General features: G+C 35.2%; 2 protein-coding genes across 8 annotated transcripts in view; one reads left to right on the plus strand and one right to left on the minus strand.

Moving 5' to 3' along the window:
* LOC146921912 (F-box/kelch-repeat protein At3g23880-like) overlaps window positions 1–409 on the plus strand; it is a 1,179-nt gene extending 770 nt beyond the window's left edge. Inside the window, exon 1 of the mRNA XM_085711407.1 lies at window positions 1–409. This exon is cut by the window's left edge and continues 770 nt beyond it. Coding sequence (XP_085567533.1) covers window positions 1–409 — 409 coding nt within the window.
* A 26,415-nt stretch (window positions 410–26,824) lies between these two features.
* LOC146921913 (malate synthase, glyoxysomal-like) lies at window positions 26,825–32,874 on the minus strand. Of its 7 annotated transcripts, none has more exons than XR_015012272.1 (9): window positions 32,541–32,874; window positions 31,705–31,829; window positions 31,293–31,576; window positions 30,536–31,119; window positions 30,003–30,056; window positions 29,852–29,893; window positions 29,636–29,706; window positions 29,210–29,306; window positions 26,825–29,119 (listed from the first exon to the last, which is right to left on the minus strand). XR_015012272.1 is itself a non-coding variant. In XM_085715141.1 (8 exons), exons 4-8 carry the CDS (start codon window positions 30,779–30,781, stop codon window positions 29,300–29,302), a joined length of 420 nt encoding a protein of 139 aa, XP_085571267.1. In that variant the 5' UTR covers window positions 30,782–31,119; window positions 31,293–31,576; window positions 31,705–31,829; window positions 32,541–32,874; the 3' UTR covers window positions 26,825–29,299. The 7 variants fall into 7 exon arrangements, 3 of the variants coding, with proteins under 3 accessions (XP_085571267.1, XP_085571266.1, XP_085571265.1); XR_015012271.1 differs by having other exon boundaries at window positions 26,825–28,806; window positions 29,658–29,706; window positions 29,852–29,915; window positions 32,541–32,873; XR_015012270.1 differs by having other exon boundaries at window positions 29,658–29,706; window positions 29,852–29,915; window positions 32,541–32,873.
* Between the last annotated feature and the right edge of the window lie 39,215 nt (window positions 32,875–72,089).

Consider the following 72,089-nt stretch of genomic DNA (forward strand, 5'->3'; position numbering starts at 1 on the left):
CATTGTTTCTCTTGATTTAGAGAAGGAGTCATTTCAAATACTTCCGAAGCCTGATTTGGAAGGGAATTGGTCAAACCTGGGGTTGTTGAGGGATTGCTTGTGTATCTTTAATATTAGTGGTATGTTTTTGGATGTTTGGATTATGAAACAACATGGATATAAAGAGTCTTGGACTAAATTGTACAGTGTTCCTTTTATGGAAGTTCCGCATTTCTTTGTCTATCGTCCCTTTACCAAGGCTTTTTATATTTCTGGGGATGAACAACTATTGTTAGATTTTAATGGTTGTAAGGAACTGAAGTTCACTGTTTGCAATTCCAAAACTGGTACTTTGAATATTCGAGAGATTCAAAACATCAGTTGGTTTATGTTCCCAGAAGTCTACGTTGAGAGTTTGATATCACCTTAAACATGAAATTCAATTGCAACATGGATATGATTAGTTTCTGTTTGTGTTATTTATTGTATGCGTGTTCTTATTTTTGGTGACTTGTTGCATGATTGTTATTTAATGGTTTTGATAGAGTCTACAGGTTGAAAATAGTTATTTTCAATTGTTTGGTTAGTTTGAGTAGTTGATTCTCAAGCACCGAGCATTGTATTTTGAATATTTCACAATATGAAGTGCATTAAATGGTTTGTCATTTGATGTTATAATATATGTTAGTCCTGCTCTATTATCTTTATGTTTGCTTCAATTCTTGCAAAATGCATTATGAATTACACTGAAATGTTACGTGATACTATTACCATTTTTATTATAAAGAACATTGATTATTCAATTTTAGCACATTTGTAGGTTTGTTTTTTAGTTGTTAAAGGAAGTAGTAGTGGTATTTTAGCAATGAGGTCGAAGGTATTTGTTAGTGATTAAAGTCAGTAGTAGTGGTATGTATGGGTTACATTTTGCTGCACGATGGGAGGAACTAAATCTTGTTAGTGATTAGACATAGTTGTTAAAGAAAGTAGACATGGATTATATTTTGCTGCACGGTGCAAGTTATTCATGAACAAGATCTAATTCTTGCAGTATTTCTATTTTATGATGTATTGGTTACAATTATCAAACGAGGCTTCTTTACCAATTATTGGTTTTGGTGTTGATGATAGTTGTGAAATTATAGGGTTTTCATGATATCTAAGTCCTTTCTTTTCTCATTTCTGAAGTAATAAAACCAATTAGTTATCCAGAGATTGAGAGAGAATAGTCATATCTTGAAAACTTAAGTTTTCTCATGATTGTTTGGGATCAGCAATTCAGCATGGCCATTCTCAGTACTTGTTATTAGCTTACTTGACTAAATTACTTTAAAGCACTAGTCTGGTATGAAGTATGATATTGATGGATTACTACAAAGTACAGATTAATAATTAATGAATTTATGGCTCATTCTTCAGTTTAGCTGAGTCTCTATTTTGGACAATATTAGTTTGGTTGGGTTTAATTACGGAGCGAGACCCAATAGATAGAAATAATAGATTCATTTTCTAAAATTGAGAATCATCTTCCCCTTGCATCAGACTTTATGTGATCAAATAACATCTCAAGACCTTGGAGGTTATATTCTGAGACAACCTAACCATTTAACTGTCCTGCATCTTATGTTCAGTTGATAGCCAATGTTCTTTTTCTATCTTTGTTTTCTCAAGGCATAATAATATATGCTACAAACCTTTTGTAGATGTGTGAGAAACTACGAGATTAAGAGAAATAAATTGAGTGAAGAAGAAGTATCAAGAAATAATAAATCTTGTTATTGTAGTTATGTAGCGATATAAGGGAGAGAACAATTACCTTACTAAGGTATAGATATTGACTAAAGTTTGGAACTGCTCTAATTGATCCTATACACTATACAGTAAGAAAAGGTTTTGTTGTTGTTTTATTTTTCTTCATTTTAATTCAATTATGGGATTAAATTGATCAATTATGAAATATGATGTACATTTGGTTGAAAACTGGTAGGAACTAGCAATAGACCCTTATCAAACCTTATTATTATCAGTCTTGTACTGGAATTTGTTGACAGGCGACAAGCATTGCATTGCTGAGGAGAATGTAACTATCCATAATATGATTAACACTCTTGCCTGATGTTTATAGTTTTTCCACTATGGTCGGTGTTTCCCTAACGACACTAGTTCTCATGTCTTGGAAAGATGATTTTTTGCACTTGAACTCGTGAAACCACTACAATTGTGAATGTTGATGATAGTAGGTCAGGTAATTCTATCCGAGCAGGTTTTGGAGTGTTGATTTAATGTTTTGAGACGGTGTTTGATATTATTGCAATCTGACAATTGTGCAATTTCAAGTGACAAAGCGATGATTAGATGTGATTTTGTTTGTTAATTTGCTTCGTGTAATGAATGATTTTGGAAGTAAGTTGAACCCTTCACCATGTTAAGTCGGAATTTCTGCAACATAAAAAGATAATGTTTTAGCACGAGACACTTCAGAGTATGTTAATATGTAGTTTGGTGGTATTTGTTAATTGCCGTTCTCTTCCAATTTGATTGATTTCCTTATTTTTTGGATTTTTAAATGATTTTGAAAATGGAATGAGTCCACTTTTCTGTCTAAACTGAATTTAGCAGTTTATTTTGTTCAAGTAAAAGCTCGTTTTGTTGCTAGTTGTGAAAGTAAAAGCTCACAACTATATTATTACTCAAAATGTGCAATGCAAGTAGAAAACTGAAACAGATAATTATTTGATGTTTTCTCTATCATTTAGTTCTTTGTTCCAGATGAATGAGCTGGCCAGATCTAAAAAAATGGATTAAACAGTTCTTGAACAGGAATGTAACCCACCCTGCAATTCAAAATTAATTAAATGTCTATTCAAATGGAAGCTTCAAGTAAATAAAATTTGAACTTTGTTTTACCTTGCATTCATAAAATTTGAGTTTTATTGTAAGAACCATAGTTGCACAACTAATTTGAAATAGCCTTGACGTTTTTGAAGTTGAACTGAATTACAGAGAAATTAATGGCGCACTAATATTGGTACTGCACCTTGATTTAAAGTTTCAAGTGAGGTCTGTATTACCCCCAACGCATGAATAACCAAAGCATGAATAATCAAAAGTGAGGCACCCTAATATCCCAAAACAAGATTTTTTTTTTTATCATTTTGGTCCTTGGATGTATGAGTCGTTGAATCTGTTGTAGTCTCTGAATTTATCAAAATTGAAAACACATCCACACATATCTCTTTTGTTAGTCATTTCGGTCTTTGAATATGTTTTTAGGTAATTAATTTAGTCCTCGATGTATTATTTGTTGGTCAACTTAGTCAATGAAATTACTAACAAAAGAGACAACATGTCACACATTATGAGACTAAAATATGACTATTTGCTTGATATAAGTGAATTTCCCCACTCAATTTGTAAAATGAATCAACCACCAAAAGAATTCAAACAATATACAAACACTTTCAAACTGCTTATTTATTTGCAACTAGCATCATCAAAAAAAAAAAAAAAAGAAGAAGAAAAAATTGAGACAGTGATTTGCTTATACATCTTAATCTCTCCGAAATTTAGTTCCATTGTGAGTTTAATATAAATTTTCATTACCTATGTCTTTATAAGTATCTTTTTGGTTTAAGAATCTTCATTTAGACATTTTTAAACTTTTCGGCTGATTTTCTTTATTTGACTAACACACTAGTCATAGAAATGTGTTTTAAAGGAGTTGTAACTGGAGCATGCCTAGAAGCCACACTTTTATAGCTGAATTCGACGTAACTGATCATTTGGAATCTGGCGATGGATGCGGGAGTTCGTTGGAGATTGATCTAACGGTCAGAAGCTGACTAGGCAGTGTTCCAGCGCAGCGAGGCCCAATCCAGAACAAGGTTGATTTTCACGTGTTGCTAAAGATTTTAAGATGGATTGTTGTGGAAGTCATTACTCCACCAAATTCATTTGATCAACTCGAATGCTTGACGGGAGCGGAGCAAAATAAGAAGATTTTGGTTAATTTGGCACACATCAATCTGGGTGATATGGAATTCAAGAAATGGTAAAAATTTTAAACACTAGGGTGTGATGTAAATGAGATTGTGGAGGAGATAAAAAATCTATCGTGGAAGTGGATCGTCCCTTGTATGTAATGGAGTTTGTGTCTGTTAATTGCTGTTTTGAGTTGTGAGGGTCACTTTTTCGGTCATAAGGGTGTGTTTGCGTGTATCTTTACTTTGCGGGCTGAATGTTTTCCTCTGTATGGGGTCTGTTGGTTCAGTAACATTGCAGTTTGTGGTTGCTGCACTTGTTTGTAATATGTTTTTCTCACTTGTACTCCTTGTATTAAGACAATTTTAGCAGTTTAATTTTTATTTTATTTTTTATGAAATGTGCACATGAAGGTGTAATTTTTAACGTTGATATTGGCCTTCATATATATAAATTACAAGCGTTTTTATGTCTATAAGATGCTCTAAAATTCATTTAGTGTGAAAGCAACAACATGCTATGGATCGCAAGATGAATTCATATAGCACTTAAGCAATGACAAGTATTAGAGCTCTCTGTTATAGATTAAAATAAATGCGATTCTAATATAAATATCTATATATTATATTCTTTAATCTTTAAGAAAAAACATAAATTATTGTGTTTGTTTGAAAATGATTATTAACTACGCTTGGGTGCCTAAAAAAATGTGCACAAAACAAATTTGATTTTGTATTTCTCTCAATTATATTAGAAATTATGTTTGTAAAAAGAGCTTACACAAAAACTTGAGTGATACCGACCATAAAGTCTAAATTGTCTGATCTTAATCGAACGACTACGGATGTGCCGATTGTGTGATTGCGTCCAATTTCTTACTGACGTTGATTTAGGTCGTTGTTGGATGTGTACCTACAAAACCTATATCTCTATTTGCTAGATATATTTGATTCAGAACCTATATTTCTATTTGCAAGATATATATTTGAAGGTGATCTTCTCCCTTTCAATCCTCGACTCAATATTTGCCTTTCCATCGGAAGCTTCTTCATAATTTATCTGCTAAAATTATGTATATTTTGTTGAAAGGATATGAAAGGAGTAAGGGTGGTTAAGGTTGAAAACAAATGATGTGAGATACTTGGTGAGCAGATGGTGCTTTGAAAATATCAGATGCTTTGCTTACCTTTCTTTCTGTATGAGTAATTATTGAAATAAAGAACATGATCAGTTACAAAAGATAATGTGACTTTCTGAACATGCAGCAAATTATAAACGCAAGGGATTTAATTAAAATTGGGAATGACAACAATTTTAATGCAGGGATGTACCAAAAAATATCTGAATGCGGCGAGTAGGATGTAAAGATAGAACTATCATATGAGAAAATAAGTAAACAATTTTCATGATGACAATTTAGAATATTTAGGAATTAGGATGTAGCACAAATTGAACTATGTGACATAATTAATACATAGATTTGGTTCTTGCTGATATGTCTGGGGTTACTAGCCCTCGTTTAATTCGTTGTAGTCTCTTTCTCTATTGGACGTTAACAATTCTTTGTAATAAAAAAAAAGTATGTTTCTATCACGTTGAAACTGGTTGCACAGTGTAAAAAAAATCAGATTTAAAACTGTTAACCTGCAGTAGTGGCTACATGTATGGAGTGGAGTGCAGAACAAACCCGACGGGGCTGCAAGTAAGGCAACCACAATAGAAAATCTGGTTGAAACCTTGATCACGGCATCCAACTTTGCAATTTTGTCAATTGAGTTAGGACTTGTTGACACTTCAATACATACTTTAATAATCAAAAATTGAAAGTTAACTTATAAAACTTGCACAAACAAGTATTGCCTATAAACAAAAGAACAATTACTGTGTTCATATCACTCATTGTGCATGCTCTTTGATCTCAAAATCCTATTGATTCTTTAATTCAATCATATTTTTTAATTCTCAAGTCTTGAGAAGTTTTGCTCTCAAGTGTATCCAAATTTAAAGAACATTTGTGGAATTCTTTGATATCTTGTTCCATGACCACACTTTTCCATCTTCCGTAACGCGCCTATAGAAAATTTCTCTTCCTTTATGCCAAAAGGGCTGGTATGAATAAACTGTCAAATGCTCTTACTTTTAACAAGATAGTTCTCATTTTCATGCAAGGATCATATTTTATAACATCATACATAAGAAAATTCTTGGACATATAACACCGTGCTATTCAAATCAAACAAAGAAGAATCAAACACATGACACCCAAAAATATCCAAATATGCAGATCTCCTAAAAATAGAAAAATTAACTATAGGAATGATAAATTAGTTAAACAATGAGGGGAAAAAAAACGTAAAACATACTATCTAGCTAGTAAAAAGATTTATCTTAGCAAAAATGTTATAGTTCATCCATGTTATGTGGATGCTTCTCTTGATTCCAATCATTTGACGACTTCCTGCACAATAACTTCCTTTTCCACAAAATCCAACATCTTGTGTTCTCACCCAAACAATTTTACTTGAATCACCATTCTTTCTCTGAAATACACAAAGATACCAAAGTTGTCAAATCTCTAAATTAGATAATTATTTCCCAAAATCTACTAAATGATGATAGTTTCTCACAAATTCAAATTATGGTAGTTACATGAACTCAAACAACTATGTCATTTTCATATTATCAGACAAGTACATAATCAACAAACTTATCGATAAAACTTATATCAAATGTGTAGATCCTATGACGTAAATGCCTAAACGCTAATTCAAGCTTGGCCAACATGCGATTCAAGATTGACGATAAAACATTTTTCACAACATAGAAGCTAAGGTTTATTTCAGATGAAAATCTTCTATGACCTAAAAGTTAATTCATACTAATTATTATATGTTAATATCAAAGTAGTTTTTGTTTCTCCAACTAAGGGACTTTTAGTTATGAAACATAAATAGATCGTAATAAGTTATAATTAAAGAGACCAAGCAAAACAGAAAGAGGAAGCAAAGATCTAAGTAAAGAATCTCTCTTTCAAAAGTAGAATGCACATTTTACCTTTTGAGTCTAATTAATGATATGAACTTCTGCTGAAGGTGAGTTTTGAATCAAAAACTGAACAATTCCATCAGGTATGGATGAAGATCCTTCTTTAAATGCTAATTCGGCATCTATCAATGTCTTGGATAATCTAACTGTACCTTTCCTTTTTACTCTCAATGAGTTCAACTTACGCAAGGAATGGAGTTTGAGATTCAATAAATTAGGAACTAAGGCGAGAACCTGGGCAATGAGAATGACGGGGAATCATGATCAGTTTAATGAAGTCATATTTTCTCTTATTAAACTTATAAATAATAAAGCAAGAATCTTTAGAAGAAAATTAAAAATAAAGCCTCAAAACATGCCAGGTCAAGATATGAAAGAAGTACATGGATAAATGAAATTCAAGATTTTGAAGCACATTCAACTAATATCCTTTAACATCTTTGCATATTGTATTACAGTATACCTGAAGAGTAGTATAAGAGATTGTCAATGAGTTGATATCAGCAAGATTTTGAAACCAGTTGAGTAGAATTGAAGGAGCCTCATCATTATTCCACCACATGTTTGCATCAATCTCTATGTCCTTAACATAACTAAGTTGGCTCCAACATAAAATCTGAAAAGGAGTACCGATAAAAGCAAAAGAATAAAGATTTGGAGTCGATAGCTCAATTTTGCGATGGTTCTTAGGGTTAAAATATTTTTCTATTTTTAAGTTGACAAGTGTGGTACTTGATATGCATAGGTTTTGTTCACCTAGAATGTCACAATGTGAAATCATCAAACTTTTCAACCTAGGACATGCTGAAAAAGGCTCGGCTCCACCAGTAAAGGTGACATAATCAAGATACAAGCTGGTTAATGATGGCAAGTTCAGGGAATTTGGAAATAATATTTTTGGTTTATTATGATGTCTACGGGAAACATAAAAGTGAAGAGATGTTAGCGCGTGACATGAAAAAAAGCAAGATGGAAAATGTTGAATATCACAATTGACACGGATTAGTAATCGCTTCACATCATGTGAAACAACATATTTTAAAACCCTTTCGAGCATGCGAGGCTCCATAAAACCATCACGGTAAACATTGAGAGTGTGTAGTGGTGTGGTTGAGTCATCACGTATAGACAACATTTGGGACATGAATTTGGTAAAACCTTTGAGAGTTTTAAAGTCACGAGAACGTATTGAAAGACAGGGAAGATGCTTCCAGAGATTCTTCCATCGTGTGGATAAAATGCAAGTTTGAACGGCGTGTTTGGGTTTCAAAGAGGAGAGTATTTGAAGTAAGAGACAATCGGGCAAATCACTGAGTCTGTCTATAGTTTGATCGTAGTTGTCTTTAGTTTCATCGTAGTTATAATTTCGTCTTCGTGTCTTCATCGTCTCAAAAGCAATTGTGCGGCTGCAAAGTGCTGCAAATTAAAGCGAGAAATAACTTGATATATGCACACACTTCAGTACGTAAAAAAACAAAAAACCCTAGTTTTGATTATGAGGCAAATTTTGTTTAGAAAACTAAAAACCAAAGTGAAAATAACTCCATAGATATACGAACGCACCTGAAAAGAAGAAAAACAAAAGGAACCCTAGTTTTGATTTTGCAATTGTCTTCTCTCCGCAAGGGCCTACTGATTTTTCCTACTTATAAGATTTTGCCTACTGTTAAAATATTAGGTGCAATATGTTAAAATAATAAATAAATTATTTATCGGAAATTGTGGAATTTATTTCTTAAACTTGGTAATTATGTTTTTTCAATAAATATTTACTACTAGTATGGACACTCGTGCCAAGCACGGGCTAGAATTTCGTTATACTTTAAGAGAGGGAATATTGTGATGTATTAAGTGTCTAGTAAAATCCAATATTGGATAAAAGAGTTGAGGTTGACCGAGAAACAAGTGAAAAATCTTATATACTTAAGCCTTAAAATGTTGATTAAATATGTGGTATCATTCTCACTTGTGTGGTTCAATATTGTGGGGGAGCAAAAGTGGGTCTTAGTGGTAGATTATAGATACAGAGAGTCTCACACTTAATGGAGAGATTCTAATGTGTCAAGTGTTAAAATTTCATATTTGATTCAAGAGTAGATGTTGACCGACATATAAGTTAGATGAGTCGTATACCTAATGTCTTAGCACTTTGGATGAGTTGTATACCTAATTTATATGAATCTCACTTGCATTGTTGCTCTTAGCCTAATGTGATGATACAATTCAATGTATGCTCCCATGGAAATCCCAACACTGTAATGATTTGTTTTGTTAGTTTTTAGGTGTCATTTGTTTAATTTTTATCTGAAGTTTCAAATTTTGGAACCCACTTGGGTAGTCCTGGTAATATTGGCTTATGCACCTCCTCAAAGTCTCATGTTCGATTCTCTCTAGCGTCAATTTAGGTGGATTAATTTAGCTTTTTTTGTTAAAAAAGTTTCAAATTTTGGATGTCATTTTTTTTTCACGCAATTTTTTTATTAAACCCTCTATTATTTAAATTCCTCCACTTCTGGTCTTTAGTGGTATCTAATAATGAAAAGTTGCAAGCGTGTTATACTCAAATGATAAAATACACGCTTGTTAAACATTTTAAATTGATGTGACATTTTTTGAATGAGTCTATGATTTTGGTAGCATAATTACATAGTAATCTCTAACTCCTTCAACAAATCCAAAATGTTACCGACACGTCACTCTATTCTCTATACTATCAGGAAAAAACACACACTCCTAGTTTATCCCTTGTTATTTATCTCATGTTTAAAGTCCTATTTAATCTACTTTCTTTTTCTAATTTACTTTCCCTCTTCACATGAAAAAATGAACATATACATCCATCTACGAAACTTCCACCAGCCCATATTTTTACCATGTTGCGCCTCATACCTTATTTCACAATTTCACTGGATCACATACTCAAAGAGTCTCACACGTAAGAGAGGGAAGTTAATGTATCATGTGTGAGTTAAATTTCAATGTTGGATGCAAGAGTATATATTGAGCAACATATAAATGAGATGACAAATATACCTAATGTCTTAAGATTTTGGGTGAAGATTTGGTGTGTATCTCACTTGTGGGGTTTCTCTTAATCAAATGTGATGATTCAACTCATTGCATGCTCCCTTAGAATTCCGAACATTATGATGAATTGTTTTATTAATTTTTGGATGTCATTTGCTTTAGTTTTTATATAAAAAATATAAGTTTTTAGATGTCTTTCGCTTTCATGCAATTTCTTTTATCCAAACTGTATTATTTCAAATACCTTCAATTTTAGTCTTTGGCGGGATCTGACAATAGAAAAATGCATGTGTTATGTTGACTTAAAGTGACATTTTAAAATGACGTGTCATTTTCTTAATTGACAAAAAACATAAAATTTTTTCTTATTCCCAATTATCAGTAACTAACTTTATTCTGAATACTTCCAAGAAAAAAAACATATTTTATATTTTTCCCTTATCATTTCCCACGTGTTCAAATTTTATTTTCATATTCTTTCTTTTTCTAATCCATTTTCTCTCATTTCATGAAAGATATGAACATAAACATTCCTCCTTGAAACCAACATTAACTCGCCTTTTTTACAATGTTGTGCCTCCATCTGACTTTATTTTTCTATGCCACCATATCACAAACGTAGAGAGTCTTACACTTAGAGAGATATGTTAATATGTCAATTGTCACTTAAAGTTCTATATTTGTTGAAAGAGTAGATGTTGAGAAACATATAAGTGAGATAAACAATATACCTAATGCCTTAAGGTTTTGGATGAAGATGTGGTGTCAATCTCACCTGTGTAGTTGCTCTTAGTCTAATATGATGATCCAACCTATTGTATGCTCCCTTAGAACAATGGACATTATGATGAACTGTTTTGTTTGTTTTTAGAAGTCATTTGTTCAATTTTTATATTAAATTTAAGTTTTGGATATTGTTTGCTTTCCTGCAATATTTTTTTATTCAATCTCTATTATTTCAATTTCCTTCACCTTCGGTATTCAGCGGGATTTAACCATAGAAAAACTTTGATGTCTTATAAACTGAGTTTACAAAATATGTGTTTATTGTACATTTTTAAATGTTTTGGAGAGTATATTTTGGTAAATTAATTGCCGAAAAATATCTAACTCGTTCAACAAATGCATAAAATTACCAGCAACTCGCTTGATTCCTCATGGACAAAACACACTTTTGTTTTTACCAGTATCATTTCCCTTAATCTCATTTTTTTATATTCTTTCCTTTTCTAATTTACTTCTCACTTCTCATCAAAGAAGGAAATATAAACTTCCCTCCATTAAATTATCACCAACCCATCTTTGTGACCATATTATGCCTCTGTTTGACCATATTTAGCTATGTCACATAATTATGGATGTCGACAGTCACACACTTGAGGGGGGAGGGGGGGGGAGAGAGAGAGAGAGAGAGAGAGAGAGAGAGAGAGAGAGAGAGATGTTAATGTATCAAATATGAGTTAAAATTATAGTTGATGGAAGAGGAGATGTTGAATTAATGAGATGGCTCATATACACGTGCCTAAAGATTTTGGTTGAAGATGTGGGGTCAAACTCATTTCTGTGGTTTCTCTTAGTCTAATGTGATGGAACAACTCCATATGTAGGCTCCACTGAAAGTCCCAACATTATGATGATTTGTTTTGTTAGTTTTAGGATGTCGTCTATTTTATTTTTTAAAATTAAATTTTAGATTTTGGATGTCATTAACTTTCATGCAATTTTTTTATTCAACCTCTGCTATTTAAAATTCAATCACCTTAGGTCTTTAGTGGGATCTCACAAAGCAAAAATATAGATATATTAAGTTGAGTTGACAAAATACACGTTTATTAGACATTTTAAATTGACCTGACATTTTTTTTAATAAGTTGGTAGCATTATTATGCAATAATCTCCAACTCTTTCAACATACCCATAAAATTACCAACAACTCATTCTTTTCTCTTATCGTTTTTCTCGTGTTAAAATTACTTTTTTCATTTTCTTTCATTTTCTTATTTAAAGAATAACAATAACATAGAGACAGAGAGGAACAAAAACAATCATATATGAAACCACCACCAATCATCTTTCTTATCATATTGTGCCTCTAACCTTATTTGGCTATCTCATCAAATCATAGAAACTTTGAGTCTCACACTTAAGGGAGAGATGTTAATGCGTCATGTGTGACAATGTACATTTTTATAAGACATTTCTATGATTGATAAAAATGAGTGTTATATATATATGCAAAAAAAAAAAAAGTAAAACATTGCACAAATTTTGGTCTCTAATAGATGAAATATGCCGGAATGAAAATAAAGGAAATAATGGTTAAGATTTCAAATTCGAAAGGGAAGGATTTAAAGGGAATAAAGTTATATATATGTTGTCATATATATCTTTGCATTGAAACCATTTTATTGTCATTTCTAGTGCCATAAATACAATAGTGAGAGGTTAATTGCTACTGCTATAAACCACAAATAAATTTTAAGAATAACAATAGCATAATATAATGTGAGGAGAGATATATTGACTCCAAGAAGTCTATAGACATAGTCCAAATCTCAGCCCTCGATTACTTTTAATCTAACGACTTAATGGTTTATGTTTTTTCTCTTCTCGTGAATCACCATTAGCGGCTTCCTTTCTCTAAGCACATTCTTAAAAAATCATGCGCACACTTGCCGTCAGCAACAAAATCAAATCACATAGTATTTCAATTTTTCCGTCAGCAACAAAATCAAATCACGCAGTATTTCAATTATTTGATCTGATTATTTGAAATTTTCATCAAAAATTAATTTTCCAGATTCTTCTTTCAGATGTGCAGTATATGGAATGACTCATTTTAAATTATGACTTCCATTGCCTACCACAATTACATCTCAAGCACCTAACCTCTTCAATTTACACTTACAAGATAATAAATAAAACCTAAGAATTCTAGGTTTATCGAAAGAGAAGAAGAGAAAGAAACTATTGAAATTTATACGGAAAAATTGACGAAAGAAAACCTTTTGGGATTAATTAGAGTTTGAAATACGTAGAACCAAAATTTGATAGATTATTATGATTTGGATCTAAGCCAATTGATTTCAAATCCTGAAATGGAGTTTGGTTGGGACGTTCCTTTCGTTCTTGTTTTTTTGGGAATAAAAAAATATTAGATTTTTGGCAATGTGTTTAGGATGAAAAAACCTTTTGGGATTAATTAGAGTTTGAAATACGTAGAACCAAAATTTGATAGATTATTATGATTTGGATCCAAGCCAATTGATTTCAAATCCTGAAATGGAGTTTGGTTGGGACGTTCCTTTCGTTCTTGTTTTTTTGGGAATAAAAAAATATTAGATTTTTGGCAATGTGTTTAGGATGAAGGAAGCCTAAGAGTGGTTTACGTTGGAGCAAATAATATAAAACTTAAAACCGTTAGATTAAAAAGAATGAAGAGTAGGGATTTGGAGTAAGGAGGTTAGGTTGGGAGGTGGGAGGAGGAGGGTGGGAGTGCAGACGTAGGTTACTAGCTTGGGAGGAGGAGACTGTGGGGGAATGTTATGCTATGCTTCATAATGTTGTTTTGCAGGATACATCTTGTGATACTTGGCCGTCGTTACTAGATCTGATTCATGGTTACACAACTCGAGGGACATATCACTTCCTTACTTCTTCCGGAGCAGGTGTTGACAGATCGCATGTTGATGAGGTTTGGCATAAATGTATTCCTTCGAAGGTGTCTCTGTTTGTGTGGCGTCTCCTTCTTGATAGATTTCCTACTAAAAATAATCTGTTAAGGAGGGGAGTTATACAAGCAACGGATACGGACTGTACAACAGGTTGTGGGGAATTGGAAACGGTTACTCATTTGTTTTTAGGGTGTGCCACTTACGGCTCCCTTTGGTCACATGTGTTGCATTGGTTAGGTATTTCATCGGTTCTTCATGGAGATTTACGTCATCATTTTGTGCAGTTTACTCGTCAGGGTGGTTTGCCTAGATTCTCTTACCTTTATCTTTGGCTAATTTGGTTTGCATCGGTTTGGGTGATTTGGAAAGAAAGAAACAACCGTGTTTTCAATAATGTGGCTCTAAGTGTTGAGGTGCTTTTAGAAAAGGTTAAGCTAAATTCTTTTTTGTGGTTAAAATCTAAACAGTTTGTTTTCTCCTATAGCTATCATGAATGGTGGAAACACCCACTATGTTGTATGGGTATTTGTTAGCTCTCTTTTTTCATTTTTGGTTACCTCCCGTTGTTGGGTTACTTTGACATTGTAAAAACTCTTGTTTGATCTTTCCTTTGCACTCCTTGTACGGGGGATCTTTTGTGATTATATATACACCATTTTAGTTTGTTCAAAAAAAAAATTTTAAAAAAAATTGAAATTAACTAATATATCAATGATAACATAACACCGAGCATTTGAAAACGGCCATATGAATGAACCCATACTTATTATTAAATTTTTTTGTGACAAAAAATATGTAAAGGTGACCCATACATATAATGAGACACCTATGAAAAAAAAAAACTCTCTCAAACCTTAATCGTAAATAAAAGTATATTATAGAAAATTGATATTTTGGTCCAAAAGTATATTATAGAAAATTGATATTTTGGTCCAAAATTAGAATGAAATACATCAGTTTTTTTTTTACCTACTTTTTCTAATAAATTTACCTAAAATGATGCATTTTTGTCGGGTTTGAATGAAATAAATAAATTTAAACAAAACTTGTTTTTAAAGTTCACGACAACATATATACTTTTTATTTATTTGGAGTTGCAAGGATCTTTGCTAGAGTCTCTATGTGTTTGTGTTTATGCAATCGTTGGTTTTATTAAATTATTTGAACAGTTTTTATTTTCTTATCTTTTTCTAGTAAAACTTTATGTTAATTGAGCTTCGGGCGAGAGGATGCCTTAAGGCTTAATGAGCAATGTACTTACTATTGCATAGTGAAGAAAATAGTAAAGACAATAGTGATAGTAACCCTAGTTAGAGATAACTTGCTCTCCAAGTTACCTAGACATAGTTAGAATACAACTTGTATATGATAGTTATCATGGACTTTTACTTGTCTATATAAGTTGTACTCTTGCTTCATTCACAACTAATGAGAATCATTTCATTCATTTGTTACATTCATAGTATGGTATCAGAAGTTTTCTCTCCTCTTTGAGGATTTAGTTACGATCCAGTAACCGTTTTCCGCCATTGTTGCATCTTCTTCAAGCTTCGTTTTGAAGCTTTATTCTTCCTTTTTCTTGTTGAAGATACTTCATCTTCATCTTCTTTCTTGTTTCTTCTTCGAATTGCACCTTCTTTTGTTCCAATTCGTTCGCATTTCTCTTCTATTTTCTCTCCTTGTTCATACTTTGTTTTCATGGCTCGTGGAAACTCTGCACCTTCTAACTCTGATTCAGATTCTCCCTACTATATTCATCCCAGTGATGGACCTAGTTCTTTGGTTATCACTCCCAAACTCAACGGTTCAAATTATCTTGCATGGCATCGTTCCATGCAACGAGCTTTGGGCGCGAAGAACAAACTTGTCTTCATTGATGGTTCCATCTCTGTTCCTGCCATCGATGCTCTTAATCGTCAAGCTTGGGAACGTTGTAATCATTTGATTCACTCTTGGATCGTGAATTCTGTTACAGATTACATAGCTCAAACTATTGTATTTCATGATACTGTTTTGTCTGCTTGGGATGATCTAAAAGAAAGATTCCAAAAGGTTGATCGTGTTCGTATTCTTTCCTTGAAATCCACCATTAACAATCTCAAGCAAGGTACCAGATCTGTTCTTGATTACTTCATTGAGCTTCGCACTCTATGGGATGAATTGAATTCACACAGACCTATTCCAAATTGCACATGCGTTCATACTTGTAGATGTGACTCTATACGCCTTGCTAAATACTATAGAACTGAAGATCAAATTCTTCAGTTTCTTACTGGTTTGAATGAGTCTTTCTCTGTTGTGAAGACTCAAATCCTTCTCATGGATCCTTTACCTCCTTTCAACAAGGTTTATTCTTTGGTAGTTCAGGAAGAAAGCCAAAATGTTGTGTTTTCCACTCCTCCTGTTATTGATGAATCCAACATCTTTGTTAATGCTTCAGATGCAAGAAGGTTTAACCCTCGTGGTAAAGGTGCCTCTGGTCCTTCAACTAGCAAGGGTAAAGATAGGTATTGCACCTTTTGCAATAGATACAATCACACTATAGAGTTTTGCTATCAGAAACAGGGACACCCTAACTTCAATAAGGGTAATTCCTCTGCCAATAATGCTAGTGCTGAGGTTTCTGATTCAAATAACCCTAGTGGCTCCAATGATGTGGTAGTACCAGATTCCAAGTTTAGTTTGACTCAAGAGAAGTATGATCATCTTGTGGCTTTGCTCCAACAGGCTAATTTGCTTTCCTCAGTATCTTCCCCTAGTGGTCCTGTTTCCAATCACATTCATAATTCCAATCCATCTACTTCTGATTCTCATCAAGCAGGTATATTCAGTGTTGTCTATTGTTCTCTTGATTCTGCTCCTAATCATTGGATTTTAGATTCAGGTGCTAATGATCATATATGTTCCTCTTTGCATTGTTTTACTTCCTTCTATAAAATCAAACCTACAAATGTTAACTTGCCTAACAAGTCTTCTGTTTTAGTTACATATGCTGGCAATGTTTCCTTTTCTTCTTCATTATACCTTACCAATCTTTTATATTGTCCAACTTTCAGTTTTAATCTCATATCAATTTCCAAAATGTGCAAATCATTGTCTTGTTTTGTCAATTTTTCCACTGATAGTTGCATTATTCTGGATTTGAGTACCAAGAGGATGATTGGTTTGGGTGAAAACTTCAATGGCTTATACAGATTGGTGGTGTCTGCTGATTCCTTCAAGCCTTCTCCTCATAGTTTCAATAAAAATTTGTCTGTTTCCTGTAATAATGTTTCTCAATCTTCTTTCAGTGTAATTCCTGCTTCAGCCTTATGGCATTATAGATTGGGACATCTCTCTCAACAGAGATTGTCTCATATGCATTCTATGTACCCTTCAATTTCTTGTAATAATAAAGATGTTTGTGACATATGTCACTTGGCAAAACAAAGAAAACTGCCTTTTACTACCAACATTTCTATTGCTTCTTCTAAATTTGAATTGCTCCATTTTGACATTTGGGGTCCTTTAGCCATTCCTTTTGTTCATAACCATAAGTATTTTCTCACCATTGTTGATGATTTTAGTAGATTTGTTTGGATCATACTCCTTAAAAGTAAATCTGAGGTATCCATTCATGTTAAGAACTCCATTACCATGATTCATACTCAATATAACATCACCCCTAAAACTGTTAGATCAGACAATGGTCCTGAATTCCTCCTCCCTGAATTTTATGCCTCTAAAGGTATCATTCACCATAGATCTTGTGTTGAAACACCACAACAAAATGCCAGAGTTGAAAGAAAACATCAACATATCCTTAATGTGGCAAGAGCTTTATTATTTCAATCTAAACTCCCTAAATAGTTTTGGTGTTATGCTGTTAGTCATGTTGTTTTTCTTATCAACAGTGTCTCTACTCATTTGCTTGACTATAAAACACCTTATCAACTCTTATATGATTCTTTACCTGATCTTAAACTCTTTAAAGTTTTTGGTTCACTGTGTTATGCTTCAACTCTTATGTCTCACAGATCCAAACTTGACCCTAGAGCTAGAAAATGTTGTTTCTTAGGTTACAAGTCAGGCTTCAAAGGTTCTGTCATCTTTGATTTACATTCTAAGGAAATTTTCATTTCTAGACATGTAATTTTTCATGACAACATTCTTCCCTATCCATCTTCTTCTCATCAACCTTCAGATTATTTTCCTTTTGACTCTCATCCTCCAGACTCCTCCCATGTCTCTCCTGAGTCCACCTTTGTTGATTTTCCCATTAAATCTCCACAAATATCTTCTTCCACTCCTAATGTTGATACTCCCATTCAACCTTTACAAAGAGTTTCCTCCAGATGCAGACAGCCACCACCACATCTTAAAGACTACATATGCCAATCATCTGCATCACCTTCTTCTCTTACTAATAAAAATGTTTATCCTATTTCCCATTATTTGTCTTATAATAAATTGTCCAATGATCATCTTCATTTTGCTTTGTCTCTTACCACTCATACTGGGCCCAAAACATATACTGAGGCTAGCAAATTTGAATGTTGGAACAAAGCCATGGAGACTGAACTGTCTGCCCTTGAACAAACTGGTACTTGGAAATTGGTTGATTTACCACCAGGAGTTAAACCAATAGGCTGCAGATGGGTGTATAAGATCAAGCATCATGCAGATGGTTCCATAGAAAGATTCAAAGCATGTTTGGTTGCTAAAGGGTACAATCAAATTGAAGGTTTGGATTATTTTGATACATATTCACCAGTTGCCAAACTCACAACTGTCAGACTCATCATTGCTTTGGCTTCTATGCATCATTGGTTCATTCATCAACTTGATGTTAATAATGCCTTTCTTCATGGTGAGCTGCAAGAAAATGTGTACATGCAGCTTCCACCAGGTATCAAATCCTCCAAACCAAATCAGGTGTTCAAACTGGTTAATTCTCTCTATGGATTAAAGCAAGCAAGCAGAAAGTGGTATGAAAGATTGACCTCTTTACTTATAGCTCAAGGTTTCAAGCAAGCAAATTTAGATCACTCTTTGTTCACCAAGTCTTCATCTGAGTCATTCACTATCCTCCTTGTATATGTGGATGATATTATTCTTGCTGGGAACTCACTCTCTGAATTTCAACACATCAAAGACATTCTTCACAGTTCTTTCAAAATCAAAGATCTTGGCCAGTTAAAATATTTCCTTGGTTTAGAAGTTGCTCATTCTAAACAAGGCATTTCATTGTGCCAAAGAAAGTACTGTTTAAACTTGCTTGCTGATTCAGGTCTCACAAACTCTAAACCAGTCTCAACTCCTTCAGATCCTTCTATCAAGTTGCATAGTGACTCCAGTTCACTTTTTGAAGACATTTCTTCTTACAGAACATTGATTGGGAGACTGCAGTACTTGAATACCACTAGACCTGATATTACCTTCATCACACAACAATTGAGCCAATTCCTTACAAAGCCTACACATATACATCATGCTGCTGCCATGAGAGTACGTACTCAGATACCGCAAGAGCTGCCTAGGCAAAGGCTTGTTTTTTCCCAGAGATTCCACTCTCCAACTTCTGGGCTTCTCAGATGCTGATTGGGCAGGATGTTTGGACTCTAGAAGATCAATATCAGGCCAATGTTTCTTCTTGGGTAAATCCCTTATCTCTTGGCGCACTAAGAAACAGTTGACTGTATCAAGATCCTCTTCAGAGGCTGAATATAGAGCACTTGCAGCAGCTACTTGTGAACTGCAGTGGCTTCTATATATCATTCAGGATTTGCAGCTTTCATGCATCAAGCCACCAGTCATTTATTGTGACAATCACAACGCCCTTCATATTGCAGCCAATCATATTTTTCATGAAAGAACCAAACATCTTGAGATAGATTGTCATTTGGTTAGAGAGAAACTTCAAGCTGGTGTAATGAAACTGCTTCCTATCACTTCTCAGAACCAGATTGCAGATTTCTTCACAAAGTCCTTGCTTCCTCAGCCTTTTCACATTTTACTATCCAAGCTGGGATTGGTAGACATTTACCAACCTCCATCTTGTGGGGGGCTATTGCATAGTGAAGAAAATAGTAAAGACAATAGTGATAGTAACCCTAGTTAGAGATAACTTGCTCTCCAAGTTACCTAGACATAGTTAGAATACAACTTGTATATGATAGTTATCATGGACTTTTACTTGTCTATATAAGTTGTACTCTTGCTTCATTCACAACTAATGAGAATCATTTCATTCATTTGTTACATTCATAATACTTACAAATCATCTACTAAATAGGTCCTTGTGTACATCAGGAGTTGAATCCGTGGGTGAAAAAAATGATCATTTCCATGTAGTAGCAAATTGAAAAGGTATTAATAAGAATTAATTGCATTTATGTTGGTCATATTTTATCGCAGTTGTTAGGAATTTGGCTAAGGACAATTTTAGAAATGAAAACTGTGTGACATTTGTTGTGTAAATCAGATATCCTCCGTGCGTGTAACCTTGGAGACTAATCTTTTGAGTCTTGTAGGACTTAAATGTGTGACAAAAGTTTTAACATTGTTGCTTTCCCAAAAACCTGGTTAAGCTAGAAGAGACTCGTGTCATCTCATCTAAACACTATTGGATGATTGTGTGACATTTTCGTTTTTTTTTATTTGCGATCATTTACGTTTACTTTAACAATATTAAAATGAATCAATTACATTATATTTCATTTAAGTTCCATTAAAGCAATTAAGATCATCAAACCAATATTAAAATGGATCATTATAACGTGTTTTGTTTTGTAATATTTGGCTAAGCGCTTCTTTGGCAATTGACGGTTTTTAATAGTTTCTAAAAAAAAAAAGTTACAAAAAAAAAACAGTTTCTATTTTTTTGATTCGTAATAATTTATGTTTAAATATATTTTAGAATAATTATTGCTTGGAGTATAATTATTCCCAATTAAATTATAAAAATGTAAAATGAATAAATGTTTTTAGGAGAAATAAATTAAGATTATATTATAGACGAAATCAATCTCATCTTGATAGCATCTACCGAGTCACATTCGCCGTATATTGGCAAATAAAACCACTCTAATTTAGGTACCTATGAATTATATGTCTAAGAAATGAATTGATTATATATAAAATGATTACAAACGTATATACACATCAAAACATGAATAAATTAAGCAATAGATCATATATATAAAAATAATTGATCTTAGTGTTACAATGGCAACCAAAAGGAAATAACACAATAAATCTTTCATGGAATAAGTGCAAATGGGAAGCAGACACAAACAAAAAAAAATAAAAAATCTTACAAAAATATTCAAACAGGACTAACCAACAATCTAAAGGCAAAATTTCAATAGAATATGAAACCGAACATAACATATATTATAGATGAAAAAAATCCAAAAAATGGACATTCTCCACACACACAAAAAATTACATTATCTAATTTTCTCTTGGGTTGATCTATGATGTCCATGCCATAAAACGATAGAACTTGAAATTATCATAGGACGAATATGTGTATTTGGACAAAATACATGGATATCCACAACATTTAGTGGATTGATATCATAAATTGAACCAATTTTTGAAATTAGAGTGATGAAAAAAAATATGCTAAGAAGAAAAGTGTTTCAATAAAATAAAAGAGAGATTTTAGAGAAGAATTTCAAAATTGAATTCTGAATGACGTGAAAATGTTGAGACTCACAAACAATATTTATAGAAAAAAAGAAGCAAGTAAGTTGCATCAATTTTGCCCTTAATTTAGTAATGAAATTAATATGATATTAAATAGCAAAAACAATTTGAATAAAAAAACATGAAATGCACTAAATCAGAACAACATTAAATGTGTAACCAAAAAAAAAAAGAACAACATTAAATGTACCTTAGAATTCTAGGATGACACGTGTACTATCAAAATAAAATAGGGAAAATGTTTATAATAGAGATGTGTTAAAATCTTAACATGTATCCTAGTGACAAATATCATGTCTCGTCCCGTGAGCTTAGCTCACTTGGTGGCGATAATGCATAATACATGTAGGGACGAAGTTTGAACGTTGGACACCCCACTTATTCACCTTCAAGGTGAATTTCTCTTACCGCTGAGCTACTTGACAAAAAAAAAAGACAAATATTATCGTGACTACCCTTGACAAAAATACCCTTAATCAAAATAGTATTTTTTTTTTTTAAAGATCAACCCTTCACAAAAATACCCTTAATCAAAATAGCATTTTTTTTAAAAGATCAAAAATTTATCTCTTTTATTAATTAAAGGATAATTTTGCAAAGGGAATGTGCATTGTATGAGTTAGGATCCTTCATTTAGTATTTCTTCCATTTCGAGAGATAAAAACACAAAAGTTTCTTATGCTTTTTTTTTCTTTTCTTTATAAGTAATGATGGTGGGGCTCATTTAGTGGTAGGACCCATTATTTATTTATTTTTTGTTTCAATCTCTCTTTAAATGACATATTCCATTTATTTTAACAAATAAAGAGGATTTTTTTTAAGGAAACAAATAAAGAGGATCTTTACTCGTATATATATATATATATATATATATATATATATATATATATATATATATGTATATATATGTATATATATATGTATATATATGTATATATATATATATATATGTATATATATATATATATAGAGGAGGGATCCATTGACTCCAAGAGTAAGTCTAAAGACTTACTCCAAATCTTGACCCTTCATTTTAATAATAATTAATGGTTGTGATTAATTCATAATAATTGTTAAGGTGGGGTGCTTTTAACTCCTTTCAAGTCCACTGCAATGCTAGAAATAATCCATCCTTTGTTCTTCCATCTCTCTCAACCCTTTTTTTCTTTCAATTTTCAATCGTTCCTATTCTTCTATCTCTCTCAACCCTTTTGTTTTCTTTCAATTTTCAAATGCTTCCTTGCTTCTCTTTTCGGGTTCTTCACTAGTCTATGATTCGATTCTTTATTAGGGTTCTTCATAGTGAAAATTATGGGTTTTTTTTCTTCCTCCAAAAACATCATTAGGGTTAATCTGATACACGATTATTTTATTGTTATTTTATAAGAAACTAGTTACAAACCTGTGCTTCGCACGGGGTGTATTGCTTTTTTTCGGATAATTTTGTTGGCAATCACATTTGTTAACGCTTAAAAGTGAACCATAACATATCTTAGATAGATCTACCATAAAAAGATTCCAAAACAGAAGTTATACAACATAGATTCTAAAATAGTTGTGTTTGATGGATTACAAAGTTAAATTTCCAAAACGGCCCCCATCATCTTCAATCCCAAAAGTAATATTCTAGATTAATCCCTAATTAAGTTTAAAGATGTGACATTTTTCAAATGGGCTAGTAAGATCGAACTTAAAACGAATTTTGTCTCTAGCTTTCATCCGGTTGGTCATGCAGTAATATCTCCAGCCCATTCCAATTGTAGTCTGAACATGATTGTTCGTGAATTTTGTCATAATGTTGAAGTGTGATATCAGTCCATCATCTCCGCATAATACAATCAAGTTATCAGTTAAATTTTGCCTTATATAATTAGCGAGGTTTGCTGGTAATATCTGGGGGAAAAAAATTAAGTTAAATTAAAGATAGTGTTAAAGGACAAAATTATAAGAAAAAGGTTATGTGAAATACAAACCAATTCATCTTCTTTGTGACTATTTGGAGGTAAGGTAAATTCGAAGAGGATTGTTTTAGATGTATCTGTACTAAGACTGTGGAAAGATGGAATTGGAGTTGAAATATCTATGAGGTTGTAAGTCTGAAGCTTGAAAATGTGATTTCCATAATAAGATAGAATCACCTCGACGTTATCTGGAATGTTATAGAATTCTTTGAATTCTGTCATACCCTTGGTTATTAGGGGATTGAGTAAATTTTTGTTGAATTGTAATATATGGAGATCGCCATCTTCATTCCACACACCCCATTTATCTCCTAAGAGATTAAAAAATTTAGCTATGAAATGAGGTTCCAATTCTGCATAATGCTGCAAGGATAAGAGTCATAATAATGAATTTTTTAGTGAATAATAATTGAATGATTATATGAGTATTATGTAATAAACCTGAAAAGAGAGTTGAACAATTTGGACAAATCCTAGCGGAGTAGATTGAAAATTTTCCTTGAGTTGTTCCATAACCATGTTTGAAAACTTGGTTAGAAAATATGATTAAAATCTTTTATTTATATGAAAAAGGAAGTGTGAGGTACGATATTTAAAAGTATACTAATTGTTGAGTTGCATGCATTTTTAATCTTGGATGTGTGAGTACGTGTAACTTGCATGTATAGATTCATACATTTGTTATTGCCACAATTCTTAGCTTCACACCTGTGATCAAGATGGCTGTTTTTTTTGTAAACATGCATTTATGTTTTTGCAGGTGTTTTCATACAATGACAATGTAGTTTGCATGTATAAATTGATTGCATATATGTAATCAGTTAAAAATTATTAGCTAAAATTATTAATCAAATACAATACTACTAATATGTTTTCATATAAATCATTAGTGGACAATGCATACACCTATATTTTGTTTTCACGTTTTCTTTCAAATAGAAATTATCAAGTAATATAGAAGCATATATTATATCAATTAAAGACTCATGGTGAATTTTAAACAATAGAAGCTGAAATTAGCATTCTAGCTTTGCAGAATTTGTTGGATAAAAGTATACCAATAATTATAGTAATATTATTTTTTATATAATTGTGTGGAATAAGGATTATTTTCATTAAATTGTTGCACTAATCAGTCAGAATTGCATGTGTTTTTAACTTTGTATATGTAAGCACGTGTAACTTGCATGTATAGATTTATGCACCTGTCATTGCTACAATTTGTAGCTTTACACTGGTGGCTCTTTTTTTCTAAGCATATACACCCTCCGGTCACAAATATAAGCAAAAATCCATATTTTAGATTCATTCAATAAATGATGTATGTTGTCTACAATAAAGACCACATACATTATTTATTGAATGAATCTAAAACATGGATTTTTGCTTATATTTGTGACCGGAGGGTGTACTTGTGTTGCTACATGTGTCTTCTTCCTTTCATTTTTCTGTGTGCATGTTTTGATGTTAATAAAAAAATAAAAATTAATGGAAAAGAAGGTTGTGATAAATATTTTTAATGTTTATGAAATATTCTTTAGTTTGCTCACTTTTTCTTTGAAAAATTTAACTATTTTTTCGCCAAAGCTCATTCCATTTAATTTTATACATTAAAAAAATAATAGTTTTTTTTATTTGTTTATTTAACTGCAAAAAAAAAAATTATATGAAGATATGTATAAGAATGTCTCTATTTAAAGGCATTTGATTCAAGTGTAATAGATATCTATTAAGTGATATCGAAATAACATTGAGATGGAATTCATTCTGTGTACTTATAAGTTAACTCAAGGGTGCATCAATGGAACAACTGTTTTGGTAATTTTTAGTTAAGAAAGGAGATAAAAATATTTGGGATCTTTAAATGACAGCGTGAATAAAAATATTTGTGAGATTGTGATGATTAAACGACATTGAAATTAAATATATAAGTGATAAAAAGATAATAAAATTTCTTTGAAAAAAAGATCAAATTAAATGGAACCTCCTTAAAAAATTAAATGGAACGGTTAAAAAAAATAAAGTTAAATGGAAGAAAAAAAAATATTGAAATATAATATTAAAAAATAAAGAAAAGGTTCCCAGCGTGAGTTGAAAAGAGCTGCTTGTGAAATAAATTGTCGAGAAGTAGTTTTTTAAAGTAACATTCAACAACTTCTGGTCAAAGCTCATTCCATTCAATTTTATGCGTTCAAAAAAAGTACTTTTTTTAGTAAGTACTTAATTGATATTGTGTTTGGCCTAACTTCTCCTTAAAAATGTACAGAAGTTTGAAAAAAGTCGGGTCAAACAATACATTAATCTCCCACCAACTGAATTTGGGAGAAAAAAATTTAAAATAGTTAAAAATATAAAAATTGGAAAATAATTAAAAGTTATTAAAAATATAAAAATTAGAAAATAATTAAAAAAAAATTGGTTAGGGGCAAAAATGGAAATTCGTAGGCCAACCTTCAAAAAAAAAAAACACTCTCCAATTAGTAATTTACCAAACACTTCGCGAGGTTGATGAGCAGGATAATAGGATTGAAAGAGATCAAACTTATATAAAAGGTTGACCCGTGCGCCGCACAGGTCTTATGAGCTAGAATAATTTGATAAACAATAAAACGAAATATGTTGAAATGGAATTTAAAAAATCAGAATAAGAAGGAGGTCGAGTAAATTACTATTTACAAATCAACACATGTTAAATAAAGATTCTATCTATCCCCGTGAGCATAGCTCAGTTGGTAGGGATATCGCATATTATATGCAGGGGCCGGGGTTCGAACCCCGGACACCCACTTCTCCACAATTAAATTGTGTGACTTCTAGCCACTGGGCTACTTGACCAAAAATAAAATAAAATAAAGATTCTATCTCTAACGGTGTAATCCAATTGTTAAAGAGTTGAGGCATTAAATGAGTTTAAGAAGGAGGTCGATAGTTTAGTCCCTCTTAGTCACATTTGACTTAATAGGATTAACATTTTTTTTTTTACAAACTTAATAGGATTAACATGAAGTATCACAACTCAAATATATTTTCTCTTCCCAACTATTATATAAAACAGAGTAAAAGTGGATGCATTATTAAAAGTTAAGAACCAAGATATTTAAATCAACATAATATACCAACATAATATTTGCACCAAAAAAAAAAATCAACATAATATAAGTCATATATATTTCTTTTATGTAATAACTTTAAATTTGAATCATATAGGTGCATAATTGCAAATCCTTCATTCATTCTAATCTAAAACCAGTAAAAGATTTAGAGTTGAATTTTGTTTATCATTTGTCAAGGACACTGCCAAATATACACCGAAACAAAGCATGCTACATAGATTCACTAATAAATTGGAACTGAATAGGACATTTGAGTAACTAAATCCAGAAAAAGTTGCAAATACAAATTTGGATCAAAAACAATGACTGATATATCAACACTTACATAATTCTGATAAAATATGACAGACCATAAAGGAAATAAGATGAAATAATATGAAACTGATAAAATACAACAAATCATTAGATAGCCGAAATGATTCCATTAAAGACAGGAAATAATAAGTGATATTGCCAAATCATGCTCCATAATCACTTTGAATCTTCAATCTTGATACATGGCATTTAAGGACTCTTAGCAGTGGATGCATCGCTTCCATCATGTTCAACAACAGTCACCGGATGCAAACTTTCGGCAGATCTTTTCCTCACTAATTTACTTCTAGGAGTCTGTCATGAATCAATCCTTATTGTTTGAATCACCTCCTTCAATAGTCTCCTAAATAATCATCTTATACACAGTATAGTGAATTATTATTTTTAACAAACTTAGGATATCAAAGAAACTGGAGTAAAAAACGTATATATGTATATATCAGTGCGTTAGTATCAACCAATTGACTCAAACCATTGACACAATTAGCTTCCTTTTCATTAAAAGTTATCTTTTAGAAAAATGAAAGAGTTCTACAAAGAAAATAACAACCTTATAGCTTTATAGAATAAAACAAAAAATATAAATATTGAGTAGAAAAATGAAAGAGTTCTACAAAGATATTAATAACTTTATAGCTTTATTGAAAGAGTTCTACAAACACTTTTCGAAAACAAAATTTATAAAAAAGCCTTATAGCTTTTTTACAAACCTGACAAATGATTAGAAAGTCCAACAAATTTCAATAAAACGAAGGATAATTCATAAACATGAAGGGACATGAGTCTTTAATGCAAAACTGTTCTAGTTGAATTAGTGAAAATATCTTAAACAATAATCTTAAGTAACAATGAAGTACATAAGCTACTTGTTAGGAATCAATACTGCCATGGAGTCTTCAAGTGAAGCACATGCCACCATAACCACTAAATGAGCAAGCACATGTTGATTAGAACAATATCAATACTATTGTTTACACTGCCATTCTTTTGAATAAACATTGATCAACATTAAGAGCATGATAAATAACACCATGCCACAGCAAAATGAAAATAGACCTGCAGTTTTCTAGCAGAATAAAAAACTATTAAGTGTGCAAACTGTGAAAGTAAAACACAAACCATAAACTAAATAAGAAGCCGTATTCTTTATCTCTTTGTGAAGATTATGTGAAACTTGTTGTTAGATAGAATAGCACATCAAGTTAAAGGTAGATTGTGGCGTTAAATCGCAACATCAATGGTGGAATGAATACTTCAGTTATGTTTCTTCACAAATCATTAAAATTTCAAATTTCAAACCAAATTATATCAACAGCCATATTCTTTCTCTATTTCTTCAGATTGCTAAGAAAAAGCATTTTGTTAACATGTTCCTCGGGACATGCCATACCTATCATATTTCTTCATATTTGTATCTAATAAGCATAATCATTTTGTTACTGTTTCAGTTTACCTTGTATAATCTGAGTTTTGAAAACTGAAGTTCTTATATATAATATGACGAGAATAAGGCTAATATAGAATGAAATTAAAGAACATAATGCATCAGATATAAGACACTTTAGTGAAAAAGAAATTCCATAAATTCATCATCATAAATCCATTATAATTGAAACCTTAGAAACATAAATCATCAAAACATGGCTGATGATAGGATCCAAAAAATCAAACAAAATTCAGATTATTAACTGTTGTTGACACAACTAAATTAAAATCAACATCACACAGCAGATGAATTTAAACCAAAAAAAATGGCATATATGCCATTGTTTTGAAACGAAAATTAGAAGAAGAAAAAAGTAAGAAAAACCGCAAACCACCGCCTTAAGCCAAATCAGCCATGACACTAAACCAAGGCAGCAGAACACAATAGACTCGAAAAAAACAAACTGATGCAGCAGACGATAGAAACACCGCACAACAGAAGCAAAACTGCATGAAATCCTGCTACAGCTGAGCGGAACTAAACCAGATTACTCCAAAGAAAAACTGAAGCGCGACAAAGGCTAGATGAACAACCTAAAAACAAAAATTCAAGAAGTATACCATTACTATGAGCAACTGCAGGTAATTGCCGCTGCATAAATTGTCACCGCGAGCTACCGCCAAAGTGAGCCAATGGAGAAAATCACCAATGCGTAAGCTATCACGGCGAACAATATGAATTTTAGCTTTTATAATAAGGGATAGTAGCAACATTGACCGAAAGGCCTATGGTACGTCTTCACAACCCTTGAAGACTCCTATAATTAAAGATTGCTAGACCCATTACAACAAAACTTCTGACATGTAAATGGATGGAAAACTGACAATATAGTGTGGAAAATGTGATCTGCAAACAGGAAGGTAATTAACACGGTACATTGATCTCTTTCATCTTTCTAAGCTAAAGGGAAGCAAAGAGGAAAAATATAAAACCAACCTCATCAGCATCAGGGTCAGTTGGGTGATTGCATTCTTCAACAGTAAATTTTACCTGAATTTCATTTGCATTTTCTTCAGTTCATATCTTTTAGCTACTGCAAATTTCAAGCACCAATATATAACCAAAACTACATACAAAATTGATAACTCACAATTAAATGGCAAGTAATGGTGTAATATTTCCTATATATAATCACCAAATTGGTTGAGAATCTTGAGATTGTTCTTTTATAACCTCAATTCATTAATACATCTACAATGGACATTACTACCTGTTTGTTTTCAGGTTCAGAAGTATCAAATGCATATATAACTCTAAAGAATTGATGACAAAACTGGTAATATAAAGTTTCACAACAAAAAATAAATTTAACCTTCTTATATATTGTTGACAAACAAAAGCAAAGGAAGAGATTAATTAAACCTTATACTACAATGCTGAGAACCTGAATATTTGACATGTTTGTTGACTTGTAGAAATGAATGAAACCAAACCTGTTCCAACATTTTGTTAGTCAAAGTCTAAGTTAATATCTCGTTTTTTGAAAGAAAAAAATTGAATATCAAAATTCGATTAAAGGTCAACCAAAATAAAAGAATTAGGAGAAGAAAAGATGTATCAATAAGGATAAAACATCACCCTTCCCATCAAAGACCTCCTCAGGAGCCAGCATCGCAGCATCTGAAACAGCCACAGAAGCAATCTACCCATGGAAAATATAATGCATTGTAAGTAACTAATAAGTGGAAGAAGTAGAAACAAAAATTTGAGAAAAAATAGAGCTTTTTACCTCTTCCATTGCTAGAGCAGGTACATTTGTTTGAAAGGACATGTCCTTTATAACCTGTCAAATTCAATTCAAGGCAAATACTACTCAACCAGAATTTAAACTCGGGACTACTACAAAGTCACAGTCGAGGGTATTAAAACTTGGAAGGAATGTAAGACTTATTTAAAAACAAAAAAACAATATACTTTCTATCAACTATTACATTTACACCATACATTTAACAGACAAGAGTAACCTCATGTTTACAATTCTAGTGACATACTGAGAACTTCATCTTAAAATTATTGTAAACTCATTTGATGGTTATGTTCTAGTGACATGCTGCAGAACATGCTGGCTCAATCATATTTGCTTACAAAGTTATTTAATCATATTTGCTTACTCAATCATATTTTTCCTTCTAAATTATTGTAAACTTATAATTTTTTGATATGCACCGGAAGTACAAAAAGAGTTTTATACATACATCTAATTAAATTCCATAAAAACATACGTTGCATAATCAAGCTCGTTAAATAACTTAAATTACATACCATTCCTCCCATTGCATGTACGCCGCGCCTATGACATGTCCTAATGAGAAGATCTGAGTAGCTATTCATGAAGTGTTGACTCATGCCAACTTGGACAAGAACCGGTAGCAACCGATCTGGATGAGCACGGAAGGTCTTAACATAACTGAAAATGTAACCGGTAGCAACTTGACTCATTTGAAACACCGCAGGAAGGATTTCAATCAGAACTGTGGCTCTTATGCTTCCTCTTTCAATGCCTGCCATCTTCTCTGCCTTCTCGAATACTCTGTTCCATATCTTAGCTTCCCTGTTAATCAAATCACATGGTTCTTGTATTAACAATGAAACATTAAACAAATATAACTATTAGACCAATTTCTGTTTTTTTTTTCCATGGCAAAAAGCTTGAAACGTAACTATACTATAGTCAACCAATTTAGCTTTGTTCCTGTTGTTTGAGTTTATGAGATGTTAATCGGTTTGTTTTGTTGTTCGGAAACTACTTATAAAAAATCCAGTTTTCATTTTGACTTCCGTGTAGCACCTCTACTTCTTCCCTTTAGAGCAACCCTTTTCCGTTCCGGTAGATTGGATTCATTGTCCTATGCAAATATAAGATGCAGCAGGTTACTTAATAATTGAGAATGTCAAAGGATATTTCACGACAAATTACAGTTCAATGCACTCAAAATTGTCAGATTGTAGGAATCAAACTATAACTGAACCAAAGATCTTAATATACTTCATATTTGAAGGAACTTGCATTAATCCATACCGAACTGTCATCAATCTCTTCGACTGCATTTCCTTTGGCATCGTCACTTGAAGCCATATTATCCCCATCATCAGCACCACTATGGATGGAAGTTGTTGTAGACCTGCATTAAATCATCAATCATCTTTAGCTTGCAAACTGCTCTCTTTGGTTTCACAAGACTTCCTCAATTTAATGACCTCTCTTTGCAGCCTATCATACAAAAAACCTGACACCAAATCATTCACATCAACAATGGTTTTGATTTCTTCTGCTTCACTTTCAGCATTGAACTGGTTTAAACTCTGCAAAATTTCATGTCATGCTTGATTTTTCATGAACTTTTTCCTTCTAACAAAATATTGCACAAAACAAAACAACTTCATTTTGCATTTCAGTAATTCAAGTGAATTTAAAGAAAAAGCAATGATACCCCCCGGATGAGCCATTTTCTGCATAGCAGTTGGAGCAATTATGATTGGCATGGAAATTTTGAAGCCAAGGACAATAGTTGACATGTCTATCTTGCTCACATTGATAAGAATCCGCGGCCTAAACCTGTAATGTTTGCCAACCATATTTTTCAGCACATTAACATTTGTTCTTATTCTTAGAATCATAGGTGTACAAAACATCAAAGGAACATAATAAAGTAACATAATTTGGTAACTTAGATGCTGTAAAAATAAATTATATGAAATCTTACAAAATTCTCGAACAAAAGACCAACCAAGATCAACTTGTTCATATAATCTCCTAAAGGCCTGAAGTAAAAATAGAATTTCATACTGGAACAAAAACATAATCCACTGAACAGATTCATATATCACTGAGACTACAAATATGCCATCAATTTTTAAGTCATCAAGTAAACAATTCATGCATCACCAATTTTAGTCAATTTCACAAACACCTTATGTGCAATTTATACCAAGTGTGATTTCATCTCAAAAGAATCAATTTTTTCACAAGTTACATGTATAGAAACATCACAAACAAAAACATAATCACACCAAAAACAGAATCAACAACAAAAAAAACCCAGAATCACCAAACCATAAAAGCAAAAACAAAAATAAAACATAAAACACACAAAAATCATTCAATCTGAGACATGCATGGCATTAGATTCATGAAAAACTAAAGAAATCACTATTCTTATTACTCAATTTCATAAAACCCTAAAATTCCCTTTTCCCCCAAATGAAAACCTAACTCTAAATTCATCAAATCTCTACATGCATGAGGGAAAGGAAAAGGGAAACTCACCTTAAAATTGAAGTTTGCCTTCTTCTCCAATTTCCCTTCTTCCACTTGGTTATTCACTGTTTCCTCTTCTTCTCTTTCTCCATCGGCTTCTTTTTCTTCTTCTCCTCTCCCTCCCTTCTATCGTCCTGTTTTTCTTTCTTTTTTCTTCTTCTCCTCTCCGTTCACGACGCTCACGTTCCCCCTTTCTTCTCCCGTTCCCGTTTCTCTCTCCCTTTTCTTTTCTTTTGTTTTTTTTTCTTTTCACATATATATAGGCAGGGGAGTCAAATTAATTAATTAACCAAAATACCCCCAATAAGGGCAAAATGGTAATCTGCACGGACATGTATTTTCATATTTAGTTTAGTAGATCAGGTCTATGTGCACGGTACAAAGAGGTTGTGGAATCTTTGAGGAACTTAAATTAATTGGTTATTGCTATTTTGTGGTGTCTTACGACTTTTGGATCATTGGATGATGGCATAGAACACTATTTTTTCAATTGATTAATTCAAACCTTGTTGACAAAAAATATGAGATAAAACAAAGGAAAGTTTAATGGTCATATAACAGCAAAACCCACGAAAAGCATTTCAACAAAAATAAGTCCAGTATAACAGAACGGAAGCACAGTCCTGGAACCAATATACAGTAAGATAGATGTGTGGATAGAGCAAAACACCCCACCTTAACAATTATTATGAATTAATCACAACCATTAATTATTATTAAAATGAAGGGTCAAGATTTGGAGTAAGTCTTTAGACTTACTTTTGGAGTCAATGGATCCCTCCTCATATATATATATATATATATATATATCGATGGAGGTAATATTTTTTACAAACATAACAAGGTTTTCTTTTCTTTTCTTTATTTAGTTTTCTTTAATATCCAAAATGGAACTCCCTCTGTTGCATATTATAAGCAAAATTTGACTTTTACATCATATTTAATCACTTCTAATAGCTTTTACCTTATTTTCAAATTGAGTTTCTATCGTATGGACAAAGCGTTTCACCTTGTCTTTTTTTTTATGGTTACAAAGCTAAAAGAACAACAAAAGAAAAAGAAAAGAAACAAAGAAAAACTACAATCTAGGAAAAATAGTTACAGCTGCATCCATCTTTAGAAGGCTCAGGAGACCCTCCGGTGGTGATGCATGATGGCACGCGTCAATAATCAAGGATGCTCCAAGATTGACCATGAAATCTGCACATTGGTTCCCTTCTCTCAATGTGTGACAAATAGTGACATTCAGATGAACAAACAAATTCTTTATGTCTTGGATGAGCACGACATAACTATGAAACTTCATTGCTGGCCCTTTAATTAAATTAATACAATGCATTGAATCTGAATAGCAAACAATCTCAGCAACATTCTTTTCCTTGGCTAACAAAAGGCCCTGATAAATAGCAAAAAGTTCCGCATAAAGAATGTCGGTAGAATTATGTAAGTACCCTTAAAAAACTGAGAGGTAATAGCCTGCATAATTTCTAAGAAGACCACCATACCCTGCTCTAGTGGGAGAGCCAAGACAACTACCATCAACATTAAGAATCACACAAGAGTGATTGTTGTTGTTCCACTTTGTGAATCTCTCTTCAATAACACCATTTTGGTTGACAGAGAAGCAATTTTTGAAAGTTTCTATCATACCTTGGATGTTGAAGACTAGGCTGTTAGAGACCAATTCTCATGGCTAAGACACATGATGTTACGGTGACGCCAAGCCCACCAAATTATGGCAGCAAAGGTGAAGGAGTGAGCTCCCAACAACCCCTCTTTGATCCAATCATGAGGAACCAAACAATCGAAGAAATTAGAGTGATTAAAATTGAAATGGTACTAGATATTCCTTGAAAATTCACAATCACGAACACAATGAAGAAATGTCTCCACATGAAGACCGCACCTAGTACAAGTAGCAGATGTGGAGATGTTTCTATGGTTGAGTAAGGACAAGGTAGGGACCGAAGAATGACAAGCCAACCAAATGAGAAATTTTATTTTTTCTGGAATTTTTAGATTCCAAATCCAAGACCAAGAAAGATTATGGGTGGGGGTGTTATGTGTAACAGCCCGATTTTCGCTAGATTTATTTTAATTGTTTTAATATGTGTTTATATGTGCTTGTGCGTGATTATTTATCATTGGGTACATTCTAATGGGTTTTAGTGCAAAAAGGGTATTTTGGTCATTTTGTAAGTAAGGGTAATTTGGTAATTTCATGGTGAGGATTGTTTTTAGTGTTTCAAGTGAGAACCATTATTTTACTAAGTTACTAGTGTGGTAATTAGTTGTGAGCCGGTAAGTGATTGTTATTATTATTTACCGTTAAGTGAGTAGAAATATTTTGTAAATGGTTTAGTAAACGGGTTAAGCCCATTAAGGTGTTAAGGGTTAAGCCCAATTGTGAGGAGCCTATATAAGTTCTAGTCTCTAGAGAAAAATAGGTTTGCACTTCATTTCATAAATTTTGAGAGAGGTAAAGAGAGAAGGTGCTAGAAGAGAAGAAAAGAGTTTTGAAGAGGGAAGAGCTAGGAGAGCTAGAGGAGGGTAAAGATTCAAGGGATTGGAGCTAAAGTGAAGCCTTAGCTTAGAATTGTGAAGATTTGAGGTAAGGGGGCTAGTCTTCATTCATAATCTTTTTGTGTAATCTCTTTTCTACTTCTACCTATAAGTGCTTATTTGTATAAAGTGATTATTGTGGATTTAATTGGTGAAATTCGTGCTTATGTTTTGATGCAATGTTTGGGTATGTGAATTTGAAGTTAATTAAGTTGTTGATGATGAATTTACATGCTTAAGTTATGTATATATGTATACTTGTGTTTTTGCTCAAAATTGGTGAAGTATAATGTTGTTGTTGATGAATTGTTGATGAATTCACTTCTGATTGTTGTTGTTGTGGTTATGGGATGTTGTTGTCGATGATTGAAACCTTGGGTAATCTTAACCATAGAGTTTGAAGTGAATTTGTGTTGTTCTTGAAGGTTTTCATGAAAAATGGGTCAATTGGTGATTTTTGTTGAAATGATGTTCTGATTCAAATTTTATATGGATTTGAGTGTCTTTTCATGTTTAGAAACGTTTAGATAAACTTTGGGATCAAATTTGGGCATTGGGAAGTCGAAATTGGGATTTGAGAGTGAAAAATAGAGTTTTCCCAAGAGTAGAATTTCTGCAGCCTATCACAACTTACCATGGCGAGCTGGAGGCGAGTTGGAAGTGCCTCCTGTGTCAACTCGCCATGGCGAGTGATTTATTGGCCATGGCGAGTTGCACAGTGCAATAGCTCATATTTTGGCGTTTTTAGGGTTTTGGGTCGATCAGGACCATTCCAAACTGATTACTTGATGTAGTTAAATGTAAATGAACTTTCTAAAGCTTTGTAAACTTCAAGTGAATTGAAATGGACTTAGTTCGGTGATTTGCACCTTAAACTTTTGAAAAACGCCAAAACATCGATTTTTTTCCAAAAACTTGTTCTTCATGAGAAAAAGGGGTGGGATTAAGGTTGTATAGCGTATTTATGATTTCTATAAATGGTTGTGAATGATTTCATTGAGTTTTAACTTGTTTTGCTTTGAAAATGGAATTTTATTTAGGAAATGATAAAGTGATACGAACTTTGTGATTTTGATGATTTTGTTGTAGTCGGCCAGTGAAACGCACATGTATACTCAACTACACTCATATGTGATCTAAGTGTATACATAGTCGAGGCCCTAGTATTTATTTGGTTTTGGTTCATTTGTCTCAACTATTTTAAAGTCGTAAAATGAGAGACGAACCTTGTCGAAAATAATCTGTAAAACCAAATACTTGGCAAATCTTTTGTGGATAGTTCGTTATGATTATATGAAAATATGTGGATGATTGCTAGGTGTTGAATATGATGTTTATCAAAATGTGAAGTATTTTCTCCTTTATTTGAATTGTTAGAAACAATGTGATGTTGTTGAATTATAAGATGAAGTTGATATTGGTGAATACGTATATGTTAATTGATTGTGATAATGTCGGTGAATGCATATATGTTAAGTAATGGCGATTTGTTGATGATTGCATATATACTAAATGTTTGGTGATGATTATTTGATGAATGAATTGTGACAAACATGTTTATGTTTTGTTGTTGGTTGAACATGTTGAGTATTGATTGTTGGTGGTGAATCCACACATGCTAATTTTGATGGTGATGTTGTTGGTGAATGCATGTATGAAAATTGAAGGTGATAATCCAATGGTGTTTGTGAATGTGTTGTTGAATATATGTATTGGTGTTAAGTCATATATTCATGCATGCATGGTTAATGATGTTTTTGTTGCATCATGAGTTGACGACTTTGTCGTAGTTGATGGATTTCATATCCGTGTTAATGATGTTTTTGTTGCATCATGAGCTGACGACTTTCTCGTAGTTGTGTGTGTGTGTATGTGATGTGGTGATCCCTTTGATAATAATGATTGCTTGCTTATAAATTTGGGTCGATGAATTGTACTTGTTGAGTTAAGTATGCTAAATGAAGAATAAGGTGAGTAATACTTTCATTGATTGATGTTAATAAATGATGAGTTGTGTTGATGACTTGATTAGAGATTGAATATGTTGATATCCTATGTTAGTAATTTGATAGCTTGAAATGTATGTGATGGGGGATAATAATCATGTGATGCTAGTATTCTAGGAGGGATGGTTATGTATATGTGTTATGCATGAATCCTTGAATGCCTATGTTTGTTTATGTTGATTATGATTGATGTGAAGCTAACCCCCAGTGGTTTTGACCGCCTACCTATTTGTATGAATGGGTAGACGAAGTGCAGGATTAGTTTGCTTTCGGTGAGTTGCTTGGATAGCGGGAGCTAATCTCCGTTATCGGATTTTAGAGTCTTAGATTAGGCTCTGATTAGGTGTCAGTCTTATGAGATTCTGGATTTGTTTATGTTATGGAGATTTGCCCACATGTCGGGTTTTGGAGATTTCATGTATTGATATATCTGGAGTTATGACATGTATTTTTTTTTTTAGATGTATGATTTATATCTAGTGCGACTGTTGAGAATTTTTATATATGCATGATTGATTTGATTTTGTTGAAGACGTAGCGTCTATTTCTTGAATAAATGCTTTATTAACGTGTTTTATCACTTTAATAGAAATAGGGCGTTACATTATGTGAAATCAGCCAACGATATCGACTTTTTGTGGCGTAGATACCGTTTTTACTTGTGGACCAGATAAAACTATCTTCTATGGCATCGTTGAACTTCATATCCATGTTGTTAATGGAATCAGACACTATATGGGGGAGAGAAGTGTAAAGAACCTGAGTATGAGGGTTGTTGTAGGCTATCACATCTTTGACAAATAAATGAATATCATGAATGTCAATGTAAGGTACCAAAGTTCCTAAGTAACCAAGAGTGCTCTAAGGGTAGTACCAAAAAGAATAGTTTACCTGAACCTGCGGGCCACGAGAAACCGGATTTGAGACAATTTTTTGCATGAATTATGGCAGACCAAGTGGATGAGTAAGTAGGCCGGGCAGTTGCATACAAAAGACGCGGGCCTTCATGATATTTATCGGAGAGGAGATCAACCCATAATTTATTAGAAGATTGGAGCATATCCAAAACTAGCTTCCCAAGGAGACAAAAATTGGTTTCCCTGGCTGATCTGATACCTAAGCCACCTTGATACTTTGGTCTAGCAATTTTTTTCCAACCAACCAAATGAATACCTTTGTTGTTAGCGTCTCTCCAAATGAAATTTCTAGTGGTTTGGTCAATATTGTCACAAATGTTTTGAGGTAGCCAGGCAACCTGCATGTAGTAGGATGGGATGGAGGAGAGAACATATGAAGCCAAGGTTAATCTTCCAGTTTTGTTTAAAAGTTTATTTTTCCAAAAAGCGAGCCTTGATTGCATTTTCTCAATGATAAAATGAAAATCAATACGCTTTGCTCTCCCTTTAAGAATAGGAGAACCCAGATATTTATCCAAAGAGGTTGTGCTTCTAATACCAGTAAGAGAAGTAAGCATGTTGATTTTTGCTTGAAGGGTACCTGTTGAAAAGAAAGCCTGGGACTTGGAAATATTAATCTTCAAACCTGAAGCCTTACTGAAACGATCAAATAACTCCATGATGAGCTTGAGTTGAGATTTTTTTGCTTTAGTGAAAAGTAAGACATCATCTGCAAAAAGAAGGTGATAAAGCCTAGGACCGTTGGTAGTGATGTGGATAGGGTCCCAAGCTCCTTGTTGAACCACATTGTTGATAGAAACGGAGAGCTTTTCCATACAAAGAATAAACAAATATGGAGAGAGATGATCCCCTTGCCTGAGACCATGAGAGGGCTTGAAAGAAGGCATCTGATTCCCATTCCAAATATTAGATAAAGTAGATGAGGTGACACAATGCATGATAAGCTTTATTGTAATGTCAGGAAAACCAAAGTCTAGTAGGCAAGATTGAAGGAAAGTCCAGTTGACATTATCGAAAGCTTTTTCAAGGTCAAGCTTAAAGGCCACATAACCCTTTTTCTTTATGGATCTTCTCATGTGATGACTGATTTCCGGCAAAATAACAATATTGTCAGTAGTGCCTCTACCTGGCAAAAAACTGCTTTGGTAGGGGCCAATAATAGTATCCAGAATTGGTCTAAGGCGAAGGACAAGAACTTTCGTGATGATTTTGTTGACAATGTTGCAAAGGCTAATGGGTCTGAAATCTTTGTATGTTGTGGGGGGTTCGGTTTTGGGGATGAGAGCAATCAGAGTTTCAGAGATGGATGGATCAAAATAGCCTGTAAGAAAAGCTGAATTGACAAGTTGGAAAATATCTTCTCCTACTATATGCCAATATTGTTTGAAGAAAATGCATTGAAATCCGTCTGGGCCAGGAGTTTTGTATGGTTTCATGGAGTTAAGGGCAGCAACAACCTCTTCCTTGGTGATAGGGCTAGTGAGAACGATTTTACCAAAGTCATCTAAGGTGGGGTGTGTGCCTTCATGGAGGGAGTGATTGTGGCCATGTTGGTTACTACAGGAGAGGTTTTTGAAGAAATGTTGAGCTTCATTTTGGAGAATGGTGCTATCATCTGACCAAAGGCCATTGGGAAGTTTAAGTCTATGGATTCTATTTCTTTTTCTTCTAATGATTGTTTGGGCATGGAAGAAGGAGCTATCTCGGTCACCAAATTTAACCCAACTCTCTCTAGATTTCTGATACCAATGCATTTCTTCTTGAAATAGGATGTGGTTGTACTCACGTTGAAGCTCTTTTTCCAAGATGACATGATGGAGGGAATCTACACGGTCAAGGTACTGTTGGACCCCCTTAAGTCTTTTTTCAATATGCTTCTTGCGTTGGAAAATATTATCAAAAACTTCCTTGTTGAAAATGATTGAGTTCTCTTTGACATTATTTAAAGCAATGATGGGGTTATGATTGGATGAGTTCCAGGCCGTCTCAACAAGGGAAGAGTAATCGTCATGTTCAATCCAAGCAGTGATTGGATGAGTTGATAATTACATATACTAATAAGTATCATGTACTAATAAGTATAGTTTAACACTTGGTTTGTGGTGGATGAATAAAGATGCATCAACAGTGGAGTTGACGAAGCCAAGGGATAATAGGAATACCCAAAGCTCCGTATACCAGGCACTAGGTGCTTGCTTTAACCCGTAAATTACCTTTTTGTGGCGACAAATATGATCAGGGAAGTCTTTGTTGACCAATCGAGGTGGCTGTAACATGAATACTTCCTCCTTAAGCGTACCGTGGAGGAACACATTATTGACATCAAGCTGACGAAGGGACCATCCTTGATGAACTGCAAGTGTAAGGACAATTTGAATAGTCACCGGTTTAACAAATGGACTGAATTTTTTCGTGTAGTAACAACTAGGGCGTTGATGAAATCCTTTGGCGACTAGTCATGCCTTGTAACGATCAATGGAACCATCCAGATTTCGTTTGATATGAAAAACCCATTTATACCCAGCCAAATTATGAGCAGAGGACCAACTAACAAGATCCCAAGTGTTATTGTTGTGTAAGGTATCAAATTCAGCTTGCATAGCTGAGCACCAATCAGGGTCACGAAGGGCTTGAGTGATATTGCTCGGTTCGATGGGACATAAGGGACGAACATGAAGGTTAAGCTTTTTGATGGGTTTAACAATGTTGTTTTGAGAATGGGTGATTATCCCACCAACGTTAGATGACTGGTTTTTGCGTGGGTGAGCAGTGGGTGGGGCGGTGGTGATCTAGTGATATGGTCCAATTCATTGGATGTTGGGGACGTGTGCGAGGACATTTGAATGTTTTGGGTGACCTCATTGGATTTTAGTGAAGAGGATGAAGATGTTTGAGTGGTTTGGTTGAGCTCCCTAGAAGTTTGTGATGAGGGCGACTATTGTTGAGTGGTGTGGGCGAGGTCATTGGGCATTGGTGTTGAGGGTGCAGACGGGTAAGTGATTTGGGCGAGTTCATTTGGGATTGGACTTGCGGGATTTTGAATGATTTGAGTGAGCTTGTTTTGGTTTGGCGAAGCGAGTGTCGAATCTGGGGCGAGTGCATGTGTTTGAGTAGAAAAGGAGCTAAACGAAAATTCTGATTCGACAAACTTTACATGGCGAGAGATGTAAATCTTGCCTGTTTTGGGATCGAGACACAAGTATGCATGTTGATCACCCGAGTAACCTACGAAAATACACATAGCAGACTTTGGTGCAAGTTAATGGTTAGTGTAACAGCCCGATTTTCGCTAGATTTATTTTATTATTTATTTATGTGTGTAATATGTGCTCTTATGTGATTATTTACCTATGTGTGTATTTTTGGTTGGAAATTGTAGAATTCGGTGTTAGAAGGGTATTTTAGCCATTTTGGACTTAGGGGCATTTTGGTCATTTTGAGAGTAGGGGTAATATTGTAATTTGGTTGAGGTTTAGTTTTGGTGCTTAGTGAGAGTTGTTATTTTACTAAGTGCTAGGGAGTTGTCGTAATTTATTTTATTTACCGGTAGGTGACCGTTAGTATTACTTTTTACCGTTAAGTGAGTAGTAATATTTTGGTTGGAATAGAAATGGGTTAGGCCCATTAAGGTGTTGTGAGTTAAGCCCAATTAAGTGAGTAGAGAAAATAGGTTTTCACCTACATTTGCAATTGCTAGAGATGGAGATAGAGAGAAGAAAAGGGTTTGAAGAGGAAGAACAAGAGAAAGGGGTTGGAGGCTAGAGCTAGAAGAGGAATTCATCATCTAGGAGCTAAATTGAAGCTTTGGGTTAGAGATTCTTGGTGCTAGAGGTAAGAGGGTTAGGCTTCACTCATAATTTCATAATCTCTCCTTTTTACCCATTTTTGTGAAATTAATGAATTGAATTTAATTGTTGTAAATTCGTGTATGATTGTTGTTGTTATGTTTGAGAACATGATCTATATGATAATTGTATGTTAGTATGTGAATTAACATGTTGAAATGCATAATTGTTGGTATTTTGTGTTCTTGAGCAAATTTGATGAGAAATGAAGTTGTGGTGTTGAATTGTGCATGAATTCATGTTCAAATGTTGTTGTTGTTGTTTTAACATGTGTTGTTGATGATTGAAACATTGAGTAATCATAATTATAGAGTTATGGTATGAATTTGAGTTGTTTTTGGAAGTTTTATGAAAAATGGGTTGGTTGATGATTTGTGATAGAATGATGTTTTGATTCAAGTTTCATATGGATTTGTGTGTCTTTTTATGTTTATAAATGTATAGACAAACTTTTGGGACAAATTTGGGGTCAAGGGGATCAAAATTGGGGGTTTAGGGTTGAAAATAGTGGATTCCCGTAAGGGAAAACACAAGAACAGGGTTGCAGTTCTGTGCAATTCCCGCCACGGCGACAATGGCGTGCCGGGCAGGACCCGCCACATCGACAGATGGCGTGTCGGGCAGGATTCGCAGAAACAGTAAACCCCATTTTTGTTGTTTCGGGTATTTGGGGACCGATCCGAACTTTCTAATATGCTTCTTTCAACATGTTTAACTACTGTTTTCACTCTTTACCCTACTGGAACATCTTATAGATGGGATTAGACTTGATTTTGTGATTTTGAACTTAACTTTTAAAAATTGTCCAAGAATGTCGATTTTTCCGAAACTTGTTTTTCTCATGGAATTGAAGTAGGATTAAAGTTGTATAATGCTTACATGATTTTTAAAATGGTTGTGATTGGTTTCATTAAGTTTGAACTTGTTTTGCTTTCAAAATGGAATTTTTGTGAAAAGTGATAAAGAGAGACGAACTTTGTGATTTTTATGAATTCGTCGTATTTGGCCGGTGAAACACCAAGGTATCCTCTACTGCACTCATATGTGGCCTAGAGGTATGCTTAGTTGAGGCATTGGAACTTGTTTACTTGGTTTTGGCTTAAATGCTCAATTATTTCTAATGTTGTGATTTTTGGAGACGAACTTGGTAGAAAATGATTTTTGAGAGCCAATTACTTATGAACCCTTTATGAATAGATTAATATGATTATGAGATGATGTATGAATGGTTGTTAAGTGATGAATATGATGTTTGTGATCATATGTTGTATTTGTTCCTTTATTTGGATTGTAAGGAATTATGTGGAAATGTGGCATCTATATGTTGATTTATGTGGAGATGATTGATGATGTATATTGTTTTATCTTGGTTTTCGGGTGTCAAACATTGATTACGTTTGAACCTTTTTAACCTTTGTTATCTCATTTTTTCTTGGGAAGGGAAAAAATAAGCAAAACCCTTGAGAATCGAGGTCCGGGAGTTGTTTTCGCTACGGGAAGGTGTTAGGCACCCATAACGACTATAGTATCCTATAGGAACCGTCTTTACTTGCTACGCGTGCGCTTTATTTTTAAATGCTATTTTTTGAAAATGATATTTACACCTATGAGTTTGCTAAGTCAAGAATTGGAGGGAGAAGAAAGTGTTTGAATTTTTATTTTATTTGAATTGAAGGAATTTTGGTTCCTTGCCTACGTACCCTTTTAAGGGATCAAATCCATCGTAGTTCTCTTCCAAAAAAAGCTTTTGTTTTTGTTGGTTGATTTTAAGTTTGAAAATGAATTTTGAAGAATGAGAGAGAGAGGCCTCAAGGGCATAAGATTTTGAAAAGGTGAGGTGGAATTAGTTATTTGCAAAAGAGGTCCAAGTGTTATTAGAATTCATTAAGGTTTTATTTAAGAAAATGAAAGGAAAATACAATGGGATTTTGGATCCCAAGGTTTATTTAGAAAAGATTTGAGTGATGTTGTTCATATTTTTTGGAAAATTGATTTTTCTAAGTGTAAATCCTAAGCATTCATCTAAACATGCAATCCTAAACATACATCTAAACATGCATAACATAAGCATACATCTAAAGTAACCATGTGATGTGTGTGTGCATGTGTCGGTGCTTGTGTCGGTGTACATCATTAGAGTCCATTGTCCTTTACATCATTGGCCTAGATACATTCTATGGTCTTGCAAGAATTTAAAATTGCATGAAGTAAAGTACAAAAAATCCTAAGTATTACATTCTAATTTTTGCATGAATTTTAAAGTGTGAGAAAGATAGAGACTAAGAATATAAGATGGAGAATGAGATGCCTTATGGAATGCATGAAACATGAAATGAAGGAGTTAGTAGCACATGATAATATCAAGAAAATAAAGCAAATAAAAGTTACTATAACAAAAGCAAAGAAATTACCACAAAACATAGCAAAAATGATGCAAAGCATAGCCAAAATTACACCACAAAATGCAAAGCTCACATGACTTATAACCCTCACATTTTAACACATTTTAAAGACATGAACTCAGATTTTAAAATGGGGATCAAAGGGATATGAGAGACCATGCATTTTAATGATGAACTTAAGCATATTTTTCATTATTCATCCACAAACAAATCTTGCAAAGCAAGTAACTAAACACAAGGCACACACATATAGTAAAAACACATTCAAACAGCAACAAGACCTTCACAAATCATATATCATGAATCAAAAACATCCATCAAGAATTGGAATTGAAATCACACAATTTTCATAGGCTTTTTACATAAAGTTTCACAATTAAAGCACTAAAACACCATACTATTTCTTATCAATTTTCCAATACAACAAATATCATGAAAGGATCACAAAAAAAAGTAAAAAAACATGTATGAATTTTTATGGAATTTTTCAAGGATTTTTAGACTCAAAAAAAATGTATAAACTTCACAAATTTTAGCAAAAAATATTAAACAAATTAACAAGAAATACTACATATATTTTCCTCAGGTTTTGACACATAAAAGCATCACAAAAAGGTCAAGAAAAATATCAAGAACATATGAAAAATTTTATGGAGTTTTTAAAGGATTTTTAGGCAAGGCAGGGGGTGTAACTAGCAAGCAATTATCAAGAATACACAGGGAAGGTGGGTGTGAGGAGCAACCCGCATACATCAAGAGTATTTGGGCCTAAGAAATGCAGGAAACGGATCCTGGAGCGGGCTGAACCGGTTCACAGGCCTATATAAGGCCTTGAACCGGTTTCCTCTCAATTTCCACATTTCTTTCTCTCTCTAACTCTCTCCTTCTCTCTCTAACTCTCTGAAACATTAACCTTGCCGGAAACTGGGGAGGACGGCGGAGGAAGATGAAGATTCATCGGAATCTTCATCTTCTCTGATGAACTGATGCTATTTTTTAAACTAATTACCCAGAAATGTTCGTCTTCCTCCCCTGTTTACGGATCTAAGGTTGTTTTTGTGAAATTGTGATGAAAATGAAGTAGATCGGACTTTGAACTTACGGTTTCTAGGGTTTCCAATCTTTTTCTAATCTACTTGAAACTGAGCCCTAATCTAACCTATTTTCTATGCTGGTTTTGGATTTGAACTCTGTTTTTAAAGATGAATGGTGAATCTTCATGGATTTACATTTTAGGGTTTCGGTTTCAATCCTTTTCAAATCTTTTCGAGGTTTTCACTTCGATTCACCGTTTATCTTTGTTTATAGACCTTCGATGAAGATTTGAAACAAAACGAGAAGGTTTTCATGTGTTTACCTGGATTTCGAACGGAGATTCGAACAAAGATCCTCAGGAAAGTTTTTGACTCCTCTGGTAAGCGTTGAACCGAAAATAAATCGGTGAAACTCTCTTCTTTTCCTTCGCCGGTTCGAAATTGCTTTGATTCTTCTTCTTCTCTTCCCAAAAAAATCCTTCGTGATCGCGCTTGCGCTTGAATTGCAAAGGTGAAACTCAATGATGATGATTCTTTCTGAGAGTTTTTCCCCCGTGAATTTGAACTGGTTTTTCGTAATGCTTGTTGAATTCGATTCTCTTGTGATGAAATTGGTGTGGATTTGTAGTGGATTGATGTGAATTTGTGTTTGTTGTGGTGGTTGAGATTCTGTTACGGTGGAGGAAGTGGTGGTGGAAGGTTTGTTACGGTGGTTAGGGTTTGGAGAAGAGAGAGAAAGTTTGTTAGAACTTTCTGTGATGATGTGTCGTTTTTGGAATGGTGATCCTTCTGTGCAATTGATGATTTGGCTCCTTTTATAGGCTGCCATGTGGGTTTGTTGACCTGTGAAATTGTGACACCTGGACTTGAACTTGTGAGAAATTCGGCCTTGCTGGATTTTGACAAAAGGACCCTTCTGCAAAATTAAAAACTACAAGGACTAATCTGCAAAAAATTTATTAAGGACTATTCTGCAATTTTTTAAGACTTTGGGACTGAAATGCAATTGACCTAAAAACTTAAACAATAGTTTGACCTAAAGGACCAAAAAAAAATAATAATAAAAAAGACCTAAAAAAGAAATAAAATGAAACAGAGGGACTAAAATGCAATTTTTAGAATTTTAAGGACTAAAAATAAAAAATTAAAATAAAATTGAATTTAAAATTGGTAAATGGAAAATAACGTAAAGTGGAACCAATAAAAAACACAAAATGGACTAAAACGAACCAATTACATAAATGAGGTACTTCAAAGTAGCCTCTCTCTGCCAAAATTTCGTGTGAAATGACCAAAATGCACCTGGGGACTAAACTGACTCAAAATGACTCAGATGCAATTTTAAAATGGTTTTTTTGTCAAGGAATTAAAGCAAGAGTTTATACAGGCAAATTAAAAGACTCAGAGACAATTTTTCAGAGATTGAACAGAGCTTTAACACTGGAAATGACTAAAATGACCCTAGGGGCTAAACTGACTCAAAGTGGCTTCAAATATAATTTCTGAAATGGATTTTGACATGAGATTGAAACAAGGACTTACACAAACCAATTGAAAAGACTCAACCAAATTTTAAAGACTAAAATGAGTTTGAATGCAGGAAATGACTAAAATACCCTTTTTCATGAATTTTGTAAACAATATTAAAATGAGATGCAGAGAAAGATGCAATTGATCAGAGGCAAATTCAAATGACTTGAAATGCAAGAAAAGAAGAATTGAGCTAGTATTTTTAGGTCCAAAATTAGGGTATAACAGCTGCCCCTATTTAAGTTTCTTTGTCCGGAGAGTCAAGAGACGAAGTCTTTGATTTGACAGGACGAAGATGCTTAAATATTAACATTTGCACTGTTTTTGGACATAAAAATACGCTCTCAGATTTTCAAAATATGAATGTCATGCAACCTTTTGATTATGAATGCAAGACAAACAACTGGAGTCTACAGAGCATGTCATATCACTGGGGATTTAGGTAGACATTGACAGGGTAGACAGACCAGGGGACAAAAGAAAGGTACAAGCTGTTCTTTGGATCGAACTAGCCACTTGACCATGAGATACAAGCAAGAGATGGGTACAAGCTGTTCTTTGGATCGAACCTGCTGCTTGACCGAGGATAGAAATACAAGACAGGTACAGGCTGTTCTTTGGATCGAACTTGGCACTTGATCAGCATCACAACATGTAGGTTGGTGCAAACTGTTCTTTGGATCGAACTTGTCGTTTGACCGTTGACAAAGAATAAGCAGGGTACAAACTGTTCTTTGGATCGAACTTGCTGTTTGACCGGTAACAAAACATAAGTAGGGTACAAACTGTTCTTTGGATCGAACTCGCCGTTTGACCTGAAACATAGGTATATAAGCTGGTACAAGCTGTTCTTTGGATCGAACTAGCCACTTGACCGATAACAAGACATAAACTGGAAGTTTGATTAGGAAGGATACAAATTGAGAGTAAGTTGATATTGATTTGATTTGGAAATAGACATGACCATTTTGTTGGCTCAAAAGCCAATTGAGAGTGGATTGACAAAGACATTGAATTGAAAGTTTGAGATTGAAAGAGGGATTGAGATTAATCAGAGACATATGCATAGACATTGAATTGAGAGTTGAAATTGAATTGAATTGGGGATTGAGATTGAGTTGTATTGGAAATTGAAACTGAGTTAAATTGACATTGAGATTGGATTGAAAGTTGAGATTGAATTGAATTTGACAGTTGAAATTGAATTGAATTGAAATTGAGATTGGATTGCAATTGGAGATTTGAGAATGCAACATGTATGTATTGTATAACAAGATTATTAAATGTATGAGCATATAAAATGCATGATTATGCATGTATGAATGCTTGAAATGCATGATTGGTTTGTAATTTGGCAGAGAAGTTTCACAAAGACAGTCAAAACATTGGAAGATTGGGCACGTAGTGGCTCGTGCTATAACATATTCACATGGAAATCCTCTTTGGAGAGACCGTCGTTGAAAGACGTATCAAGACCATGGCTGAGGGCAATAAAAAACTTGTAGAGGAGGGACCCTCGGAAGATTCTTGGATACAGGTCGCCGTTGTTAGGCGTGTCAGTGCTGGGTAAACATTGGATGTTCGCATCTGTGGTCAATGCTTTTCGTTCTTTCGTTCTTTTCATTTTCCAATTTTTCATTTTTCAATCCCATTTTTGCCTGAACCGCCCTTTCGGGTTTTCGATTCACCGGGAATAGATTCTTTTCATTGCCCCATTTTTGCCTGAATTGCCTTCATAGGTTGTCAATCAGCGGGGTGCTCATTTTCCTAAGCCGCCCTTTCGGGTTTTCAACTTAGCGAGCGTTTCATTTTCATTTTTCATTTTTCATTCTGTTTTTTCATTCTTGCCATTGACCATAGATCATCATGGGGAGTAACTTGCTCGTAACATGTATTGAAATAGTCATTGACACTCATTTATTCGTGCATGTTTCATTGAAATGTACCCTATTGCTCAGGTTTGTTTTCAAAATAGACAGAAAAGATTTTTCAATTTTCATAAAGAATGTTTGTTTCAGATATTGACATTATCAAAATGGAAAGAAAATGTTTTGTATATAGCATTGAAAATAAAAAGAAAAATAGAGTTTCAAACAATAGCACAGGCTCAAATTGATGTAGAAGAGTGAGAGTGTTTACGTTGGATTTTCGTAAACAACCGCTGGTTTACACATGGTAACTTGCAAGATCAACCAGTAAATCTTAGGACATATTGTGTTTGTTCTTGTTGTTAGAAATTCTGTGTTTTGGTGTCGAAAATATAAGAAATACAATAAAAACAATCGAATTCAATCCACTTGAACTCAATCGAACTTAACAAAGTAAAGTGCAAGAACACTTAAAGAAAAAAGGGTAAATTGCATTGATTAAATAAGAGTTGGTACACAGATTCATACATTGCAACTTGTGACTCGTTTCTCGCTTCCATACGGATACTTTGAGTGTAAGTTTGTATGATGGAATTGTGACCTGTTTTTCCTATGAAAAACTACTATTTATACTAAGTCTAGAAATAACTACACTTCTTTGAAATTCAAACTACAACTGCCACAAGTCGACAGTTTTACTTATTTGAAAACAAACTTAAAATACAAACTGACTTAAAGAATAACCGTTGATAACCACCTTCGAAAACTGCTTTATCGAAGTCTTCTACCATCTTCGAACCCATATTTGCTTTCAATACAACACTCTGTTCGAATCTTCTTTAAATCTAGGTCAACTATACTTTGACCACATTTATTACAGCTAGTAAAATATATTGGCTAACAAATTGCCCCCCAGAAACGCCATTTTCGATTTCACCGAAGAAGAAAAAGACGTTTTTGAAAAAAAAATAACTAACATTCTCCATCGAAATGAATGATGTCAGTATTTAATTCAAAACTAATTCAAATTTCCTTTAAATACTGACCCCACAATCTTAGTTAGTGGGCCACGTTCTCTAACATTGGAAAAGACAACACTTTAATGGTAAAACTGTCAAAATAAGATCTTGACATGTGTCATGATCAAAGGTCCATATAAAAACAAACTCACCTTTACTCTTCTCACTTTTCACCATTTCATTTTCACTTTCACTGTTCCTCTTCTCCGCCAAAAATTTTCTCGAAGAAAACACTTTGAATTTTCTGCAACTTCTATCTTTAACCACGAAATCTTCACTATTCATCAAATTCTCACAAAAACACTTAAACAATGACGAACGCAGCAGGAACTTCTCATGTGAATCGCGAAGAACCCATTGATTTTACTAAAGAAATCGCCAGTGCTGCTCCTGCTTTTATGAATGAACCAGAGATCAATGAAGCTGAAAAAGCTATCTGGAAAACCCAGGTAATCATCCCTTGTACTGATACTCCACATGCATTCTTAGGCCCCATTTCTCTAGAACCTGAAACTCCAGAGATTAACTCTCTTTTCCCATGCATCGAAACTCAACCTCCTTTAATTTTCACAAAAGGTCCTTTTGACCTAAGTTTTGTAAAATCCAAAATTAGGACTGAACCAAAAACTTATCCAGAATACATTGCTTGGTTAGACAAAGTTCAAAAACAAAAGGGACAATTCTGGAAGGAGAAAGGGATTTTTGATCTCATCCAAATATCTCGATATGGTCCAAAATACCATAATGAATTGATATTTGCTGCTTTACATTTTTGGAACCCATCGAACAACAGCCTTCACTTGAAATGTGGAATGCTCACTCCTACCCTTTTAGATGTGGCTGGCCTTACTAGCTTAAAACCAACTGGATACACCTTTAATCCAGATGTTACCACCTCTCAATACTCAGTAAATTTCGATAGCCCTGCCTATGGTTTGTTTATAGCTAACAACCATGATACCGAATGTGCTGAAGTATCTGCAGATGAACATGTAGCTTTCTTGACCTACTGGTTATCTATGCATGTTTTTTGCTCAAGGTCAGTACAAGTCCCTAAGAAATTCATGTGTCTAGCTAGTCAATTACATGAAGGAACAGATATCTGTTTAAGCAAACTGATTCTAGGTTCTTTGTATGAAACCCTTAACCATACAACTAATAATCTTAGAGATTATCCCCAAACTGGTGGGAATTTAGTTGTATCAGGACCCATATGGTTGTTCCAACTATGGCTTTTAGCCATTTTTGGATCAAAACTTGCTTCGATCCTACCTTCCTCTTACACATCAGCATACTCAGACAAGACCACTGAAGGTATAGGCTTAGCTATGTTTCACCCCGATGGGAATAAGTCTTCACAACAACTTTTTGAGAATGCTTATGAAACCCTGCTTGATTGTCCCATTTTCACCCCTATGATGGCACCATTTACCACTAGGAAATATGGACCTAACTGGTTCAAAGAGGACTTTCCCACTACTTCGAAAGCAGCCAACAAAACAGAAATCAATGCTATATGGGAAGCTTATTTGACCCCTACCTATCTATCTAGCAGACTTACACCTGGTAGTCCTTATGGAGTATATGGTTATCAACCTAACCATGTAGCTAGACAGTTTGGTATGGTTCAATCGAAACCCAGCTCTTTGTTCAAAAGTATAAGTGAATGGAAAATTCCTCTGATCGAACCTGTGTGGAAATCCATAATTCAAGCCAGGAAAACAACTGTGTTCGAGCCTACATATTTCTCAACATCATTTGCATGCTCTGAAGCATTCTTTCGATGGTGGCGAAATTATTACACACGCCAATCCAATCGAGGGAATCCTGATGAATTGCTGCCTCAACTGACCAGTACTTTTCACACTTTGCAGAACAAAGACAAGAAGACTAGAGGTACGCACATTAAAGAAATTCAGCAATTTCAAAGATATTATCAAACAACATATGACCCTTTACATCCAAAGAGGACAGTATATTATGCTGCTCAAACTCTGAGAGATAAAGTTCGAGAAAAAATTCCAGAAACAATTTTTCCCCTGGAACACCCAATAAATATCTTTATGTTTTAGAAAAGAAAATGAAACTAGCAAAACTTCCATCTTGTAATCTTGCTTTGGCCTTTAGGCCACCATACCCAAAATGGTTACTTTATAATTTCAAATTCCCACAAAATAATTTAGTAACCTATGCTAAATGCCATTTATACCAATATAATGGTGAACTTGGCTATGAATTATCCCAAGTTCGAATCGAAACTCCCAGTATCATGGGTATGATTTTTCTTTTACTAAAATATATTAATACTATTTTTAGAAGAAATAGTACTTATCTGTATAATCACATATTTCAGCTTTGCCTTTAACTCCAGGAGAAGCAAAGCTCGATGATGCCAGCACCCAGAACACTTCGAAAAGCAAGTCTGACAAGAAGAAAAAGAAAGCTTCCCAAACTAAAGAAGTTGAATCGAAGAAATCTGAGACTGCATCAAAGGAACCTTCTAAATCAAAGGAACCCAAAGTGAAAACAACTTCATCAAAAAGATCTTCTAGATCAAAGAACAAGAAAGAACAAGCAACTGTCGATCTCTCTGATGATGATAGCGAGGTGGAGATAACTAAAGAACAGATTGAAGCTTCCAAAGTAACACTTCCCAAAGTCCATACTGAAGGAAGAAGGAAAAGAAAACAAGAACAAATTTCACTTGTCCAAGAAAAGGAAGTCGAAGTGGAAGCTTCTGAAGGTTCTCCCCCCATCTCACCATCTAAACCATTCAAACGTCTTCGAAAGACTTCTCATTCTAGTGCTCATTCACATGTTGGTGATAATGGTTCGAAGGTATTTTATCAAAACCATATTTTATACGCAATGTTTCTAAGTATCTTGTTTTAAGCATTGATCTTATTCTTTTTAGGGTATCGAACAAGAACAAACTAATCCATCACAACATGGGCAAGTTCTTCCTTCTTCGAAGACCACTTCACCAATTGCTGAAGACAAAGAAGATGAGCATGATGATGCTAGCAGTCCAGAAGGTCTTAAAGTGGATCCTCCTCAACAACAACAAACAGAAACACCCACTGATGACTTGGTAAATGATGAATCACTCAACAATGATCAATCTTATTCTGCACCCACCCTTGGAGATAATGTATCAAACTTTGCTACTGAAGATACAAACATAACTACTCGACAAAATGCTCCTGGTGATGCAGAAATGATTGCTCAACAAGATACCCCTATGATCGATCTAGAAGAAATCGATCGATTGGCCAAAGATGATCCTTTCAATGCCTTTGCCTTGATAGCTAAGAGTAATACTCTTTTCTCAACTAGCACTGGCCAAACTTCTGATTCATCCAAGGGAAATCCCTCTGAGACTTCAAAGAACAACCTGCTAGCAGAATTTCAAAAGAAGATCATCGAAGCCAACTTGCTAGAGTTGATTGAAAAAGATGCTGGAGCTCTTGCTGAAATCAGGAGTTTATTTGAAAAACTTGGTGCTCTCCCAACTGGTTGGAAATTTCGAAACCTGTTTAATTATCTTGAACCAATGTTGGAGAGTGCTAATCAAAACTTCCAGAAGAGGAAAACTGATCAAGCTCAAATGGCAGAGAAGAAAGCGCATCATGATCAAATTGTGATCGAACTGTCATCCTTCCAAGAGAAATTTAAAACTCTTCAGCAAGAAAGAAACAATGCGAAGCAGCAAGTGGTTGACATCGATGCCAAAATTAAAGAACTGGAAGCTCAAAAAGCTGAAATTTTGGCTAAGGATGAAGCCAGAAATCGAGAAGCCAATGAAGCTATTAACAAATTCAAGCTCTCCAAGGAACTAGAGTCTACCATTGCTCAACTTGCAAGTGACAACCATGCTCTCGATACTCAACTGGCTGAATACAAGAGCCAAATCGAGAAACTCATCTCATCATTTGAGATTTAGTTCTGTTTCTATTTTATTCTCTAAGACTTTTATTTTATTTCAGCCTTATCGAATATCTTGGTCTGTAATGTCTTTATAACAATTCGTGGACCATTTTCTATTTCGAACGACAATTTCTTTTCAATCATCGAAATTCCTTTCTTATTTTCTTATATCGAATTTAAATTTTATTTAAATCCAAATAAGATTGGAACAATTTCCAAGACATTTTAATGATGAGGAAACAAAAAAGTAACTTTTTTGTTTAACCCAACAAGTTAAACTTGCCTAGGAAGTTGAAAAGAAATAAAACAAATAAATGACCTTTTAACACAGATTAATCCTTTTTTTTTAAAAAAAAAAAAACCTTTAAAACTTCCCTCAGGTTACGAAGTTAAGTAACCATTGGCCATCGGAATAACTGTTCCCACGTGTCATCATCTTCAAAGCAAGAAGAACCGTTTGATTGAGCCACTTCTTTCAACTTCCCTCCACTATAAATATGATTTTCCTTTTTATAAAAATCACTCTTTTCTTTGTTTCGTCTTCGTCTGAAAAATCCTTCTTACTCAAAGCTTTTTCTTTCTTAAATCATCATGACCACCATTGATAATCTGAGTGATGATCTTTTAGTCAAGATTGCTGCAAAGATTGCTGCTCAAAGCAGGAAAGATCTTTTCGCTTTTCGCCATACCAATAGCAGGCATTGGCGCGTCAGTGAGGATTCTGAAGTTTCTAGGGCTTTTGGAAATGATGTCCTCTACTTCCTCTACGACCCCAATGAATGGTACAACAATGCTATGGTGGCTCATTCTAAGTTTGCTTTTAAACTTAGACTCTGGAATCATGGCAACGCCATGTTCTGTATTCTTCGAAGCACTCAACACATGTTGGATGCTAATCCAAACATTGAAGAAATAAAACGCCTCCTTACTACTGCTATCAACGCCACTGGCTCTCTGAGTGCAAGGTACTACCTTCTTTTCATCAATGCGCTCTCCATGCCTATGCCAGAAAACATCCTCGAAAAACTTCGAAGATCTTGCATGGACACATCGATTGGCAGAATTTCAAAGCGACATTTTGGGAGGAACTTCAACTTATCGATTTCGCTGTCCTTGGTGGAATAGGCCCATGCCTATTTGGCTTACTAGGCGTCGTTTTTGCAACAACTACCACAACTGTGCAGGAGATGGGAGAATTGGAGGTTGGTATTCACTTCTACCTGGGCCAGATCATGAATACTACTTGGTCAATGCTTGCTTCAAGTGTCGTCTCGATACAGAAATTCGCTGGTTTCTCGATCGTTTTGGGATTGTAACTGAATGGTGAAAACCATCTTTAAATGCTTTTAGTCTTTAAGTACTTTGTGTTTTCTTTTGTAATGGTTTTTCCATTTTAAGCATTTCGATGTAACCAGCCCATCAGTTGGCATTTTTAAATTAATGCCAAGTTTTTATTTCGAATCAAATTACTCTTGTGTAATTTTAATTTCTTGTAACATCGGTTTATATTTTTTCAAATATTTACCGTTTATGCGTATAATTCTCTGATCTTCTTGTAATTCTTCGATCTCATACACATTATTCGAAAAAACTCTTAGAATTTTCCATGGTCCTTCCCAACTAGGAGACCATTTTCCTAAACATCGATCCTTTTTATCCATCGGCAAGATAACTTTCCAAACTAAGTCCCCTTGCAGGAATAATTTCGATTTAACTCTTTTGTTATAGGCTTTTGCTATTCTTTCTTTTTGCTTTGTAAGCACTTCTAAAGCCATTAATCTTTCTTCATCAATATCTACTAATTCATCCAACATCATATCCAAATATTGATTTGTTGGAATTTCGATTTGTCTTTGAATTCGAGTAGATTGAAGTAAGATTTCTGTTGGCAATACAGCATCATGGCCAAATGTTAATCGAAAAGGAGTAGTATTTATAGATTCTTTAGGAGAAGTTCGAACTGCCCATAAAGCTTCATAAAGAAACTCATGCCATTCTTTGGGTTTTTTCTTTTGGCTAGCTTTTCTTTTGATTATAGTAATCAAATTCTTATTTGCTGCTTCTACCTGACCATTTGCCTGAGCATAATATGGTGTTGAAGTCAACAACTTATATCCTATTTCTTCAGCAAATTTTACCATCTTTCGACCAGTAAATACAGATCCTTGATCCGTAGTAATAGTTTCTGGTATGCCAAATCTATAAATAATAAATTTTTGAATGAAGTTTATAACTTCATCTTGAGTAACATCTTTTAGTGGAACAGCTTCTATCCATTTAGTGAAATAATCTATTCCAACCAAAATATATTTGTAGCCTTTGGATGACTTAGGTTTGATTTCCCCAATTACATCTAAAGCCCATCCTCTGAATGGCCAAGGTTTCACTATTGAATGTAATTCACTAGCTGGTACTTTTTGAATTCCAGCATGTTCTTGACATTCTTTACAACCTTTAGCAAAATTTATGCAATCTTTTAACATGGTTGGCCAATAAACACCTTGTCGAAACAAAAGCCATTTTATTTTATGGCCTGCTTGATGTGTACCACAAGCACCACTATGAGTATTCGATACAGCCAAATATGCTTCTGCTTCACTAAGGCATTTAAGTAAAACTCCTTCTGGAGTCTTTTTAAATAATTCATTGCCTATTATCACATAACTCAAGGCTCTATACTTGACTTTCCTACAAGTTGTGCCATCTGGATCTTCCAAAAAATTGACTATGGGTTTTCGCCAATCATTATCATCCAAATTGTTAATGACCAAAATTTCAGAAAATTTTTCACTCTGAAGGTATCCTTGAGATGCAGAAAATTTTTCACTCTGAAGGTATCCTTGAGATGCTTCCATGCCCCCAAGTTTAGGTCTTAACAATTTGTTAGGCACAATATCTATCGAATTACGCTTTGTTTTAATTTCAATAACCTCTTGCTCTTGTTCCTTCGAAAGTTTGTACCCAGAAGCCAATTGAGCTAAATCATTAGCTTCTTGATTTTCTGCTCTAGGAACATGTTGAACTTCAATTTGAGCAAAATGTTTAAGTAATGCATTAACTATAGTGTAATACATTATCAAAGTTTCTTTGAGGCATTTATATTCTTTTGTTATTTGCTTTATTACTAATTCAGAATCACCTCTAATAATTAAACATTTCGCCCCCAGTTCGAGCAAAATCTCTAAACCATTTATTAAGGCTTCATATTCTGCCTCATTATTCGAACAATATTGGCTAATTCGAAATTTATATTTGGTTACCTCATTTGTTGGTGAAACAATAACTATACCTATTCCAGAACCATTTTTATGACTAGACCCGTCGAAATATAATGTCCATGGAAATGTTTCGATGCCCCCAGTCACAGGTTCTTCAATGGAATGATCAGCAATAAAGTCAGCCACTATTTGGCCTTTCACAGTTTTCAAAGATTGATAAGTTAAAGAATATTCTGTGAGTGCCAAAGCCCATTTACCAACTCTACTATGCAGAATAGGTTTAGATAACATGTGCTTAATAATATCGAAATGGGAATAAACATAAACATCAAAAGGCTTTATATAATGCTTAAGTTTCATACATGAAAAATATAAACAAAGACATAATTTCTCACTAGGATGATATCTTGTTTCAACATCACTTAAAACTCTACTAAGATAATAAATGGCTCTTTCTACACCATTTTCATCCTCTTGTGCTAACATACTCCCTATAGTTCTTTCAGATGATGCTATGTATAACTTCATCTTTTTGTCTTTCAACAAAGGTGAAAGAATAGGAGGATTAGATAAATATGACTTTATGTCTTCAAATGCCTTTTGGTGTTCAGGCTCCCATCTAAAAATTTCCTCTTTCTTTAATCGAAGTAATGACGAGAATGCTTTCGCTCTGCCACTTAGATTAGATATAAATCTTCTGAGGAAATTTATTTTGCCTAATAAAGACTGCAACTCTTTTTTGGTAGAGGGTGCTTTAGCCTCCATTATAGCTTTAGTCTTATTTTGATTGATTTCGATGCCCTTTTTATGGACAACAAATCCTAAAAAATCACCTGCACAAACACCAAACGCACATTTTAATGGATTCATTTTTAATCCATATTGTCTCATCCTTTCGAATGATAAACGTAAATGTTCTAAGTGTTTGTTTTCAGAAGATGATTTCACAACAATATCATCAATGTAAATTTGCATAAAATCTTCAATAAAATCATGAAACATTGAATTCATTGCTCTTTGATATATAGCACCAGCATTTTTAAGACCAAATGGCATTACTATCCACTCATAACATCCTAATGCCCCTGGGCATCGAAATGCTGTTTTAGAAACATCTTCTTCAGCAATAAATATTTGATTATAACCTGAATAACCATCAAGCATACTCAAATATTCGAAACCTGCTGCAGAATCTACCAACATTTCTGCTACTGGCATAGGATATTCATCTTTAGGAGTGGCGAAATTTAAATCTCTAAAATCAATACAAACTCTTATACTTCCATTTTTCTTTTTAACAGGAACTACATTAGCTAACCAATCAACATACCTTGCAGGTCTGATGAAGCCACATTTGAGGAGTCTTTCGATCTCTTCTTTTATTTTTGGTAGAATCTCTGGTGCAAACCTTCTTGGAATTTGCTTCACTGGTTTCTTGTCTGTCCTGATTGGCAATTGCAACTCTACTACCTTTCTACTCAAACCAGGCATTTCATGATAATCCCAAGCAAAGCAATCCTTGTAATTTTTCAACAGCGCCACAATTCGATCTCTGAAGCTCTTAGGAATCTTTGAACTTATGTATGTTGGTCTTTTTACAGAACCATCTCCTATATCCACTTCTTCAAGAGGATCTTGGGCCTTCATTTTTATTGTAGATCCCATTGGATCTTCTTCAAAACCCAAAGGTTCATCATCATAAATACAGTCTAATTTTTTATCATCAATGAGGTCATCAGAATTATTTTCTACTGAAGCATCGAAGACCTCTTCTTCTTTGGCTGTTTCAGCCAAATCGAAGTTTTTCTCGGCTACATAAGCCGTAATCTTTTCCCATATGCTGGGCTCAACCATCGATCAATTATTGATATCCCACCCAGTTGGTGAGATTCCATTTGCTGAATATTCTTGGTCATCAGTAACCCTCTTGTACGAAGTACTTCTTGTCTTCAGCAAATCTTTTTCCTTTACAGGTATCTTCTCATGGCAATCTTCATTGTTCACCACTACGAAGTCATCATCGAATGCAGTTTTCCAACGAAAACCCCATTCTGGTGCAAGTTTTACAAAGAATTTTTCTTCTTTAGTCATAGAACTTGATGCATCATTTTCCATGAATGGTGCAATATATTGAAGCTGTTTGTCAAAGTTCTTTTTGTTGATATCTTGATTATCAACTTCAGCTTTGAAATAATAACTCTGATCAGCCTCAATATTCTCTACCAAACCATCTTTCCTCCAAATCACAATCCTTTGATGCATTGTAGAAGGAACTGCACCTACAGCATGGATCCATTCCCTTCCTAATAATGCATTGAAATTGGCTTTAGAAGGAACTACCAAAAACACAGTTGCTCTGGTTATGCTTCCTACTACCAATTCTAGTTCGATAGCACCAAGAGATTGTCCAGTAGAGCCCTCATAATTAGTGAGCACTACATTATGTGGTTTCAAATCACATTCAGAAATACCAAGTTTCCTTAGAAAAGATTGTGGTAGGAGATTAACAGTAGCACCACCATCTACTAACACTTTGTTAATTCCAACACCATTTAACTTAGCTTGAATAAACAAAGGCTTTAAATGAAGCTTCATGCTATCATCAGGTTTCTCGAACACTGCATGTTGATCTTCGATGCAGCCATTATTCATAACATAATAACACAGAGGCCTATGACGAGCCATTTCCTCAGTGAAATCACATTCATCATCATGATTGGTCTTCGAAGATACATCATACGCATATTCAATTGGTAGTACAGAAACCACACATATAATGTCAAGACTTGGTTCAGAATCTGAAAAAGTAGAAGTTAGAATATCATCATCCCCTTTGGGGATGTTTAAAGCAGAAGATAATGGCGGGAAAATTCTTTCAGTAGCTGGTTTTTTAACCATTTCGAAAACTATTGGTTGTTTTCCCTTACTTTTGTCATCATTAGTGACATCTTTCAAAACTCCTTCCTTTTTCTGGCGTTGAAAACGGCGCCATTGAGTTCTAGTCATAGGATTCTTACCTTTATAGTTATTTTTGTAAGCATACTTGTTAGGATTAGAACTCTCCGGTTGGTCCGGAACTTTGACAGCTCTTTTTACCCATTTTGTTGGTGGTGCTGGAGGCGCAGAATGACCAGTTTTCTTGCCCCCAGAGAAAACCCAAGTATCAATAGGAGACTTCGATGAAGGAACGAACGTCTTCTTATGATTCTTCACTTGATACTTCTCTGAAGTTTTCATCTTGTAAGGAACACCTCTTTTGTTAAAGCCAAATTTAGAACGGTTCTCGAACCACCCTCCTTTATGTTTTGTTTGAGGTTGATATCCTTCAACTGCTTTTGCAGCTTCTTTATCGAACACTGCACTGCATCGAGGACAAAGCATAGCATTGGTGTTAGATATTTTACATCGGTTTAAAAAATCAACCAAATCTTCTTCAGCCTTTGGATATGCTTTCTCCATTTCCTTGGCCAATTGATCTTCAGTAACCACTGGCTCTTCAATTTGATGGTCCTCAGTAACCATTTCTGTATCAATATTATCTGAAATTTCCACCATATTGATAGAAATACCAGCAAACATGGATTCTGCCACATTGGCAGAAACATCAGCAAACATGGACTCTGCCTTTTTCATAGGATCTCCATCCACTTGCTGTTTTGATTTCTCTCCAAATTTCAGCCTCCCTTCGTCAAGAGCTTTTTGTACAGAATCCCTGAAACGAGTACATCGAGATAAGTTATGACCTAAAAAACCATGGAATTTACAAAATCCTCTTTTCTTCCTTTGTTCCAAAGGAGGCAACTTCATATTAGGTGGCACTAATATTATGCCATCATTAACTAAAAGATCAAAGATTTCATCACTTTTAGTAATATCAAAAGTATAAGTTTTAGAAGGATATTTGTCACTCTTGGGATCTTCAGGATTTTTTCCATTGGATGGCCTCAACATTTTACAAGCATATGGAGGTCCATCTTTTAATTCTGCTAGGTTTATATCATTGTCTTCAATGATATCTAAACCCCAATCGAATTCGGATTCACTATCTCCTGTTTCTATATAGGCAATTTTTTCCTTTTTAGGAAATTTGTTATGAGTTCTAGTTTTTTCAGCTTTAAGTCTTTCAACTTGTCGAACTCTGTCTGCCAATTGGGCCATGTCTCTTAGGTACTGGGTATCTAATTTCTTTCGAACAGAATAATCGAGACCACCAGCAGCCATTTCGACCAATTCATATTCTGGAACAGAAGTAAAACATCTAGCCTTAAGGAGACGAAACCTATTGAGATAATCATCGATTGTCTCATGACTTTTACGTCGAACACTGGCCAATTCTTTCAAACTAATCTTAGATTGACCCATGTAAAATTGTTCATGAAAGGCTTTTTCTAATTGGTTCCAACTATAAATTGAGTGAGGAGGTAAAGTTGTAAACCAAGTAAAAGCATTTTTTGTCAAAGAACTTGGGAAATATTTCATTCTCAAATTTTCATTTTCTGCAATATTTCCTGCTTCCATGAGAAACCTAGCAATGTGTTCGACAGTAGATTCATTAGTTTCTCCAGCAAATTTGGTAAACTTCGGAATTTTCCAATTTCTAGGCAATTCAGCGTCTAAAACATACTCAGACAAAGGAGACACAAAATTTGGTCTATGTAAACCCATATTCAAACCATTTTGGGCTAACAAAGCCTCGACAATACCCGCTATATTATTCTGACCATCGAAATTGTTTCGACGGGCTTGTAAAACCACTTGATCGGCATCTTGGTTTCTGTTAACCAAAATGGGTTGTCTTTCAGGTTCTGCCTGAACTTGTGGTTGTACTACTTGTGGTTGGACAATATTTTCATGATTTCGAACCACTGGTTCATCAGCAATTATTTCAATTGCCCTCAAATTTCGATTTTGAGGCAATTGGGTATTTTGGATTGGTGGAGCGCCAAAGAAATTGGCAATTCTTTCCATTTGATCAGACAACCGTTGATAACTAGTATTGGTGTCTCGAATTAAAGGATTTATGACAGTACCAATTTGTTGGGTCATCATATTAACCATCTCATGATTAGTTTCTTCCATAGTTTGCCTAATGGCAGCCATAGAAGCGTTGGTTAAATTTTGTTGGGAACTTCTATATGTTGTAGATATCCCAGGACCAAAACGTTGTGGTAATGATACATTTAAATTCTCTGAAAACATATTACCACTAGTTTGTAAGCCTTGCATCAATGATGATGGCATACCATATGGCATTGATCTATGATCCCAAACTCCTTGAATAGAAGTATTATTTGGATAATCATGGGAAGTTTGGGTAACCATCGAAGGTATGGCTTGAGAAATTACTGTGGCCATCGAAGGCATGGCCTGAGACGATGTTTGAGTGACTGTATTACTAATCGGAACAGCCTGTGATGTTCTAACATTCCCTGGGGATGAAACATCATCTTCAACCGTCACTTGATCCACATCTTCATTTGAAGATGTTGGATTTGTTTTCTTTTGGTTGTTAGTGCGTGTCATATTAAGAAGCAATTTCTTGTTTCTTAATTGCATACACAACAAAACAAACCAGAATTAAAAGAAACTCTAACAAAAACTATAAACAAAAAAAAAAAAAACACAAACAGTCCCACTGGGCGTGCCAATTTGTTTACGTTGGATTTTCGTAAACAACCGCTGGTTTACACATGGTAACTTGCAAGATCAACCAGTAAATCTTAGGACATATTGTGTTTGTTCTTGTTGTTAGAAATTCTGTGTTTTGGTGTCGAAAATATAAGAAATACAATAAAAACAATCGAATTCAATCCACTTGAACTCAATCGAACTTAACAAAGTAAAGTGCAAGAACACTTAAAGAAAAAAGGGTAAATTGCATTGATTAAATAAGAGTTGGTACACAGATTCATACATTGCAACTTGTGACTCGTTTCTCGCTTCCATACGGATACTTTGAGTGTAAGTTTGTATGATGGAATTGTGACCTGTTTTTCCTATGAAAAACTACTATTTATACTAAGTCTAGAAATAACTACACTTCTTTGAAATTCAAACTACAACTGCCACAAGTCGACAGTTTTACTTATTTGAAAACAAACTTAAAATACAAACTGACTTAAAGAATAACCGTTGATAACCACCTTCGAAAACTGCTTTATCGAAGTCTTCTACCATCTTCGAACCCATATTTGCTTTCAATACAACACTCTGTTCGAATCTTCTTTAAATCTAGGTCAACTATACTTTGACCACATTTATTACAGCTAGTAAAATATATTGGCTAACAGAGAGTCAGCCAAAGGCATGACTTCACGGATTTACAAAGCTTGGAAAATGGTAATTTTATTGGTTGGTGGTACATTGAACACGAGGACCGCTACATTTCATAGAAATTTTGAATTCACAAATACAGAAGCTTCTGATGAAGACGATCATTGACAGTTGCAGATGCCCCAAGGAGTGATGGTGATTTGCCAGATATAGTTACTTGTCTTTATTATCAATCTCCTTTTTGCATGAACCGCCCTTTCGGGTTTTCGGCTCATCGAGACGCTCATTCTTGCCTGAGTTGCGTACAATCTCAGCGAGCTTTTTCATGTTCTTTTTTTTTGTCCCTAACTTTTGCCTGGATCGCCCTTTCGGGTTTTCGATCCACCGGGAAGCGCTTTTATTCCTAGGCCGCCCTTTCGGGTTTTCGACCTACCACGCTGTTCTTTTCTTTTTATACAAAGTATTTCTTGACTATATCGGCATTGACAGGATTCGGAAGTTCGACACCATCCATGTGTGTAAGAATCAAAGCACCACCAGAGAAAGCCTTCTTGACAACATAAGGACCTTCATAGTTAGGTGTCCACTTGCCCCTTGGGTCGGGTTGCTGGCTTATCCTTCTTTTCAATACAAGTTCGCCTTCTTTGAATTCTCGAGGTCGGACTTTCTTGTCAAACGCATTCTTCATTCGCACTTGATACAACTGTCCATGAGCCATAGCATCCATACGTTTCTCTTCAATCAAATTCAACTGGTCATACCGACTTTGACACCATTCAGCCTCAGTTAACTTTGCTTCCATGATCACTCGAAGAGATGGAATCTCCACTTCCAGAGGGAGAACTGCTTCCATGCCATATACAAGAGAGAACGGGGTTGCCCCGGTTGAGCTGCGCACTGTAGTACGGTAACCATGCAAGGCAAAAGGTAGCATTTCATGCCAGTCTTTGTAAGTGGTGACCATCTTCTGAACAATCTTCTTGATGTTCTTGTTAGCGGCCTCAACTGCGCCATTCATATGAGGTCTATAAGGAGAAGAGTTGTGATGTTCAATTTTGAATTCTTCACATAAAGCTTGCATCATACTATTGTTCAGATTGGAACCATTGTCAGTGATGATCTTGCTGGGAACACCGTATCGACAGATGATGTTATTCTTGATAAACTTGACAACTACTTGCTTGGTCAATTTGCATAGGAAGCAGCTTCAACCCACTTGGTGAAATAGTCAATTGCCACTAGAATGAAACGATGTCCATTGGAAGCCTTCGGTTCAATTCTTCCGATCATGTCAATGCCCCACATAGAGAAAGGCCATGGGGAAGAGATAACATTGAGAGCATGTGGAGGCACGTGGATCTTATCAGCATAAATTTGACATTTGTGGCATCTCTTGGCATGTTTGTGGCAGTCCCGCTCCATAGTTATCCAGTAATAGCCGGCTCTTCATAGTTTCCTTGACATAGTGTGACCTGTAGCATGGGTCCCGAAGGTACCGTCATGTACATCATGCATCAATTTCTCAGCTTCATGTTCATCAACACATCTCAACAAGACCATGTCGTAATTTCTCTTGTATAGGATTTCTCCGTCCAAAAGGAATCTACTAGCCCATCTTCTCAAAGTCTTTTTATCTCTGTTGGAAGCACCAAGTGGATATTCGTGATTCTGCAAGAACCGTTTGATGTTGTAATACCAAGGTTTTCTGCCATTCACATCTTCATCAGCCTGATCTGGGATATTTTCAATAACAAACACGTGATCGGGTCTATCAAGACGCTGCACTTTGATTACGGGCACATCATTCCAGTGGTTCACCCGAAACATAGAAGACAAAGTAGCAAGAGCATCGGCCATTTGGTTCTCATCCCGAGGGATGTGGTGCAGCTCAACCTTTGTAAAGTATGTCAACAGACGTCTTGCATAGTCACAGTAAGGGATCAGCTTCTCATGATGAGTCTCCCATTCACCTTTTATTTGATTAATAACAAGTGCAGAATCTCCATAGATGTCAAGGTGCTTAATTCTCAAGTCAATTGCTTCTTCAAGGCCCAAGATGCATGCCTCATATTCAGCCACATTGTTTGTGCATTCAAAAGTTATTCGTGCAGTGAAAGGAATATGGTGCCCCTGCGGAGTTACAATAATGGCCCCAATCCCTTTACCGTAAGCATTGACAGCACCATCAAACACCAGTCCCCATTTGCTATTGGGATCCGGCCCTTCATTGATCAGTGGCTCTTCACAGTCTTTTGCTTTCAGATACATAATCTCTTCATCAGGGAAATCAAACTTAATCTCTTGGTAATCATCAAGAGGTTGATAGGCAAGATGCTCAGCAAGGATGCTTCCCTTGATGGCTTTTTGAGCTTTGTACACTATATCGTATTCAGACAACAACATTTGCCAACGTGCAATCTTTCAAGTAACAGCAGGCTTTTCAAAGATGTACTTGATTGGATCCATTCAGGATATCAACCAAGTTGTATGACTCACCATATAATGACGCAAGTGTTTGGCAGCCCAAGCTAAAGCACAGCAAGTCTTTTCAAGCATTGTATACCGAGTCTTACAGTCAGTGAACTTCTTGCTCAGATAGTAGATAGCATGTTCTTTCTTTCCAATCTCGTCTTGTTGACCGAGAACACAACCCACTGAATCATCTAACACTGACATATACATAATCAAAGGCCTTCCTTCCACTGGCGGGACAAGGATAGGTGGTTCTAACAGGTATTCTTTAATGCTATCAAAAGCTTCCTGACATTCATCATTCCATACAACAGGCTGATTCTTTTTGAGTAATTTGAAAATTGGTCCGCAGGTAGTGGTCATGTGAGATATGAATCTTGAAATATAATTCAGGCGTCCGAGGAAACCTCTGACTTGCTTTTCAGTTTGAGGGGCCGGCATTTCTCTGATGGCTCGGAGTTTGTCAGGGTCAACTTCAATGCCTCTTTGACTGACAATGAAGCCTAGCAACTTTCCAGATCTTACACCAAATGTACACTTGTTAGGATTCAACCGCAACTTGTACTTTCTCAATCTTTCAAACATCTTTTTCAAATATGCCACATGCTGCTCTTCATCACTTGACTTCACAATCATATCATCAACATATACCTCAATCTCTTTGTGAATCATATCATGAAATAGAGTGGTCATACCCCTTTGATAGGTAGCACCAGCATTTATCAAGCCAAACGGCATCACTTTATAACAGAATGTTCCCCATGGAGTAATAAAGGACATCTTTTCTCTATCTTCGAGAGACATCCGTATCTGATTATAGCCGGAGAAACCATCCATAAAAGAGAACACTTTGGATTGAGCAGTACTGTCAACGAGTACATCAATATGAGGCAATGGGAAGTTATCTTTTGGACTGGCTTTATTCAAATCTCTGTAATCAACACACATTCAAACTTTCCCATCTTTCTTCGGGACTGGCACGATGTTGGCAATCCACTCAGGATATTCAGCTGTCATGAGGAAACCCGCATCAATTTGCTTATGTACCTCAGCCTTGATCTTAAGAGCCATGTCTGGACGAGACCTTCTCAACTTCTGTTTGACAGGAGGGCATTCGGGCCTTGTCGGTATCCGATGCTCCACAATCTTGGGATCTAGACCCGACATATCTTCATAGGACCATGCAAAAACATCTGGATAATCATGGAGAAGCTGAGTGATTTTCCTTTTCACTTCTGGCTCAAGTGCAGCACCAATCTTGATCTCTCGTTTGTTCTCTTCAGTACCCAGGTTGATAAGCTCAATCTCTTCCTGGTGAGGCTGAATGGCTTTTCTTTCTTGCTCAATCAGTCGAGTGATCTCATATGGTATCTCTTCATCATCATCCTCATCTTCAGCTTCATATACAGGGAATTCAAAATTTGGAGGAACCATAGGGTCACTGTGTTCAACGGGTTTATTATGGTTCAATCTGCATAAAATGATTGGGATGATTTTTAGAAAAAATGTTTTTTCATGCAGATTTTTGAAATTAATAAGAAAATAAAGACGTTTTGGTTTTTTCTGGCATTACCATTATTTCCAAGGAAAAGGCACTAAAAAGTATAAAAACAAAGAGTCGCGGAAAAGACGACAATTTTTATTAATAACGGCAATGCGGAAACAAACACGCCCTTACAAAGATATCACTTTCATCTTGGGCAGAGCAAAAGGATTGTTATTTTGAAAGCAAAGAAAACATGAGCAACAAGACACATTACATGGAAGCATGCATGACTAAAGGAACATCAATAGCTTTCCAATTTCTCACGGTGCCTCCTGGTACAACAAATGTAGGCACATGACTAGCTTCGGCAACATTATCAGCAATAGCATTGATAAACCCAGCACTATAGAAAGTTCTTGTTGAAATGCTCGAGGTTGGGGAAAACCCAAGGCCCTCTTTGCGCTTGTTCTCTAAAATCTGTATCACTTTGCCCCAGCCAGCAGCCTGTCCCTCTTGAACAGCTTTCTGGGCTTCTTTTAATGAAGCCATAGCAGCACCAGCTCTCCGAGGCTCCGTACCTTCAACAGTCAAGCCCTGAAATGACGTTCCTTCAGTGGACCCTGCTTCAACACAAGAGAAAGATGACACTTGGCTAACCAGAAATGCTTCTTCACCATGCACAGTGACAAGCTTACCATTCTTCACAAATTTGAGTTTCTGATGCAGAGTAGAAGTTACTGCCCCAGCGTCTTGAATCCACGGTCTTTCGAGGAGACAACTGTAAGAAGCATGGATGTCCATGAGCTGGAAAGTAATCTGGAATGTCTCAGGACCAATGGTGATTGGCAGATCTACCTCACCAAGGACATCCTTCCGAGATCCGTCAAAAGCCTTAACCAGATAACTGCTTCCCCTTAGGGAGATTCCATGATGGCTCAACTGTCTTAATGTAGACTCAGGCATTACATTCAAGGATGATCCAGTGTCCACCAGCACATTGGATATCATGTCAGACTTACAGTGTACTGAGATATGCAAAGCTAAGTTGTGGTGTTTTCCTGCTTCGGGGATCTCATCATCACCAAACCCTAAGTTATTGCAAGCAGTAATGTTACCAACTATTCCATCGAACTGATCCACGGAGACTTCATGATCAACATAGGCTTGTTCCAGTACCTTCATCAACACCTTCCTGTGGGCTTCTGAGCTCAAGAGTAGAGACAAAATGGATATTTTTGATGGGGTTTGCAGCAACTGGTCTACAATCTTATAATCGCTCTTTTTGATGAGCCTCAGAATTTCGTCCAGATTAGACTCTTCAATAGATTGGCCTGATGGGCCGGCGTTCTTGTCAACAGGAGAAGCAAATGGTGGGGTTACTGTGGCAACAGGTGTAACAACCCTCTTTTGGAACAAGGGTGGACGGACCTTTCCACTTCTCAGAGTTGTAATCCCCTCAGCAATATTACCAACTGTGGCAGGAGATACCAGAGGCATTTCTACCCCATTCTCAGTCATAATTGCATCATACTTGTAGGGGATTGCTTTAGTAAAGGCATAAGATACCGGGCCAGGTAGCCTGATCACTAAGGGTTCAACATTCCTTGTCTGGGGCACACTCCCAGCAGGAGAATCATGAAATACTGGCACAATTACACAAACATCACTGGCAATCAAGTGTTTATCATCCATTAGGCTCTGTATATCATCTTGCACCACACAACATCCCGTGGGATTCTGAAGACATTCTGAACAGGAAGTATGATCATGATTGAACAAGGAAGCTTGGCAGAGCTTGACATGTAGCGGTACCAAAGGAGTAACAACATTACGGACATCTAGGGTGGAAGCTTCTCGAGGAACACGAACTCTTTCGAAAGCCTCGATCATGTTAACTGCGGCATGATTTGGAAGTGGGTTGTATGAGGAACACTATTTTCAAAAGTCAACCGTCCTCTGTCCATCAGGTCATTTACAATATCCTTCAGAGCTTAGCAACCCTCAACATCGTGGCCTTGAGCGCCCTGATGGAATTCACATGTGAGATCCTGCCGGAACCTGGGAGGCAATGGTGTAGGCGGAGGCTTTCCTGGTCTGGTGACACAGTGGCCCTTAGCAAGTAGAGTTGGGAGTAGCTCAGCGTACCGCATTGGTATTGGTGGAAAATGAGTCCTGGGCCGAGGGCCCTGCTGTTGCGGAGGTTGTTGTGGAGCAGGAGGATGTGGTTGTATCTGTTGAGCAATGGCATTAACAGGTGCTGGTGGTTGACCCGGCGGCAGAGGATATTGCTGATAGAATGGCGGGAAGAAAGGATGTTGAGAGTACTGCATGTAGTGATAAGGTAGCTGTGGCTGAGTAGCAGCTGTAGACTGGTTACCAGACACCATCTCTACTTCCGATTCTTTCCTCTTGTGGTGGCCATTACCATATTTCTTAGGTGCACTAGCTGAAGATTCCCCCTTTTCAAGAACAATGATACCTTCTCTGACAGCCTCCTCTAGATGAGTTCCCATAGTAACCATGTCAGAAAAGTTATTGGGTGCAGAGACTATCATCTTTTCAATATATTCCTTCTTCAAAGTCTTCAGGAACGTCTGTGTTAGTTCTTCCTCATCTAGTCGAGGAGAAACACGGGCAGCTGCCCCTCTCCATCTCTGAGTATATTCACGGAAGGTTTCTTCTGACTTCTGAGACAAGGATTTAAGAGAATCCCTATTCGGCTTCAAACGGGTGTTGAACTCATAATGACTTTCAAAAGCAGCAGTGAGTTCCTCAAAAGTATAGATATTGTCCTTGCTTAGACCTGTGTACCAGACTGCCGCATCCTCTGCCAGACTGTCCTGGAAGCAGTGTATCATCAGAGCATTATTATCTGTGTGGTTGGCCATCTTTCGGACGTACCGAATGACATGGCTATGCAGACAAGAAGTTCCATTGTATTTGTCAAAATCTGGAACTTTGAATTTCTTAGGAATCTCGAAACGGGATACTAGGCATAGATCACAAGCCTTAGTTGAAACACCCTTCCCACGGTTAGCTTTGACCTCGTGGAGTTCTCCAGTTAACTCTCTTAACTGTTCTCTCATAGCCTCCATTATAGGGTCTTGTCTACGTGGAGTGTCAACATCGATTACCTGTCGCACAGTGTGTACACCAGGCTCGGTAACAATGGGAGTTACTTGAGGCATAGAAATATTTGTGTGAACCTGTCCTTGATTAGCAACACCAGAGATACCGGCTGCAATGTCAGGAGCATAGAAAGCTGAGAGCCCATAAGGACGGCCATTGAGCATAACAAATCGAGCATCAGAAGTCACTGTGGACAGAGGGATGGATGGCACCACTTCAGTAAGGACCGGACCAGATGTGACCGGTTGTTCTTGTGCAGCCATCAGAGTAGACATAGTGTCATGAGCTTTAGCCAGGTCTTCTTTCATAGCAGCCAGTTCGGCACGGAGCTGAGCATTTTCTTCCTCAAAATTAGCCATATTCCCTCTCTTGTACAATCTTGTGTGATGAACTCTATCTGACTGGTAAACCTTACGAGCACGAGCCACTTTTCAGACTGCGGCAGAAGAACCAGGAGGTAATGAGCACAAGAGGGAAGTTTTATGTTTTTGGTGGTCAATGTATGATGCATATGATGCATGATATGTGCAAATGTATATGTAAAAGGACTCTTTTTGTGTTATCGAAGGGTTTTAGACAAATTAGCAATTGGTAAACACTACTAAACAACTGAAAACATCACAAGATTTTACAACATAATTCCCTTTGAAATGCCAAGCCAAGGGATAGACTTTGAAAATAACAACTGGAAACAACAACAGGGAATAGTAATCCTCAAGCATAGGAGGTGGAAGCATCATCCTCAGACTCAGACTCATAGCTGCAGTATCGGGCATAGAAGTTACGGGCCCCCCTAGCCCTCTTGGAGTCTCTCATAAGCAACTTATCCTTTTCTTCAATTTCTTCCCTAGCCTTGGCTAATTCCCTCTTAAATGTCAAAACCTCGTGAGTCTTCTGCTCATCCTTTCCATCCAAAGTCATAATCAAGTTCTCAGCCTCATAGTATCTGGCCCTCCACTGATGCTTCTCTCGGCTCTCCATAGCTAGATGCTCCTGATACATCTCCTGGGTAGGTGGTAATAGGGGTAAAGGCATGGTCGGAATACATGCAGACACATATCTCATGGAAGGGTAAGGCATGCCAATCTCCTCAGCTCGGTTTATCACCCACTGGGTATAAGCCTCGTGAGCAATACCGGATCTCACACCCATATGCTTCACCTCTTTCTTCTGTAGCTTAGACCAAGCCTCTATGAAATCTTCTCTTATCCCGGTAGGAGCATTAGAGTAGTGAAAGAAGTAAGGAGATGTAGCAAGATTGATGGGCTTCTCCTTCATCGGGAAACCGAATTGTCGTAAGGCGAGCTCCGGGTTATAGTTGATTCCACCCCGGGTACCAAGAAGAGGTACATTAAGAAACTTTCCACCACCAAAGATAATCTCTTTGACTCTAGAAGAGGGAGTGAGCCAAACCACTTCATTAGGAGTGAGAGCCATAATCCGCTGTGAAATAGTCCAGTTCTTCGGATTGTCATGGAAAGACTTCAGAAGGTGCGAAATAAACCACCTATAGAGAAAAGGCACACATCAGTAAATGTATCCGCGATCCTTGCCAGATCGATCATGGATAGCATGGTATGTGTCAGCCAACAAAGTAGGAACCGGATTCTTGGAGCGGAAGATCATGATAGCATTCATATCCACGAAGTCATCAAGGTGTGGAAAGAGAATAAGCCCATAGATAAGTAATGCAAGAATAGCCTCGGGAGTGTCCTGACAAGTGGTTTGGAGATTAGCTTTCTCAAGCAGATACTTTGAAGTGAAACCTCGGATGCGAGCCTTGGTGACAAGATTCTTGGAGACATCGGTGGTCCTGAGATAGAAATCTTTAGCAATAACTAAAGGCATGGGAGGATGCTCAAGGCCCGTG

Source organism: Medicago sativa, chromosome 5, assembly GCF_051527215.1.
Source record: "Medicago sativa cultivar Bolivia chromosome 5, Bolivia_mono, whole genome shotgun sequence".
NCBI lineage: Eukaryota > Viridiplantae > Streptophyta > Magnoliopsida > Fabales > Fabaceae > Medicago > Medicago sativa.

Bases quoted from the DNA above. Each gene is read 5' to 3' on its own strand.
- LOC146921913 (XM_085715139.1), bottom strand. From the start codon at position 30,781: ATGGCAGGCATTGAAAGAGGAAGCATAAGAGCCACAGTTCTGATTGAA. The intron at 29,916-30,002 runs GTAAAAAGCTCT...TTCCATGGGTAG, and splicing joins CTGCTCTAGCAATGGAAGAG to ATTGCTTCTGTGGCTGTTTC. The intron at 29,707-29,851 runs GTGATGTTTTAT...ATGTTGGAACAG, and splicing joins GGAGGTCTTTGATGGGAAGG to GTTTGGTTTCATTCATTTCT.